Source organism: Ranitomeya variabilis, chromosome 1 (genome assembly GCF_051348905.1).
Source record: "Ranitomeya variabilis isolate aRanVar5 chromosome 1, aRanVar5.hap1, whole genome shotgun sequence".
Taxonomy (NCBI): Eukaryota; Metazoa; Chordata; class Amphibia; order Anura; family Dendrobatidae; genus Ranitomeya; species Ranitomeya variabilis.
The window spans coordinates 158891633-158963721 of record NC_135232.1 but is presented as its reverse complement, the minus strand read 5'-3'; positions in this window follow the sequence as shown (position 1 = coordinate 158963721).

Here is a 72089-nt window from a genome sequence, read left to right as displayed (position 1 = left end):
GTGATTCCATAATTTTTTCCTCAGAATTGAGTAATTCCATAATTTTTTCCCTATGCTTTTTTTAAATAGTAACCATTACTGACTACCACATTTTTTGTTCTTGATTTAGTTCAGGGTTTCTTAAAGCCATAAAGTTGCCATTTGAAATTACTTTAGTTTTGTGCCATGTCTGTGATCTGCTTTTTTTCTACAAAATTAAACAACTGAATGAACATCCTCCAAGGCCGGTGATTCTATAATATTTGCCGACCTTCTACTTGCTCCCTAAGATCCACAAGAATGCCCTCGACCCCCCGGGGCGTCCAATTGTGTCAGGCATTGGGGGGCTCTGTAACCCCATATGCCAATTTATTGATTTTTATTTGAAACCCTTAGTGGAATCATTACCATCTTTTGTACGTGACACAACAGACGCCCTGGCTAGGGTCGACGGCATTTTTGTGGATCATGATACCTTGATGGTGACCGCTGACGTGGAGAGCCTGTATACCTGCATTGACCACCAACACGGCATCGATGCTGTCCGCCTCTTCCTGGGGGCCTCTGACCGTGATGGCCCACTATGTGACTTCATCCTCGAGCTGCTGCACTATGTCCTTACCCACAACTTTTTCATCTATAAAGATCATTTTTATTTACAGAAACGCGGCACAGCCATGGGCGCGGCCTGTGCGCCCTCGTACGCAAATCTCTTCCTGGGCTCCTGGGAGGGGTTTGTTTTTGGTGACGAGGGCCCGCGGGCCGCCTCCCATGTGCTGTGCTGGCACAGGTATATAGATGACATTTTCTTTTTGTGGGATGGGACGGTGCAGCAGCTGGGGGAATTTATGGAGACGCTGAATCGGAATTCTCTAAATATATTTCTCACCTATAATTATGACGTCAAGAAGGTTAACTTCTTGGATGTCAACTTTGAAGTATATACAAATGGGTCCATTCAGACGGACGTATATCGTAAGCCGACATCGGTGAATTCCTTGATTCATGCGTCCTCAGCTCACATATCTTCTACCATTAGGGCCGTCCCGGTCGGACAGTTTCTCCGGATGAGGCGGATCTGTTCGTCAGATGCAAAATTTGAAGCACAGGCCTCTGACCTTAAGTCAAGGTTTGCAGCACGTGGTTACTCGAACCGGTGCATTAAAAAAGGATATCGCAGGGCGCAGGCTACTCCACGCGGCGACCTTCTCAAAGGTAATGGACCTATTCGGTTCATATCGACATTTAATCATGAATGGGAGGACATGCGGCAGATCCTTTCGAAACATTGGTCTATTCTGAGCACCGAGCCCTCCCTGGGAACACTTTTGGGTGACTGCCCCCTTATGACTGCAAGAAGGTCAAAAAACTTGAAAGACCTTCTTGTTAGCAGTCATTACGTGCCTACTAGGAAGAACCCATTTGGCTCTAGGGGTCCGATACCAGGATCCATACCATGCGGTCGCTGTCTTGCCTGCGCAAATGTCCTGCGCTGCACCACCTTCTGTAGTTCCGATGGTAAAAAAACCTTTGACATCAGACACCGAATTTCCTGCAGCAGCACAAATGTGGTTTATTATGCCACATGCGGGTGCTCCAAAATCTACATAGGACTAACGTCAAGGGAACTCAGAATAAGGGTACGAGAGCATGTGCGGGACATTTGCGCGTCCAAGACAGCGACCGATGTAACCCTCCTCAAAACTGTCCCCCGTCACTTTAGACAACACCACAATAGTGATCCATCATCACTAAAAGTGAGGGGGATAGATGCAATCCATCTGGGCATAAGAGCGGGGGATTACAAAAAAACACTGGCACAGGTTGAAGCCAAGTGGATCACTATATTGGACACTCTGACCCCTAAGGGATTGAATGAATCCCTCTCCTTTTCCTCTTTCTTAGGGTCCTGATTATGAGGTACTGACTGTATATCCCTGCTGGTTGCCCCGTTGATGTACGACCTGGGTGTTTTTAGTACTATTGTATTTTAATCTGATTTTTTCTTTATTGTTCATCATTCATATTTTATAACCTTGCAGTGGGACCAAGAGAACTATGGGACCGTATCTTTTCTTTCCATGTTGGATTTGTGGCACAGATAGAACCTATATGCAACCCTTGAGTGATTACCTGGGTGAATATTGCGGAGGACATCTACTAGAAGTGGCAGAGAGAGAATGGCTCGTTGTCTGACCAGGATCCATAATTGAACTATATACTTGATATGACTACCCTGCTCTGTCCACTAATGTGTGTTTTTTATTCCTCTGCATATTTCTCCCACTTTACTATTCAGCGTTTACCCCCCTTAGTTGTATATTGGATCTTAGGCACCTGTTATTACTTATTGGTGATCCAGTGGTTGTGCGCATGCGCCGCGGCCCGGGACTCCTGTTGTGCGGTGGGGCGTCTCTTGGCTCTGCTCGCACGCCTGGGGATTCCTTTTTGATCCCCACGCGTGCGCAGTGGTGTGTGACGCTCCGGCGCACTTTCAGGACCTGGGGTACGCGGTGCGCATGCGCCGCTATATAACCGCGCGGATTGGCCCAAATCCACCATGTGACGCACCCTTTGACCTCATAAGGTCCTGCTGGCTAGACATCCGGTACTCCCTTGAGAAAGCGGACGATTGGGGCCCGAAACGCGCGTCGGGAAGTTTTTCTGGACACCCGGTTTTATTCCCTCCAAACCCCTGCTTGTGGTAAGTGTCTGCCAGCCTCCCATGGACTAACTATCACCCTTATCTTAGGATTATGTATTTGTTAGGGTCCTGGGTGGCGTTAGACATGTCCACTTATGCCACGGTATTATGCACATGCACTTTATATAAAAAATATTGATAGGCATTGAGCGGTTGGGGTTTTTGGAGGGTTTTTACACCCTGCCGGGTTGTTTTTTGCACATGTATCACTTTATTTCCTGTGTGTAATTGTATTGGTAATATACTGTTCAATTGTTAATAAACTTTGTACTCTTTTTACTCTACATATACCTGGCATAACTCTTTTTTCTCCTTGTAACATAATATTTGCCAAGGGTTGTATGTTCGACTCCCTCCTTATTCGGCAAGCTATAGCGCTTAACCAAAGAAGCTGCAGGGGGAACCCAGATGCCCGGAGCACTCTGTAATCAGTTGTCCGGCACCGCAGCTGCATGTGTCGTGACTGTGTTACAGTCACAACACATGCATGGACAGCACAATAAACAGGCTCTCCATGCATGTGTTGTGCCTGTCACACAGACGCAACACATGCAGCTGCAGCCCTGGACACCTGATTAGCGCTCCAGGTATCCAGGTTGCCGCTGCAGCTTCTTTGGTAAGCGCTATAACTTGCCGAATAGGGAGGGAGCCGAACATATTCGCTCATGTCTAATTATGAGTTCACAGACACCAAACATGTATAGGTTCTGTTTTAATTAAGTGGTGAAAAAATCCAAAATTTGTAAAAAAAAAAAATGGCACCATTTTCCATGGCCTGTATTGTTTCCCTCTTTCGTGACCTGGGGCTGGGTGAGTGCTTATTTTTGGCGTGCCGAGCTGACATTTTTATTAATATAATTTTGGTGTAGATACCATCTTCTAAGCGCCCGTTATTGCATTTTATTCCAATGCAGCAGTGACCAAAAAAACCTAATTCTGACATTTTGATTTCTTTTCTTGTTATGCCGTTTAGCCCTCAAGTAAATTCTTTTTTATATTGACAGATTGGGTGATACTGAACACGGTGATACTAAACATATGTATATTTGTTTTTTTAATTTTATTTTGAATGGGGATAAAGGGAAATGATATGAACATTTACATATTTTTTAATTTTTCATACTTTAAAAAAACATTTTTTTTTACTTTTTGCATGCTTTAATAGTCTCCATGAGAGAATAGAAGCTGCAGTACTTTGATCGTCGCTGCTACACACAGGCAATGATCAGATCACCTGTTTGTAGCAGAAATGCTCACTTGCTCTGAGCGCCGAACAAGGGCGGCGCTCATAGCAATCTGGCAATGACAACCACAGAGGTCTGCTGCAGACCTCTTGTTGTCATGCTGACCCATCGGTGACCTGTGATCATCTGACAGGGTCACCGATTGGCGGGTTTAGTGATGCCCTTCCCCTAACAGCGAGTTCATTGCCGCTGTCAGAGATTGACAGTGGCATTTAACTAGTTAACAGAAGCGGGTGGATCGTGATTCCACCAATGTCTGTTGCAGTCACATGTCAGCTGCATAGATCAGATGTCATGTGCCCAGAAAGGTGCAGGCTCCGGCACCCGAGGCCGCACCAAACAAGGGAAGTCCAACATGTGCGTACTATTACGCCACATGTCGGAAATGGGTTAATATTAATTGTATCACTTATATTGAGCAGAATTAAGTATGCTGACATACCCTATATATACCACATGAGCTCACACACAGTGCTCTACATACAGTATGAGTCCACACGCGGCCCCTATATACAATATAAGCCCCCACACAGCCCCTATCGACAGTCAGAAACCACAAAACCTCCTATATACAGTATGAGCACGCACACAGCCCCCTATATACAATGATCCCCCACACACAGTAATCTATATACATTATGATCTCACACTCATGCCCCTATATACAGTATGAGCCCTGATGTAGACCCCCTGTATACAATCGGATCGGTCATTTTCATAAGTCGCCGACTTTTGGAAAAGTCGGCGTCTCATGAAACCCGACCCGATCCCTGTGTGGGGTCGGCCATGCGGTACGCGATCTTGGCGCCAAAGTCGCATTTCGTATGACGCGTTTAGCGCCATTTTTTCAGCCAATGAAGGAGTGCAGGCAGAGTGATGACATAGGGGTTAGGGGCGGGCACGGCTATCATCATTTTATCGCTTGTGCGCAGTAGGGATTCGCAATGTGTAACACGAGATTTTCTGTGCTGGGACGGAGGGGGGAGAGAGAGAGAGAGAGAGAGAGAGAAAAGAAAAGAAAAAAGAAAAAATTCCCCATTGACGTGCATAGGGTTTCGTTTTCCCGGCCGATCCTCGACTTTTCGCAGTAATCGGCCGATTTCGCCCGACTCGACTTTTCAAAAAGTCGGGTTTCGCGAAACATGAATCGACCCTAAAAAAGTCAAGGTCGCTCAACCCTAGTTAGGAGCCTTGGTATACAATTTGTTTTAAATTATTTTTCCACGGGATTTGAACACCAGTCTCCCATGTCATAACCATTACACTATATCAGGCACTATATATATCTACATACATATATACATACATATATATACATATATATACATATACATATATATACATATACATATATATATACATATATATATATATATATATACATATATATATACATTGTGTGGGATCAGCTCTAGGGTAGATGCTGATTCACACACAGAAATTCAGTTCATCAGTTCAAAACACACGGGTGGTATATTAAATGTCTATAAACACTCTTGTTAACAAAATAAAACAGCTTCTTCAGGGTACAAAAAGAAAAAAGCAAGTCCATACAAAGCATGGGCTCAACTGTTTAAATGGTAGCACATACAAGGCCTCCTCAACTTGCACACACAAACAACAGAGTGAGGCAGCAGCATATGCCTTAAATCGGACATTCCAAGATCTGGACTGGAGGTAACTGAGCATCTGATCCCACTCAGCTCTTTTAGCTACTCGTAAAATCTGGACCCATAATCCAGGGCCATTAGAACACCTCTCACCATTATGTGTGCTGGAGCCTGCTTCCACGGGTCCTACATCATCGAGGCTTGGCATCTCAGGGACACATACCTCCAGTCCATGACCTGTCCAGTTATCACCTTACATACCCCCCTCTGCCTAAACCTGGGGGCTTGGCACCTTCCGCCACCATATAATAGACCCTTGCTAGGGCATCTGCATTACCATGTTGTTTCCCGGGCCTATGCACCACGAGAAAACTAAAATGTTTTAGGGCTAGGAACCACCTAGTTACTGGGGCATTGTTTTTCTTCTTTTCTCGCATCCACCTCAGTGGGGCATGGCCTGACATTAACCTGAACCTTCTAATTAACAGGTAATACCTCAGAGTGACCAATGCTCACTTGATGGCCAAACATTCTTTTACCAGTATGGAGTAGTTCTTCTCACACCTGTACAGCTTCCGACTTAGGAACATCACAGGGTGTTCCTTCCCATTAATCTGCTGGGACAAGAATGTTCCAAGCCCAACATCAGATGCATCTGTCTAGACCACAAACCCTTTGTAGAAGTTTGGCGACACCAATCCTGGCTGTTTACAGAAGACCAGTTTCAGTTTCTGGAAGGTTACCTCAGCTTCCAGGGACCACTTAGCCATAGCTGACTTCATCCCTTTAAGAAGATCTGTCAGCAGGGCTGCTATCAAGGCAAAGTTAGGGACAAATCTTTGGTAGTAGACAACAATGTCTAGAAATGCTCTGACCTGCTTCGTCAAGAGGGGCTGTAGCCAGCTCTGGATTACCTCTACCTTATTTATTTGAGGTTTGATTTCACCTATGCCTACCATGAGGCCCAGATACTTGGCTTCCTCCATTCCCATAGCACATTCCTTTTGCTTGATGGTAAGGCTTGCCTTCCTTAGGGTGTCAAGTATTGACTGAACTTTGCTAAGATGACTTCCCCAGTTCTGGCTGAATATGATTATGTCATCTAGGTAGGCCATTGCATACTTTTTATGGGGTGCTAAGATCTAGTCCATGGCTCCCTGGAAAGTGGCTGGAGCTACCTGGAACCTACTTGGTACACTTTCTTACTGATAACATCCGTCTAGCGTTGAGAAGGTCATCTTTTCTTTGGCCTATTTGGACAGGAGAATTTGCTAGTATCCTTTCGTGAGGTCCACGGTGGTGATGTATCTACCCTAGGCATTGGGTGGGTACCGAACATTGAGCTTCCTGTAATCCTAATAGAATAACAGATAGGGAAACAGATAGTCCAAGTCTCAATCGTTCTTCTCTACAGCTTTCTTCAACATAGCCTTCAACTTTTTGTTAAACCTCTCTACCAGTACTTCTGTTGGAGGATGGTACACTTAGGTTCTGATTTGTGAAATCTGCAGTGTCTTGTAAAATTTCTTTATAACCTTCGACATGAAGGGGGTCCCTTGATCCATTAGGATCTCCTTTGGCAGACCTCTAGCATAACTCAGGACCACCGATATATATTGATGTCCTCTTGCAGACTTCACCAGGGGCCCCACCAAATCCATCGCTATAGGCTTGAATGGAATCTCGATTATGAACAATGAAACTATGGGACTGCAGAAGTGGGCCACCGGGGAGGTTAGCTGGCATGTGAGGCAGGAACTACAATAGCTCATGATTTCTCTGTATCATCCAGGCCAGTCGGATCTCTGTAGGATGCGTTTCTGGGTACTATCTGCCCCAGGTGACCACCTAACACCTGAGAAAGAGCCATGTCTAACACTCTGCTTCAATAGGACCCTGAGACCTGGGATGTAAGAGTAGAAGTCTGCTCTGCTGATCTAATTCAGGAATCCAGAAGGCATTGTACAGGATTGTGCAGGATTGACCTTGAGGTTTATTCTCAACACTTTTAGAAGTTGGACTAACAGGAGACACACAATACTGTAATACTGTAATAATTGTAGTTCTCCTTATGAAGAAGATGGTCCAACTTCAAAATGCATTGAAATTAAATCTCATGATCAGTAATTGTACAATGTCTTCTGGATTATTGAATTAAATTAAATTAAACAGTGCAGACTATTACTCCTATCCTTCCACTACTTCCCTTATACTGTGGGGTTTCCTGACCTGAGGGTTCTGCAGCAGCTGTCAATACTTGATTCCTTAGTTGTGGATTTAACAACCCCAAAAGGTGAGCAGTATTCAGACTCCTTTAAATTTTTCACTCTTTGTTTCATTGCAGTCATTTGGTAAATTAAAAATTGTTCATTTTTTTCTCATTAATGTACACTCTGCACCCCATCTTGACTGCAAAAAAACAGAAATGTAGAAATTTTTGCAAATTTATTGAAAAAGAATAACTGAAATATCACATGGTCATAAGTATTCAGACCCTTTTGCTCAGACACACATATTTAAGTCACTTGCTGTCCATTTCCTTGTGATCCTCCTTGAGATGATTCTACTCCTTCATTGGAGTCCAGCTGTGTTTAATTAAACTGATAGGCCTGATTTGGAAAGGCACACACCTGTCTATATAAGAGCTCACAGTGCATGTCAGACCAAAGGAGAATCATGAGGTCAAAGGAACTGGCCAAGGAGCTCAAAGACAGAACTGTGGCAAGGCACAGATCTGATCAAGGTTACAAAAGAATTTCTGCAGTACTGAAGGTTCCTAAGAGCACTGTGGCCTCCATAATCCTTAAATGGAAGTAGTTTGGGACCACCAGAAGTCTTCCTAGACCTGGCCGTCCAGCCAAACTGAGCAATCGTGGGAGAATTCCTTGGTGAGAGAGGTAAAGAAGAACCCCAAGACCACTGTGGTTGAGCTCCAGAGATGCAGTAGGGAGATGGGAAAAAGTTCTATAAAGTCAACTATTATTGCAGCCCTCCACCAGTCGGGCCTTTATGGCAGAGTGGCCAGACGGAAGCCTCTCCTCAGGGAAAGACATCTGAAAACCTGCATAGAGTTTGCTAAAAACATATCAAGGACTCCCAGACTATGAGAAATAAGATTCTCTGGTCTGATGAGATGGAGATAGACCTTTTTGGTGATAATTCTAAGCGGTATGTGTAGAGAAAACCAGGCACTGCTCATCACCTGCCTAATACAATCCCAACAGTGAAACATGGCGGTGGCAGCATCATGCTATGGGGGTGTTTTTCAGCTGCTAGGACAGAATGAATGGGTACCATTGAAGGAAACATGAAGAACAGAGATATCCTGGATGAAAACCTCTTCCAGAGTGCTCTGGACCTCAGACTTTTTAGCACACAGCTAAAATAACAAAGGAGTGGCTTCAAAACATCTCTGTGACCATTCTTGTCTTGCCCAGCCAGAGCCCTGACCTAAACCCAATTGAGCATCTCTGGAGAGACCTGAAAATGGCTGTCCACCAATGTTCACCATCCAAACTGATGGAACTGGAGGGGATCTGCAAGGAAGAATGGCAGAGGATCCCCAAATCCAGGTGTGAAAAACTTATTGCATCATTCCCAAGAAGACTCATGGCTGTTCTAGCTCAAAAGGGTGCTTCTACTCAATACTGAGCTAAGGGTCTGAATACTTATGACCATGTGATATTTCAGTTTTCCTTTTTTAATCAATTTGCAAAAATTTCTACATTTCTGCTTTTTTTCAGTCAAGATGGGGTGCAGAATGTACATTATTGAAAAAAAAATTAACTTTTTTTAAATTGACCAAATGGCTGTAATGAAACAAAGAGTGAAAAATTTAAAGGGGTCTAAATACTTTCCGTACCCACTGTATGTAAACTTGTCCATCAGAGAAGACCCCATTGTGCTTGGTGATTGTTTTCCCAAAGTTTTTAGTGTGATTACATTATTTTTGAAATTTCTTTTACATTCTTCTATATTTTTTACTTTTTTTTAAATAAAATTATTAGGAGTGCATAGAGTAAATAAGATTGGTACAAATATGTCATAATCTTATATTATTCTTTCAACATAACTAACATTTTCCAGTAGATCAAAATACAGAATACTGGTGATTTCTGACTTGATGCGTTAAGCCAAGTGACATATCATTTTCTTAATTACAGTGAACAGTGGTAAACAACTGATAACATCTGATGGTTGAGGACACATTAAATTTACTCCCTGGCAATTGAGAGATTTGTACAGAAGCAAGAAAGCAATCTCACAGATGCAGAAAGAAAAGTTGATAATGCCAAGATACAGCACAGACGGCAATCTCTCTTAAGGGAAGAGAAATGCACCATAAACATTCTGCAAAATAAGACTGATGATTCAGGGAATCGAAAGAGAAGAAATCATTTGTAAATTGTGGAATTTCCAGATGATGCTGAGGGGAAAGACACCATTACTTTCAGAGGACAAATGGCCTGTTATCCTGATCTCGACAATTGAGCCTTCTGTAAGTACAAAGAGATTGCTCAGATCTGTCTTTCTCTGGCTAAAAGAAAGACTACAATATTATAGGTCAGGTTTCTTCTACCCAGCAATGAATTCTTAATAAACTACTATTACTAACATATAATATCTGCTCTTCTTTGATAAGCTGATTCATATGAGCAAATATATGCATTTCTGTGTTTCTTTGAGATTTCAGGACACTGTGGATCTAAATTGATGATGAAGCTAACAACTGTCATACACGTTAAGCTATCTTTCTAATTAGCCTTCTTAAAGGGGTTACCTTTGTGTTATTTTTCTTATGGGGCTAAGAACTTACAGGCATATAGTTGCTAACTCCCTGCCTGTTCTATCGGGGAACCAATCTTTGCCGGCTGACAGCGATCACAGATAATTTATGCTGGCGATATTGCGGCTTCTGTTGCCGTTGATGCCACGTCAACTGTTGTAGATTCTGTTTGTGGGCTCCCTCTGGTGGTTACTGCTGGTACTGGGTGACTTTGGTGGGTTGCGGCCTTTGGTTTCCACCTGTCCATCAGAGGCTGGGTGTTTCCTATTTTACCTGGCCTTTCTGTCATTCCCTTGCCGGCTATCAATGTATTCAGATGTGCTCTGTTTGGTTCCTGCCTACCTGCTCCCAGATCTTTCAGGATAAGCTAAGTGCTGATTTTCAGTTGTTGGTTTTTTTGTCCAGCTTGCTTATTATGTCTCTATGCTAGCTGGTAGCTCTAGTGGACTGAGGTTCTCCCCATGTGCCATGAGTTGGCACATGGGTTCTTGTAATCTCAGGATGGTTTTTTGATTAGGGTTTTTTGCTGACCGCTCAGACCCCTTTTGTATCGTTCTGCTTTCTAGTTTACAGCGGGCCTCAATTTGCTGAACCTATATATATCATCTCTATGTGTGTGCCTTCCTCTCATTTCACCGTCAATACATGTGGGGGGCAACTATACCTTTTGGGGTTCATTCCTCTGGAGGCAAGTGAGGTCTTTATTTTCTCTGCAGTACTAGTTAGCTCTTAGGCTGGTGCGTGGCGTCTAGAACCAATGTAGGCACGCTCCCTGGCTATCTCTAGTTGCGTTTGTCAGGCGTAGGGCAGCGGTCAGCCCAGGTTCCATCACCCTAGAGCTCGTCCAATATTTTGTATTACTTTGCTTGTCCCTTGCTATCCCTAGCCATTGGGATTCATGACAGTCAATAGAGCAGCTTCTTCTCTTCTGCTCTGCTCTGTTGATGAGGTATCTCTGCCAATGGTATGCTGATTGACAGCAAGCTGTCAATCAACATGATGTCAGCAGTGACACCACATGGATAGAACAGACCAGAAGAGAATGAGGTGTTGACATGAGGTCACATGAAGCAGAAGCAGACCATGAGTTGAGAGAACAGGCAGGTAGTTAATAGAGGTGAGCCACCTCCCTAGTGTTCGGGTTCGGTTCATCGAACAGGGACATGTTCGACGAACTGTTCATCGAACGTTAGACGAACACCGTCGAACCCCATTGAAACAAATGGCAGGCAAACACAAACACATACAAACACATGGAAAACACAGAAAACACCTTAAAAGGGGTCCAAAAGCTGACAAACTGCTCAGAAGACACAACAAACACATGGAAAAGTCACAACTACATATAGTCATGCGAAAAGAAAAGAGGTGGAGGAGTAAAAGGAGGAGGAGACACAGATATAGGCATGTCATGCCCTTCTAAAATCAAGAAAGGCTGGAGTACAAATCTAAACTCACTCTACAAATACCCAGACGTCTTGACAAAAAAAATTAAAAAATAAATATCTTTAGGTAGAATGGCGGCGGATCCATTCAGAACACTTTCCTTAGAAGACGTAGTGGTACCCCCATTGGGAGTTGTGCCAAAAAATGAGCTCAATACATTCAGACTAATCCACCATTTGTCATATCCAAGGGGCAGGTCAGTAAACAACAACATCAACGCGGAACCAAGTACAGTACTATGTACTGTACCTCCTTTGACAATGCAATCAGGCGGGTCAAAAAGTTGGTAAGGGGCACCCTAATGGCCAAAACAGACATTGAGGGGGCGTTCCGGTTACTACCTGTGCCTCCGAATAGTGTCCTCCCATTGGGCTGCTTCTGTGAAGGAGCATACTACATAGATCGCTGTTTGCCCATGGGGTGCTCCATATCCTGCTCACTATTTCAGGCATTTAGTTGCTTCCTCGAATGTGTTGTCATGGACGTTTGTAAGGTGGCACATATTATCCATTACCTCGACGACTTCTTATGCCTGGTCCCAAAAGATTCGCCACAGTGTGAAAACACGCGGTAGTCCACCTGTGAGAAGAAGAGAGCTGGAGGGAGAGTGGACACCCCAGAGCCGAGGGGTTAGATTGAGGAAGAAAGAAGGTGGTGTAGCTTGCTTCATGGGTGGGGTACTCTGCTGAATAGCAGAAATTGCTACTAGGCCCAAAAGGATTTCCTGGGCCAGATGCCGTTACAAAATAGTAGTTAGGTAAACAGGTGGTGTAGCTTGCTTCATGGGTGGGGTACGCTGCTGATTAGCACTAAATTCTACTAGGCCCAAAAGGATTTCCTGGGCTAGATGCTGTTACAAAATAGTAGTTAGGCAAACAGGCGGTGTACCTTGCTTCATGGGTGGGGTACGCTGCTGATTAGCACTAAATTCTACTAGGCCCAAAAGGATTTCCTGGGCTAGATGCTGTTACAAAATAGTACTTAGGTAAACAGGCGGTGTAGCTTGCTTCATGGGTGGGGTACGCTGCTGAGTAGCACTAAATTCTACTAGGCCCAAAAAGATTTCCTGGGCCAGATGCCGTTAAAAATAGTACTTAGGTAAACAGGCTGAGCTACTCTGCTGACTAGCAGACACTGAAGCTTTGGAGCAGACCTCTGAATCCCAGGCCATAGTATGAGTAAACAACTCTGCAGACAACCCCAACCACCTGGAATTGACGATGGAAACGTCATGTAAAACTCAGCAAGGGGACAAAATAAAAGAGTCTGCATTTTTTCTAAAAATTCGGCCACAGATACCACTTAAGTGGCATCAATTTTGCCAGAGTTTTTTAAAACGGTTGGTGAGGTGATTTTCAAAAATCATCAAGCTTTTAGTCTCTCCAAGATGACACAGGGGAAGAAAAGTCCTTGCAGATCCAGGTTTTGTTCATCTTGATGAGCGTTAGTCTGTCTACATTGTCACTGGACAGCCGCGTGCGCTTATCTGTCAGCACACCACCAGTAGCGCTGAACACACGTTCGGAGAGAATGCTGGCTGCAGGACAAGACAAGATCTCCAAGGCATGAGTGGTGAGCTCAGGCCATTTTTCAAGATTGGAAGCCCAAAATGAGCAAGGGTCCAGTTCCACAGTCATGGCATCGATGTTATCTTGGAGATACTCTTGTACCATCCTCTCTAGGCATTGGCTGTGCGTCAGACTTCTTGTCTCCTGTGGCCTTGCAAAGGATGGTCTCAAAAAAATCTTGAAACGATTGGAAAAAATTGCTGTTACCACCAGAACTCAGAGACTGACTACGTGCACCACTGGTGTTTTGTGGAAAAGCAAATGATAGATTCTGTAACAGTCTCTGCTGATACTCCTGCATGCGTGAATCCCTTTCTATGGCAGGAATTATTTAGACAAATTTGCTTTTGTACTGGGGATCTAAGAGTGTGGCAACCCAGTAGTCGGCATTACTTCGGATTCTGACAACCCGAGGGTCATGTTGCAGGTAGTGCAGCAAGAAGGCACTCATGTGTCTTGCGCATCCAGGAAGACCAAGTCCTTGTTGTCTTGGTGGTGGCGAGGTGAGAATCATGCTTCCTTCGTCTGCCCTCTCCCCCCAACCTCGCACAACAGAAATTTGATCAAGGTCTCTCTCATCTGATGAGTCTTCCATGCCCAGCGCCAGTTCGTCCTCCACTTCTTCCTCACCTCCTGCACCTTCCTCAACAGTTTGGCTGCTACCATGCGCCCTCGATAATCCCTCTCCCCCAGCCTCCAATGCCAGCCGCCTTGGTGCTGCCAACCTTCTTGACCTTGGAGATATGATCACTTCCGCATATGACTCCTCCTGTTCCTCCTCCTCCTCTTGTTCCACCACCTGACTCCGAACACTGTGTAAGGTATGCTCCAGCATGTAAATCACCGGAATGGTCATGCTGATAATGGCATAGTCAGCAATAAACATCTTCGTTGCTATTTCAAAACTGTGGAGAAGGGTGCATAGGTCCCTGATCTGAGACCACTCCTGCAGCGTGATTTGCCCCACCTCTTGAGCTCGTTGGCCAAGGCTATACGTCATAACGTATTGCATCAGGGCTCGTCGGACAGTGAAGACACTGCTCCTAGGTCCAAAACTATTAACTGGATTAGATGCAGTAAAAATTGAGATACACAGGTGGTATAGTTTGTTTCACAGGCGGGCTACTCTGCTGACGTGCAGACACTGCTCCTAGGCCCAAAACTATAAACTGGATTAGATGCAGTAAAAATTGAGATACACAGACGGTATAGCTTGTTTCACAGGTGGGCTACTCTACTGACGTGCAGACACTGCTCCTAGGCCCAAAACTATTAACTGGATTAGATGCAGTAAAAATTGATATACACAGGCGGTATAGCTTGTTTCACAGGTGGGCTACTTTGCTGACGTGCAGACATTGCTCCTAGGCCCAAAACTATTAACTGGATTAGATGCAGTAAAAATTGAGATACACAGGCGGTATAGTTTGTTTCACAGGTGGGCTACTCTGCTGACGTGCAGACACTGCTCCTAGGCCCAAAACTATTAACTGGATTAGATGCAGTAAAAATTGAGCTACACAGGCGGTGTAGTTAGTTTCACAGGCGGGCTACACTGCTGACGTGCAGACACTGCTCCTAGGCCCAAAACTATTAACTGGATTAGATGCAGTAAAAATTGAGATACACAGGTGGTATAGTTTGTTTCACAGGCGGGCTACTCTGCTGACGTGCAGACACTGCTCCTAGGCCCAAAACTATTAACTGGATTAGATGCAGTAAAAATTGAGATACACAGATGGTATAGCTTGTTTCACAGGTGGGCTACTCTGCTGACGTGCAGACATTGCTCCTAGGCCCAAAACTATTAACTGGATTAGATGCAGTAAAAATTGAGCTACACAGGCGGTGTAGTTAGTTTCACAGGCGGGCTACTCTGCTGACGTGCAGACACTGCTCCTAGGCCCAAAACTATTAACTGGATTAGATGCAGTAAAAATTGAGATACACAGGCGGTATAGGTTATTTCACAGGCGGACTACTCTGCTGACGTGCAGACACTGCTCCTAGGCCCAAAACTATTAACTGGATTAGATGCAGTAAAAATTGAGGTAAACAGGCGGTATAGTTTGTTTCACAGGCGGGCTACTCTGCTGACGTGCAGACACTGCTCCTAGGCCCAAAACTATTAACTGGATTAGATGCAGTAAAAATTGAGCTACACAGGCGGTGTAGGTAGTTTCACAGGCGGGCTACTCTGCTGACGTGCAGACACTGCTCCTAGGCCCAAAACTATTAACTGGATTAGATGCAGTAAAAATTGAGATACACAGGCGGTATAGTTTGTTTCACAGGCGGGCTACTCTGCTGACGTGCAGACACTGCTCCTAGGCCCAAAACTATTAACTGGATTAGATGCAGTAAAAATTGAGATACACAGGCGGTATAGTTTGTTTCACAGGTGGACTACTCTGCTGACGTGCAGACACTGCTCCTAGGCCCAAAACTATTAACTGGATTAGATGCAGTAAAAATTGAGATACACAGGCGGTATAGTTTGTTTCACAGGCGGGCTACTCTGCTGACGTGCAGACACTGCTCCTAGGCCCTAAACTATTAACTGGATTAGATGCAGTGAAAATAGAGATACACAGGCGGTGTCATTAGTTTCGCAGGCGGGTTACTCTGCTGATGTGCAGACACTGTTACTAAGCCCCAAACCCCAAAACGATATACTGGGTTAGATGCAGTAAAAATTGAGATACACAGGCAGTGTATCTAGCTTCACAGGCGGGCTACTCTGCTGACGTGCAGACACTGCTACTAAGCCCAAAACCCCAAAACGATTTACTGGGTTAGATGCAGTAAAAATTGAGATACACAAGCAGTGTAGCTAGCTTCACAGGCGGGCTACTCTGCTGACGTGCAGACATTGCTACTAAGCCCAAAACCCCAAAACGATTTACTGGGTTAGATGCAGTAAAAATTGAGATGCACAGGCAGTGTAGCTAGCTTCACAGGCGGGCTACTCAGATGACTATCAGACAATGCTACTAGCCCAAAAGGATTGGCTGAGCTAGATTACACCAAATGCTGTGACAAACACTTGCACATCACTGGCTCTGACCTGCCTGGCAAACAGTGCTATGAACTGCTGTAACCTACCCTGAAAAGGGCTGATGGTGGGCACAGCTCCGTGCGGGAAGTAAGCAGATCAATGCACTCCTAGGTGTGCGAATCCCCGCAATTCCGCAAATTCTGGCCATGTGCACACGTTCAGGATTTTTCACATTTTTTCGCTATAAAAACGTGATAAAAATGCGAAAAAAACACTAACATATGCCTCCTATTATTTACAGGGTATTCCGCATTTTTTGTGCAAATGTTGAATTTTTTTCCGCGAAAAAATCGCATCATGGAAAAAGAAGCAACATGTTCATTAAAATTGCGGAATTGCGGGGATTCCACACACCTAGGAGTGCATTGATCTGCTTACTTCCCGCACGGGGCTGTGCACACCATGCGGGAAGTAAGCAGATTATGTGCGGTTGGAACCCAGGGTGGAGGAGAGGAGACTCTCCTCTACGGACTGGGCACCATATAATTGGTCAAAAAAAAAGAATTAAAATAAAAAATAGTAATATACTCACCTTCAATGGCCTCCGGAGTCTTCCCGCCTCTCCGGTGCATGCTGCCGCTTTGGTTCCTATAGATGGTGTGCGGTGAAGGACCTGCGATGACGTCGCGGTCTTGTGATTGGTCGCGAGACCGGCCCCGTGACCGCTCACGTGACCGCGACGTCATGGAAGGTCCTGCGCACACACACCATCTATAGGACAACGGACGCCGCTGAGGAGATCGGTTGTCTGCAGGTGAGTATAACCATTTTTTTTATTATTTTTAAACATTCTATCTTTTACTATTGATGCTGCATAGGCAGCATCTATAGTAAAAAGTTGGTCACACTTGTCAAACACTATGTTTGACAAGTGTGACCAACCTGTCAGTCAGTTTTCCAAGCGATGATACAGATCGCTTGGAAAGCTTTAGCATTCTGCAAGCTAATTTCGCTTGCAAAATGCTAAAAAAAACGCGAAAAAAACGGGAAAAAGCGCAAAAAAAATGCGGATTTCTTGCAGAAAATTTCCGGTTTTCTTCAGGAAATTTCTGCAAGAAATCCTGACGTGTGCACATACCCTTAATGAACATGTTGCTTTCTTTTCCGCGATGCGATTTTTTCACAGAAAAAAATGCAGCATGTGCACAAAATATGCGGAATACACTGAAAATAATGGGAGGCCTATGTAAGCATTTTTTCGCGTTTTTTTCCCGTTTTTATCATGTTTTTATAGCGAAAAAAATGCGAAAAATACTGAACGTGTGCACATGGCCTTAAGGCTGGCTCCTTGGAAGGTCACATCCCCTGACAGTAGGAATCTAAAAAAATATCTAAGGCTACAGATTTCAGAGAAAATTCACATTTTTGAGTACATTTCAGTCAACGAAAGAAATAAAAAGAGAAATAAAAAGAGAAAAACATTTCATATTATGTAACAATGACGTAATGTGTGTAGCGATCATCTTATTTAATTGCCTGTTTATTGTTTCTTCTTTGCTGTGCTATGCTATGATGGATCTACCCTATTTGTATCATATTTTTAAGAAATAAAAAAATAAAAACAAAGTATAAAAGTCATAACAACCCCCCTCCTCAGGAGTGTAAAGCACTCCTGTGGACTCTGGAGCAGTGAGAATGTGTTCTGTGGAGTGACGAATGAAGATATCTGACAATTTGATGGCCCAGTCTTGTTATGGGAAATGCGAGAAGACCGTTACCTGCATGACTACACTTTGTCGACTGTAAAGTTTGATGGAGGAAGGCTAATGTGAGGTTGTTTTTCAGAAGTTGGTCCTTTAGTTAAATAAAGACAAAGTAAAAAAAAGTGATCATGACAGGTGTATCACACAATATGAATAGCTGTTTTTTGGTCATTCTGCCTCACAAAAATCAGAATAAAAAGCGATCAAAAAATGTCATGTGCCCGAAAATGTTACCAATAAAAACATCAATTCGTCCCGCAAAAAACAAGACCTCACAGGACTCTGTGGACCAAAATATGGAAAAATTATATGTCTCAAAATGTGGAGACGCAAAAACTTTTTTGCTATAAAAAGCGTCTTTTAGTGTGTGACAGCTGCCAATCATAAAAATCCGATATAAAAAAACGCTATAAAAGTTCATCACCCCCTTAGTTAGGGAACAATAATAAAATAAAATAAATGTATTTATTTCCATTTTCCAATTAGGATTAGGGCTAGGGTTAGGGCTAGGGTTAGGGTTAGGGCTATGGATAGGGTAGGCTAGGGTTAGGTTTAGGGCTAGGGTTAGGGCTAGGGTTAAGGTTAGGGCTAGGGTTAGGGTTAGGGCTAGGGTTAGGGTTAGGGCTAGGGTTAGGGCTAGGATTAGGGCTAGGGTAAGGGCTAGGGTTAGGGTTGGGGCTAGGGTTGGAGCTAAAGTTAGGGTTAGGGTTGGGGCTAAAGTTAGGGTTGGGTTGGGGCTAAAGTTAGGGTTAGGGTTGGTGCTAAAGTTAGGGTTAGGGTTTGGATTACATTTACGGTTGGGATTAGGGTTAGTGGTGTGTCAGGGTTAGGGGTGTGGTTAGGGTTACCGTTGGGATTAGGGTTAGGGGTGTGTTTGGATTAGGGTTTCAGGTAGAATTGGGGAGTTTCCACTGTTCAGGCACATCAGGGGCTCTCCAAATGCGACATGGCATCCAATCTCAATTCCAGCCAATTCTGCGTTGAAAAAGTAAAACAGTGCTCCTTCCCTTCCGAGCTCTCCCGTGCGCCCAAACAGGCGTTTACTCCAACATATGGGGTATCAGCGTACTCGGGACAAATTGGACAACAAATTTTTGGGATCCAAGTTCTCTTGCTATCCTTGGGAAAATAAAAATTTTGGGGGCTAAAAATCATTTTTGTGGGAAAAAAAAAGATTTTTTTTTTCACGGCTCTGTGTTGTAAACTGTAGTGAAACACTTGGGGGTTCAAAGTTCTCACAACATATCTAGATAAGTTCCTTGGGAGGTCTAGTTTCCAATATGGGGTCACTTGTAGGGGGTTTGTACTGTTTGGGTACATCAGGGGCTCTGCAAATGCAACGTGACGCCTGCCGACCAATCCATCTAAGTCTGCATTTCAAATGGCGCTCCTTCCCTTCCGAGCTCTGCCATGCACCCAAACAGTGGTTCCCCCCCACATACGGGGTATCAGCATACTCAGGACAAATTGTACAACAACTTTTGGGGTCCAATTTCTCCTGTTACCACTGGCAAAATACAAAACTGGGGGCTAATAACTCATTTTTGTGAAAAAAAAAGAATTTTTATTTTCATGGCTCTGCGTTATAAACTGTAGTGAAACACTTGTTGGTTCAAAACTCTCAAAACACATCTAGATAAGTTCCTTAGGGGGTCTACTTTCCAAAATGGTGTCACTTGTGGGGGGTTTTAATGTTTAGGCACATCAGGGGCTCTCCAAACGCGACATGGTGTCCCATCTCAATTCCAGTCAATTTTGCATTGAAAAGTCAAACGGCGCTCCTTCTCTTCCAAGCACTGCCATGCGCCCAAACAGTCATTTACCCCCACATATGGGGTATCAGTGTACTCAGGACAAATTGGACAACAACTTTTGGGGTCCAATTTCTTCTCTTACCCTTGAGAAAATAAAAAATCGGGGGTGAAAAGATCATTTTTGTGAAAAAAATGTGATTTGTTTATTTTTACGGCTCTGCATTATAAACTTCTGTAAAGCACTTGTTGGGTCAAAGTGCTCACCACACATCTAGATAAGTTCCTTAAGGGGTCCACTTTTCAAAATGGTGTCACTTGTGGGGGGTTTCAATGTTTAGGCACATCAGGGGCTCTCCAAACGCAACATGGCGTCCCATCTTAATTCCAGTCAATTTTGCATTGAAAAGTTAAATGGCGCTCTTTCCCTTCCGAGCTCTTCTATGCGCCCAAACAGTGGTTTACCCCCACATATGGGGTATATTCGTACTCAGGACAAATTGCACAACTTTTGTGGTCTAATTTTTTCTCTTACCCTTGGGAAAATAAAACATTGGGGGCGAAAAGAACATTTTTGTGAAAAAATATGATTTTTTATTTTTACGGCTCTGCATTATAAACTTCTGTGAAGCACTTGTTGGGTCAAAGTGCTCACCACACATCTAGATAAGTTCCATAAGGGGTCTACTTTCCAAAATGGTGACACTTTTGGGGGGTTTCAATGTTTAGGCACATCAGGGGCTCTCCAAACGCAACATGGCGTCCCATCTCAATTACTGTCAATTTTGCATTGAAAAGTCAAATGGTGCTCCTTCCTTTCCGAGCTCTGCCATGCGCCCAAACAGTGGTTTACCCCCACATATGGGGTATCATCGTACTCAGGACAAATTGCACAACAACTTTTGTGGTCTAATTTCTTCTTTTACCCTTGGGAAAATAAAAAATTGGGGGCAAAAAGATCATTTTTGTGAAAAAATATGATTTTTTATTTTTACGGCTCTGCATTATAAACTTCTGTGAAGCACTTGTTGGGTCAAAGTGCTCACCACACATCTAGATAAGTTCCTTAAGGGGTCTACTTTCCAAAATGGTGACACTTTTGGGGGGTTTCAATGTTTAGGCACATCAGGGGCTCTCCAAACGCAACATGGCGTCCCATCTCAATTCCTGTCAATTTTGCATTGAAAAGTCAAATGGTGCTCCTTCCTTTCCGAGCTCTGCCATGCACCCAAACAGTGGTTGGGTAAACATATGGGGTATCAGCGTACTCAGCACAAATTGTACAACAACTTTTGGGGTCCATTTTCTCCTGTTACCCTTGGTAAAATAAAACAAATTGGAGCTGAAATAAATTTTGTGTAAAAAAAAGTTAAATGTTAATTTTTATTTAAATATTCCAAAAATTCCTGTGAAACACCTGAAGGGTTAATACACTTCTTGAATGTGGTTTTGAGCACCTTGACGGGTGCAGTTTTTAGAATGGTGTCACACTTGGGTATTTTCTATCATATAGACCCCTCAAAATGACTTCAAATGAGATGTGGTCCCTAAAAAAAAATGGTGTTGTAAAAATGAGAAATTGCTGGTCAACTTTCAACCCTTATAACTCCCTAACAAAAAAAAATTTTGGTTCCTAAATTGTGCTGATGTAAAGTAGACATGTGGGAAATGTTACCTATTAAGTATTTTGTGTGACATATCTCTGTGATTTAAGGGCATACAAATTCAAAGTTGGAAAATTGCAAAATTTTCAAAATTTTTGCCAAATTTCCATTTTTTTCACAAATAAACACAAGTTATATCGAAGATATTTTATGACTATCATGAAGTACAATATGTCTCGAGAAAACAGTGTCAGAATTGCCAAGATCCGTTGAAGCTTTCCAGAGTTATAACCTCATAAAGGAACAGTGGTCAGAATTGTAAAAATTGGCCCGGTCATTAACGTGCAAACCACCCTTGGGGGTAAAGGGGTTAAAGATTTCTTACTTTGCAGCATTTTACACTTGTGTTTAAAAGTTGCAGAAAACAGTGAGACTTCAGCCATCAACAGGCTTCCTCTCTTAAAAGGCCAGAGCTTTGATTGCTAAATTTTACAGAAATGTTTTTATTATTTCCAATGACTTGTTTGAGAGAGGTTTTTTTGGTCTTCTTCCAACCTCTTGAAGTAAAAGGAGGTGATAGATAGCTTTAGGTAGATAAAACTTATGACATTTCTTTCTTTCCTTCAGTGACGAACTTGTTCAGCTAGTTGATCTGAGTTTTTTGGGTTACTATTGCCAGACTGGTATATTCAGCCGAATGTTGCTTTTCTTTAAATTCTCAAAAGTAGATAACATAGATTGCAGTGCTGGGCACGGATGGTGATTTCTTATACCCGACTGTGCTACCCATGGACCTTACAATGAAATTTTCTAATTCCTCACCAACACTAAGGTCAATTTCATAGAAACATGTAGACTGATATTTGAGTATTGGGGCATTTGACAGCTTAGTGTCAAGTTTACTATAGTTCTAATTAGAATCATATACTAGTTTAATCATGTGAATTATGAAAAACTGCAAAACAAGACCAACTGAATGATGTCAGAAAATCAGAAAAGCTTCTAATATATTTTACACTCCTTGATTCTTCCAGCAGCATGCAGGTTAATACAGGAAGAAAGATCAGCACATTAACTTATCGAGGCCATTGGGTTTGATGTCTGAAGCCCATTAGATGAAAAAGAATAGTAGACCTGGGTTAAATAAGCACATGCCTTACACTGAAGACTAAGCTTAAGCTCTCTGTTACTGTTACCTGATAACAAGCTTCCTAATGAGCAGGACAGACAGCGGCAGGGACAATGCCTGATGTGATTAGACCTTGGGTAATAGCTTCATTTTTCATTGGTTCTTTGGATGATTGCTTAATAGAAATCATGCCATTGACAACAGTTGTCAAGGTCCACAGGTAAGGGATGTGAGAACGTTTCCAAATGAAGGTGAGATACTGTGGTATCACAGTGTTAATAATCTCTTATGATTTACACAATTGTTTATAGTACCAATGGTTCTACAGTGGATGTCATTCACCACCCTTAAATTCAATCTCCATCTTTTATCATTATGCTATTAGTACATACAAGATGAAGTGATTCATTTCTTAATATTTATTTTTGTCATAGCTTTATTTTTCTCATAAAATACTCCAAATCCATGTACAGTGCTCAGCATAAATGAGTACACTACCTTTAAAAAGTAATATTTTTCTCAATATCTATATAAACACAAGAACAATTTCCAAAATTTTGACTTGACTCCATTTCATAGAATCTTTTTTAACCCATCTTTTTTAACATCAAAGTAAGGTTAATAATATAATTTTCATTAACAATTTTCAGTTTTATTCAAAATATTTGATGCAAAAATAAATACTCCCCACATTCAAAACGTCTACATCTAGTATTTTGCATAACTTCTATGATTAGAGCAGTAGAATTTAAGGATTGCACCAAGTCTTCTAGGCATGGAATGGACAAGTTGGTGACATTTTGCAACTACTGTATCCTTCTCCTTTCTTCAAGATTGACCACTTTAAGAGGCTACATGCTGAATGGAGAGTGATGCTCAACTTGTCTCTTCAGAACTCCCCATAGATGTTCAATTTTGGTTCAGATTAGGAGACATACTTGGCTACCGAATCACTTTCACCCTGTTCTTCAGAAATGCAACAGTGGCTTTAGATGTGTGTTTTGGGTCATTATCATATGGACAATTGTGTAAGGAGGTGGCGGGGACACTCACATGCTTTCTCTCTCCTGGACACTGTTCGCACGGTTACATGCGGCACCTCATTGTTATTGATAGAAATGTGATGTAATGTTTATATAACATAATGCAAATGTAATTAATGTGTACTGTTTATAGGATTATGGCTAGAATAGGATATAGGATAGTATAGAACCATAGTGGGGCTAGAATAGAGGGGGAACATTAGTGATAGATAATAGCATAGAAAAGAGTAGGAAGTAGGCAGCACAGGGGTTAACTAAAGGGGAGGGACAGCACAGATCAGGGAAGTATAATCAGGATACTTTCTGCTTAGAGACAGAAGCCTGAGTAGCTTGCCCATGGCAGGGTGCATGCAGTGTACGAGACAGCTACAAGCCATGGGGATAGAGATGCCATGGCAGAAAGGGGCCCCAGGCTGGAGAACAGTGCAGTCAGGCACCAGCTCAGTGAAACCATCCCCAAGACAGTTCCAGGGTCTATGACCATGGCAGGAGCAGATGTGATAGTGTTCCCGGCACCTCTTCCCACTGGTGGTGGATGAGGGGGACAACAGGAATCTGGTGAAGCAGGAAGTACAGATGGGATATGGATTGTCCACCGAGATGGCAGTGATTGCCGGGAGAACCGATGGACAGGATACAGAAGGATTGGAACCTGCCCGGAAGGCAGGGAAAGTGCAGGATATGAGACTCTGTGTGAATCGTGCTGCCAAAATGATGTGTGCTTATGTTATCAGTAAAGTTGAATTGTTAGAAAAGGACTGTGACTCTGCAGTGTTTTATGGAACCTGAAAACCAGAAGCCTGAGTGACAGAAACCGTAAGTGTTATGCTACATGCGCAGCTGAAGGAACTTTGCATCTCATCTGTGGGACACCAGGGTGTGGGAACAGAACAGCCCATTGCCACGACTACCACCCTGGCTGCCTTACAATTGCAAGTCAAACAAAGGCTCAGAGTGATGGGAGCATCTTCTCTTTTAATATAAAGCAGTACATCTGTGAATTCATGATACCATCAATGAAATGTGATTCCCCGACACCAACAGCACTCCTGCAACCCCACATAAGAACACTGCCCCCACCCTTTTTAACTATAGACACCGTACAAGATAATAACTTGTTTCATCACATACCAGTATGCAAGCATTAGTTTTGAGGCCGGAGATCAGTTGCAGTCCCTCCAGGACCACCAGAGCTTTAGATTGGAGAGGGATTTGAAAGGTGAATTATTTAGTTAATTCACTCCTGCTTATATAGCACCAACATAATCCACAGCATTTTATAGACTTTTTCATGATGAGAGAATGCTCCACAATGATCGAAATGGCCAGCATATTTGATTCGGTCAGAATAAATTTGGTCTGAAACAACAGTGCCCCAAATGCCATGAAATGATGTGTTTTGTGTTCTCAGGTTTCTCCACACCTTAAAGCATAATAAATAAAAACGTAAGAAGTGGTTAAAAAAATAAAAAAACACGTTACACTCTGATTCCTTATGCTTTTTCTGCAACTCCACAGTCCTTTGCATAAGTCTATTTGTTTTTTCTGTTGCTGGAGGGGCCTACATAGTTTTCGTGGGTTGTCGCAGATCTTTATTGTTCTCTTGAGATTTCTCCAGAATCTTAAACATAATAAATCGAGAGAAGTGGTTAAAATAATAATAAAAAACACAATTTAGGTTAAGGGTACTAGGTTCTGTGATGAGGTGCTGATCGAGGGAACTAGGCTGACTGCCGTTTGTAGAGTCGGGAATTAATTTTTCCCTTAATATGAAGTAATTAGCATCTGCCTCATGGGGTTTATACCTTTTTTCTGGATCAACATGTTAAGCTGTAGGTTGAACTTGATGGAGATATGTCTACCTTCAATCTTAAAAACTATTTAAACTTAAAAACTATTAAACCATGAAGCATTATATTCACCTGTTCTTATCCGATTCCTCACACCACCTCTGCCACAGCAGCACAGGTGGCATAAGGAGTCAGTTTATTTTAATTCCTTCCTGGCCCACCACGAATCCAAGAGAATGGCATCTGACTAGTCACTATTCTGCTGAAATGGCTTAAAGTGAAACCTGAAAATGTCACATTTGTTGGGAGAAAATTGAAACAAAACCATTTTTTTTCATCTTTAGTCAGCATTACTTTGGAGCGTGTGAGGAAACTCATGCAGACACAGAGAGGATACAGAAACTCCATGCTCGTATCATTCTTGGCAAGATTTAAACCAAGGTGCTCAGTTTTGCAAGGCAATAAGCCTGTGCTGCTGAAAGTTATGGTTATTTCATTATGTTCATTGCCGACTGTGGGATAAATTTAAAAAATCTCAGAACACTTTAACTCTTATGGTACCGTAAAAGGGTCTGCACCACAATGAATAAAAGCCTACACCAGTACTACATTTATGGCCATTAACTGTTACCTTACAGATATCCACAAAAATAAAACTGATTATATACACACAATATTTTCTGTGATTTCAAATTTTTGTAAAGTGGGAGAGAAACTCACAAACTACTTTATATTGCGGACCTATGTAGTCCTCCTTTGGATCAGCTGTACATATGGTGCTACATAGAAATACTGTACTTTTTATCAAAGGATTTTTTCTTTTTAAATTTTGCATATTTTCTTACTTTGCATTTAATCATATAGTGGTACCTATTGTGAACATTGAATAGTACACAAAGGCCTCCTGTAGATCTCCAGTTATTGATGTACTTGAAGAAGAGCACAGCTGGAGAGTTGCAGATTGTCGGCCCCCTGTGGAATACAGTTCTGTACCACGATTGAATAAACATGGAATTCTCTTCTCCATAATTGAATGCCTGCACCTTACTGTTCCTGTAAAGTCTTATTGGTGAGGATGTGCACTTAAACAAAGAGATAACACAAATGGAACATATAAACAACCTTTCCGAGTCATTCCTTCTATAGGAAAGTGAAAAAGAACAAACTTTGATGACATTGTCGTGCCAAATATATACTTAGTATCACTGTCGGGCACTGTCATTGAGTTGATCATGAAATACTTCTTATGCGTCTGTTTTTAATTGGATCCCTAGTTGGCAGTTGAATTGGAAGTGTTCACGCTGCTGCACCAATGATTTGTGCTATCAGAAAACACAGTCTGGTACAAGGCTGCCATCAAAGAGAATGTAAACAATATCCTTCATAATTAAGAATTAGAAAAATATATTTGGTGTTTGTATCAAGTTTGCCAAACTAAAGCTGCTGACAAAAGCCAAACATAGTTGAGTTTTACACTAATTCTGCTCAATCTGTAGAAAAGAGAACTAGAAATAGAGCATATATGAAGCTCAAACAAAGGTCACCATCTGTAAAAGCTCTATATAATATCCCTTTATATTTCTGTACAAATCCTATAACATTTTAATACTATTCAGACTTCTACCAAGACATTTTTTTTCATAGTGGACTATGGTGTTTGGAACAGTTTGGACTCCTTTGGACAATGGTTTAAGCAACATCTAATTAGGCATCTATGGTGGACCTCACACAATCACATAAGTTATGCTTTAAAGGGGATGTCTCCATTTCTTTCTCCAGGAGCACTCTACTCCCCTTCCTCTTGGATTTCTGCTCATGAGATAGTGACAGTTTGGCCGGACGCTGGTCTGGACTGTGTCCTTTAGCATTCTACAAACATAAGCAGCATTACTTCTGCAGCAATAGAGGAGCCTAGAACCACTGGCCAGATCCAGCAATCCAGACTACTTCGGAGAAGGGCTTGCAAGCTGTACAGGAAACAGTTTGCAAGCGCTCACTGAATGCTTTACAGACCAGCCACCCCTTGTCACCACTAACCTAGGCAATGTACAGTAAATTACAGAATTAAAATTAACCAGTCCGACGTGTATATCGACACGAGGACAAAAGTAAAAGACCTTGTGAAGCTGATGGTGGAAGCTGGTAAGATTGTGTCAATATCCACAGTGAAACGAGTACTGTATCAACATGGGCTGAAAGGCCACTCTGCCAATTAGAAGCCATTACTCCAACAGGAGGATAAAAAAGCCAGATTAATGTTTGCAAATGGAACAAAGACCTTAATTTTTGGAGACATGTCCTGTGGTCTGATGAAACTAAAATTGAACTTTTTGGGCATAATGACCATTGTTACATTTGGAGGAAAAAGGGAGAAGCTTGTAAGCCTAATAATACCATCTCAACTGTGAAACACGGCAGGTGTGAGCAAGGCGACCTACAAACCAGGATCAGTTACACCAGTTTTGTCACGAGGAATGGGACCAAATTTCAACCCACTATTGTGAGAACCTTGTGGAAGTATATTCCAAACGTTTGACCCAAGTCATTCAGTTTAAGGACAATGGTACCAAATACTAATGAAATGTATGTAAACTTTTGACATTGCAGTAAGTAAGTAAAATGCCTTAACACATTCTCTCTCATTATTCTGCCATTTGGGAAATATTAATAATTATGGTAATCCTAATTGACCTAAATCGGGAAAGGTTTATTCTGATTTCATGTCAGATACTGAGAAAAACATGCATGTGTGTTGTTTTATATAGTGTGTGTAAACTTCTGGTTTCAACTGTATTATGGTTTTCCAGTGTGTTTGTAAAAAGTATTGTCTGTTCGTGATTTTTTGATAAGATGTCCAGAAAAAATAAAAAGTCAGTTTAGCAGCCCTGATACAGATACAGAGGATAGATAATAAATAAATATCAATTATTATACTAAGCAAAAACTAATGATTTAAAGAGAGTATGTCATGAAAAAATTAGAAACCCTATTTTTTAAATCAGGATTTTTGTGTTAAATGTATTTTTTAAAAATTTTGTCACTGGGGCATTTTTCAACTTTCGGGAAACTCCTATGTACTGTACATTAGTGGCAATAAACAAACTCTGACCCTATCTTTTATATTGAAGCTTCTAATGAATCTGTGCAAAGGTCATTGTGACTGGAATGGGGGCAGCTTTGTCATCACCTGTTGTGAATGGAGGATCCTGTGTTATCAGCTGTGTTTAGAGATGTTAACTGTCATTGTAACCCTGTCTGTGATAATGATGAGCCTGCTGAAAACTCTTCCTGAAAGGACCCAAAGTAGGAGTATAAAAAATCGCTAGTAGTCAATATGAAAATGGCGAGATTGCATGTTGTTGTTTTTTTATAAAGATCGTGATATGAAAAAAGAAAAACATTATAAACACCTAAAAACATGGACATAAACCTGATTTAACCAATTAGACATTTTCTGACCACACATTCTCTTTGATTAAGACATATTAGATCTCTCACTTTAAGAACATTTCTAAAATTGAGGTAGACTATGAAACATGTTTTTGTTCTTACTGCCTATTGCTCTTGCAGATGTGATATCATTTTGATTCTTCTGCCATAAAACTGTAATTACAATTATTCCAATTCCATTTATTTTTGCACCAGTGAATTTTCATATTTACATTACACATCCTATTTACTTTCACACAACGTCAGGTTTTAACTAGTGTGAAAATATATCTGAGCATACAAAAGAATTGGAAAGATGCATCATACCCAGTAATCTATGGCTCTTTTTTCACCGTGTATTGCATATTCAATAGCAATAATTGGTGATGCATTTCTTTCAGATCAGGTTTCCATTGTGCTTCGGTACAGCAATTTTGTGATCATTTATGATCATTTTCTTGCAGCTTTTTCTTGGATGCTTAATTTTCAGCAGCTCTTTTATTTCCTTCTCTCCTATTATCTGTATGCGACGGTCCTTAATGGCTTCAATATCCCATGTGCTTCATCACACTCCTTGTTTTATTCTCCTTAGTTTGGCAAGCTGTTTGAGTACCTACATTTTATTACACCTTCTGTGGTGTGCTTTAATGCTGAACTAGAAGGATATCTTGAACTTTTTTTTACTGAATCCATAACAGGTTTCGGTGCACTGAATATTATGCATTTGCCTTGAAAATAACCCCTTTAAGTGTTGACTTTATATGTGTTTTGTGGTTTCGCTTTGTTGGCTTTACTTTGTCAGCTGCTGACTTTTTAGTGTCGCTATTGGACGCTATGGAGGTAAAATTATTGTTTCTAAACATTAGTGTAGTCTGGCTAGTAACTACGTTTTGTGCTTCCCCGAAGCCTTGGCTGCCCATCCAACCACTGCACAGCTTACTGGGTAGTAACTTTAAAAGTTGATGTAAAAACTGTACCAGGAGTCCACAGCAGCCAAACAATTTCTATGTTCATTTTCCTAGCATAATATGGTTGTTTTGTTTGGGCAGCCCCAATATTGCTCTAAAAAGAGGTGCAGATGCCTAAAAAAATAGAAGCAGTGACAATGAGAACTGCGCTTAAAGAGTTTGTCCATTTGGACAACCTCTTCACAATCACCATATTCCCACTTGTAAAATAATAACACCTTTGGTGTTGGTATCATTACATCACTCTAGTCTCGGGGATTCAGCGTCAATGTCGCTGGAATGGCGTCAACACCAGAGGTCAGTACAGGTTGTTATTATTTTATGTGGAGGAACATGGCAATCGAGAAAGGGTTGTCTATGGAGGGGTAAACCCCTTTAACACAAGCAATTAAAAATATCTTTTTGAATTGCTCTATAGAAAAGTATGGCCAAGGAAGGAGTCACTGTATACGACTACATACTGACTGATTCCGTATACTTCTTCATTAACAAGAATGATGTGTCAAAAATCTTATTAAAGTGTATTGTAAGGTTATCATTATAGGTAGATAGTGTTATGTCTCACCTGGTGAGGTAGATTCTCAAAGCCCTTGGTTTGGGTAAGTGGTTGTCGAGCAGCATGGATAGAATTCTTTCATGCACAAAATGGATAAGCTGGAGCGATGGAGGTTGTAATGGCTGGTTAGCAACTGGAGCAGTAGAAATGTAGACCACATGATAGACTGAAACTCAGCAAAGAGACACCAATAAAGGAGAAGTAGGCTAATAGCCGAGCAGATAAAGCTTGTATATGTAGCAGAGGCCAGAGATGTAACAGACTTTTGTTGGTAAGGTGATCACAGAAATGTGGCAGAGTTGAATATGTAAGGTCACTCACTTTTAATGTAGAGGTGCCTGAGAAGCATGGCAAAGTTGAGCATGTCAGGAGGCTCACTGTTGAAGTAGCAGAGCCTCCTGACATGCAACATAGCAGAGTTGAGTATATCAGGTGATTCATTTGGCCAAGTTTAATAAACAGGAACAGTAGAATGATGATCCTAAGTAATTGCTTTCGTGCCAACTACCTGAATACTCAGGTGATGTGCCACCATCTAAGCCAATCTGTATGGCCGGGAGAGAGAAACAGGAGAATGATATCAGAGAAGCGTACAAGACTAATCTGGTAGTGCAGTGAGCAGAGGAGTAGAAGGAGCTGACTGGAATGACAGACAGATAGATAGATAGATAGATAGATAGATAGATAGATAGATAGATAGATGATAGAAAGATATGGGATAGATAGATAGATAGATAGATAGATAGATAGATAGATAGATAGATAGATAGATAGATAGATAGATGGATAGATGATAGATCTTAGATAGATAGATGTTAGATAGATGTTGGATAGATAGATAGATAGATAGATAGATAGATAGATAGATAGATAGATAGATAGATAGATCAGCAAAGCAAAAACAATTACAATGTACTATTAGGAATCTATTTATGTGTACTAGAAGCCATAAAAAGTGTTTGTCAAGCCTGCATATTTTTGATCTCTTCTCTCTTGGAAGGTTCATTGTCATTTTCCACTCTTGCTCATTGGATGGGTTTGATGAAAGAACTGTATTGTGTGCTCTAAACACGCAGCTGCCTTCTCCCTTCTGCTCTGCCTTCCCTCTCACAGCACGCACAGAGACTGCAAATCACTGCATCTCTCCAAGATCATGGATGAGCACCGTTATTCTTGTGAAATATGGTCATTGTGAAATATGTGAACCAGTGATCCACTGGTTTTAATGTATGTATGAATGACTAGGTAACAATATATTATAGGTAAAAAGCAATGTAATTTGTGAACGAGTTCCTTCTATAACACTATATTTTTCTTTTCATTATACACAATATAAATATACGGTAATACAATCTAGGCATTAAGATTAAGTCATTTTCTGATAGCTAATAAATGCAATTTTGGCACCTGGAGTTATTTTCCAGAACATTGTAGTAGTTTGACTTATGTGCTGGAGGTGAATCTCACTAAGAATCAAACTTTGATCAATCGTTTTTGGGAATGATTAATGTGAGCTACAGTAATGTAGTATAAATGATTTATGTTGATGCCAAGACACATTGCTGCCTAAAAATACAATATCATTTCAGCTGCTTTGGGAAAATAATTAAAATATGAGTGGTTTAGAAATGGTTTAGCAAGACTGGAAAAAAAATGAAAAAAGAGAGAGAACATGGTAAAATATTTATCATATACCTATTATATAGTTATGGATAAGATTTAGTTTTTATTTAGCCAAGTCTTATATGGTAAAATAGAAAATTGGATTTAAATTTGTCGTGGGATATTGTACTTGTTGGGGGACTTGTATTTTTCTACTTTTAGTTGAAGTGTCCACCATTTTGATAGAGGTTTCCTTTTTATGCTAAATACAATGACATTTCTTCTAACAAGATTATACAGGTGCTTTTCACAAAATTAGAATATCATCAAAAAGTTAGTTTATTTCAGTTCTTCAATACAAAATTCTCATACATTATATAGTGTCATTACAAACAGAATGATCTATTTTAAGTGTTTTTTTTCTATTAATGTTGATGTTTATGGCTTACAGCCAATGAAAACCCAAAAGTCATTATCTCTGTAAAGTAGAATACTTTATAACACCAGCTTGAAAAATGATTTAAAAAATCTGAAATGTTGGCCTACTGAAATGTATGTCCAGTAAATTCACTCAGTAATTGGTCGGGGCTCCTTTGCATCAATTACTGCATCAATGCGGCGTGGCATGGAGGCGATCAACCTGTGGCACTGCTGAGGTATTATGGAAGCCCAGGTTGCTTTGATAGCAGAATTCACCTTGTCTGCATTGTTGGTTCTGGTGTCTCCCATCTTCCTCTTGACAATACCTCATAGCTTCTCTATGGGGTTAAGATCAGGCAAGTTTGCTGGCCAATCAAGCACAGTGAAACTGTTGTTTTAAACCAGATATTGGTACTTTTGGCAATGTGGATAGGTGCCAAGTTCTGCTGGAGAATGAAATTTCCATCTCCAAAAATCTGGCAGAGGGAAGCATGAAGTGCTCTAAGATGTCGTGGTAGACATCTGCATTGACTTTGGTCTTGATAAAACATCATGGACCAACACCAGCAGATGACATGGCTCCCCAAATATCACTGATTGTGGAAACTTCACATTAGACTTCAAGCAGCTTGGATTGTGTGCCTCTCCACTCTTCCTCCAGACTCTGGGACCTTGATGTTCAAATGAAATGCAAACTTTGTTTTCATCTGAAATCAACAACATGGACAACTGAGCAACAGTCCAGTTCTTTTTCTACTTGGCCCAGGTGATGCTTCTGGGATTGTCTATTGGCCATGCATGGCTTGACACAAGGTATGGAACACTTGTAGCCCATGTCCTGGATATGTCTGTGTGTGGTGGCTCTTGAAGCAATGACTCCAGCAGTAGTCTACTCCTTGTGAATCTTTCCCCAATTGTCTACTCCTTGTGAATTTTTCCCCAATTTTTGAATGGCCTTTTCTTAACAATCCTTTCAAGACTGCGGTTATCCCGGTTGCTTGTGCACCTTTTTCTACCACAACTTTTCCTTCCACTCAACCTTCCATTAATATGCTTGGATATATCACTCTGTGAACAGCCAGCTTCTTTAGGCATGACCTTTTGTGGCTTACCCTCCTTGAGGAGTGTGTCATTGACTGCCTTCTGGACATCTGTCAAGTCAGCAGTCTTCCCCATGATTGTAGAGCCTACTGAAAGAGACTAAGGGACCTTTTTAAATGGTTAGGAAGCCTTTGCAGGTTTTTTTGTTATTCTAATTTACTGAGATAATGACTTTTGGGTTTTTATTGGCTGTAAGCCATAATCATCAACATTAACAGAAATAAACACTTGAAATAGATCACTCTGTTTGGGTTGACTGTGACATGTGGCGCTAAATAGAGTTCAAGTCCTCTTTCTCTCTGAAGTGGCAATTTGCATCTATCAAATATATGAGTTTCACTTTTTATATTGAAGAACTAAAATAAATTAGTTTTTTGATGATATTCTATTTTTGTGAGAAGCACCTGTAGCTTAAAGGGGTTGTCCATCCCTATATACATATTTGGCAAGCAACGCAGCTTGACAAATCCTTTCATTGTGTAATGTAAACACCATTAACCTCCACTTAGAACCTTAGCTGCTTCTCTCATTGTTCTATTCAGAGAAGCTGCTGAAGCTGTAGTCAATCCTTGAATTCAACTATGCAAATTATATACTTGCAGTCATGTATTAACCTCTCGAACTGGCAAGCGCAGCTGAATCCTAACAGTGTGTACATTAGACACTGCTAGTGGGAGCCTTTAAACTGTATGCAAGCAAATATACTGTGTGAAGGTTTGTGTGAGGTCCATCATGCTGTGTGGAAAGATGTGGGGCCATTATATTGTATGTACACCCATTATACTGCATGTGGGGCTGTGTGGGGGTCACTGTTGGGGATCATACTGTGTTGGGGGTCACTATACTTTTCCAGGCCATTTGAGAGGTGGGGTACAGTAGGGTTACCAAACTGTTTGTGTGGAGGGTACTGTGGAGGAATTCAATGTAGAGGTATTTTAGTGTTTGTGGGGCACTTTGTTAACATCATACTTAAAGAGTGCAATGAAAGGGGAATCTACAGTAGGGCTCCAGTATGAGGAAAATTAGAGGGCACACAGTACCACAGAGTAGGTGAAGTAATAGGGACACATATGGCAGCAGCGGCTTAGCATTGGGGTTTGTGCAGGTTGGGGATAGATGGAGACGATGCCTAAAATGTGAAAAGTCATATGTGTCTTTGTTGTAATCTCTGCAACTGAGTCCTGGCTAGAAGAAATTACCATGTCGGTCTGGGCCAGATGGAAAAGACGGGAAAAGTGAAATGACTCCACCAGAAAAAACGTCAGCTGTAAGTCACCATGTATAACTGTGCTGTAATCTCTTATATGTTCTGCAGGACAGGTATCTACCACTATACATGGCTGTAATATTAGTGTTGTTTTTTGTATAGAATTTTTTTTTTTAATAACATCTGCTAATGTTCTCCTACATCCACTATTAGGCTGGAGTCACAGACAACGTATAAAAAATCGGTCCGTTTTACACGGACGAGAATCGCAGAAATGTTCCCTGAACAGTGATCCGCATGTCATCCGTGTGCAGTGCGAGGATGCAATTTTCTTGCATGTAAGCATCCGTGTGACACCCGTATGGCGAGATTTTCTCGCTGGCTTGCAAAATGGATATATGATAGATCCACGGCCTCAAATATTTGTGAAAACATATATACACTCTCTCTCTCTCTATATATATATATATACAGTGGGGCAAAAAAGTATTTAGTCATTCAGCAATAGTGCAAGTTCCACCACTTAAAAAGATGAGAGGCGTCTGTAATTTACATCATAGGTAGACCTCAACTATGGGAGACAAACTGAGAAAAAAAAATCCAGAAAATCACATTGTCTGTTTTTTTATCATTTTATTTGCATATTATGGTGGAAAATAAGTATTTGGTCAGAAACAAAATTTCATCTCAATACTTTGCAATGACAGAGGTCAAACGTTTTCTGTAAGTCTTCACAAGGTTGCCACACACTGTTGTTGGTATGTTGGCCCATTCCTCCATGCAGTTCTCCTCTAGAGCAGTGATGTTTTTGGCTTTTCGCTTGGCAACACGGACTTTCAACTCCCTCCAAAGGTTTTCTATAGGGTTGAGATCTGGAGACTGGCTAGGCCACTCCAGGACCTTGAAATGCTTCTTACGAAGCCACTCCTTCGTTGCCCTGGCGGTGTGCTTTGGATCATTGTCATGTTGAAAGACCCAGCCACGTTTCATCTTCAATGCCCTTGCTGATGGAAGGAGGTTTGCACTCAAAATCTCACGATACATGGCCCCATTCATTCTTTCATGTACCCGGATCAGTCGTCCTGGCCCCTTTGCAGAGAAACAGCCCCAAAGCATGATGTTTCCACCACCATGCTTTACAGTAGGTATGGTGTTTGATGGATGCAACTCAGTATTCTTTTTCCTCCAAACACGACAAGTTGTGTTTCTACCAAACAGTTCCAGTTTGGTTTCATCAGACCATAGGACATTCTCCCAAAACTCCTCTGGATCATCCAAATGCTCTCTAGCAAACTTCAGACGGGCCCGGACATGTACTGGCTTAAGCAGTGGGACACGTCTGGCACTGCAGGATCTGAGTCCATGGTGGCGTAGTGTGTTACTTATGGTAGGCCTTGTTACATTGGTCCCAGCTCTCTGTAGTTCATTCACTAGGTCCCACCGCGTGGTTCTGGGATTCTTGCTCACCGTTCTTGTGATCATTCTGACCCCACGGGGTGGGATTTTGCGTGGAGCCCCAGATCGAGGGAGATTATCAGTGGTCTTGAATGTCTTCCATTTTCTAATTATTGCTCCCACTGTTGATTTCTTCACTCCAAGCTGGTTGGCTATTGCAGATTCAGTCTTCCCAGCCTGGTGCAGGGCTACAATTTTGTTTCTGGTGTCCTTTGACAGCTCTTTGGTCTTCACCATAGTGGAGTTTGGAGTCAGACTGTTTGAGGGTGTGCACAGGTATCTTTTTATACTGATAACAAGTTTAAACAGGTGCCATTACTACAGGTAATGAGTGGAGGAAAGAGGAGACTCTTAAAGAAGAAGTTACAGGTCTGTGAGAGCCAGAAATCTTGATTGTTTGTTTCTGACCAAATACTTATTTTCCACCATAATATGCAAATAAAATGATAAAAAAACAGACAATGTGATTTTCTGCATTTTTATTTCTCAGTTTGCCTCCCATAGTTGAGGTCTACCTATGATGTAAATTACAGACGCCTCTCATCTTTTTAAGTGGTGGAACTTGCACTATTGCTGAATGACTAAATACTTTTTTGCCCCACTGTATATATAGAGTATATGTCAGTGAGATTAATATCTGCCCTCAGTCACTGGCCTTACCTCTCTGGCGTAGAAAATTGCGTAATGTAATCGCGTTGCTCCGAGGGTCTCTTACCTCCTCCTCCAAGATGGCCGCGGCATCCGGGTCCTGCAGGGAGGTGGCTTTGCTGCACCTGCTCAGAGCAGGCACCGGGAAGCCTCCAGGAGCTGTGCATGTCAAATCGCCGATCTGACACAGTGCACTCAAAGTGTCAGATCGGCGATCTTACGCTATAACATCATGCCCCCCCGGGGCAATGTTATAGTGTAAAAAAAAAATTCACATGTGTAAAAAAATCCAAAAAAAAATGCAAAAAAAATAAAAATAAATTGTTCCTGTAAATACATTTCATAACCTAAATAAAAAAAACAATAAAAGTACACATATTTAGTATCACCGCGTCCGTAGCGACCCGACCTATAAAACTGTCCCACTAGTTAACCCCTTCAGTGAACATCTTAAAAAAAAAAAAAAAAAAACGAGGCAAAAAACAACGCTTTACTATCATACCGCCAAATAAAAAGTGGAATAACACGCGATCAAAAGACAGATATAAATAACCGTGATACCGCTGAAAACGTCATCTTGTCTCGCAAAAAACGAGCCACAATACAGCGTCATCAAAGAAAAAATAAAAAAGTTATAGTCCTCAGAATAAAGTGATGCAAAAATAATTATTTTTTCTATAAAATAGTTTTTATCGTATAAAAGCACCAAAACATAAAAAATGATATAAATGAGATATCACTGTAATCATACTGACCCGAAGAATAAAACTGCCTTATCCATTTTACCAAACTCGGAATGGTATAAACGCCTCCCCCAAAAGAAATTCATGAATAGCTGGTTTTTGGTCATTCTGCCTCATAAAAATCGGAATAAAAAGCGATCAAAAAATGTCATATGCCCAAAAATGTTACAAATAAAAACATCAACTCGTCCCGCAAAAAACAAGACCTCACATGACTCTGTAGACCAAAATATGGAAAAATTATAGCTCTCAAAATGTGGTAATGCAAAAAATATATTTTGCAATAAAAAGCGTCTTTCAGTGTGTGACGGCAGCCAATCATAAAAATCCACTAAAAAACCCGCTATAAAAGTAAATCAAACCCCCTTCATCACTCCCTTACTTAGCGAAAAATTAAAAAATTTAAAAAATGTATTTATTTCCATTTTCCCATTAGGGTTAGGGTTAGGGCTAGGGTTAGGGCTAGGGTTAGGGCTAGGGTTAGGGCTAGGGTTAGGGTTAGGGTTAGGGCTAGGGTTAGGGTTAGGGCTAGGGTTAGGGCTAGGGTTAGGGCTAGGGTTAGGGTTAGGGCTAGGGTAAGAGCTAGGGTTAGAGTTAGGGCTAGGGTTAGGGCTAGGGTTAGGGCTAGAGTTAGAGCTAGGGTTAAGGCTACAGTTAGGGTTGGGGCTAAAGTTAGGGTTGGGGCTAAAGATAGGGTTAGGGTTTGGATAACATTTACGGTTGGGATTAGGGTTGGGATTAGAGTTAGGGGTGTGTCAGGGTTAGAGGTGTGGTTAGGGTTACCTTTGGGATTAGGGTTAGGGATGTGTTTGGATTAGGGTTTCAGTTATAATTGGGGAGTTTTCACTGTTTAGGCACATCAGGGGCTCTCCAAACTCGACATGGCGTCCGATCTCAATTCCAGCCAATTCTGCATTGAAAAAGTAAAACAGTGCTCCTTCCCTTCCGAGCTCTCCCATGCGCCCAAACAGGGGTTTACCCCAACATATGGGGTATCAGCGTACTCAGGATACATTGGACAACAACTTTTCAGGTCCAATTTCTCCTGTTACCCTTAAGAAAATACAAAACTGGGGGCTAAAAAATAATTTTTGCGGAAAAAAAAGGATTTTTTATTTTCACGGCTCTGCGTTATAAACTGTATTGAAACACTTGGGGGTTCAAAGTTCTCACAACACATCTAGATAAGTTCCTTGGGGGGTCTAGTTTCCAATATGGGGTCACTTGTGGGGGGTTTCTACTGATTAGGTACATTAGGGGCTCTGTGTTATGATCCTTAGTGCTTGAGGATCACAAAATACTCCAGCTAAGTAACAAAACATAGGACAAGCTTTAGGGAGGTGGTAAACTGGACTGACCGCAAATCTGAACCTATCCAACACACTAGAGGTAGCCGGTGAACGTGACTAAAATCCTAGACGTCTCGAGCCAGCCTGAGGAACTAACTGCCCCTAGAGAGAAAGAAAGACCTCACTTGCCTCCAGAGAAATAATACCCAAAGATATAGAAGCCCCCAACAAATAATAACGGTGAGGTAAGAGGAAGGCACATACACAGGGGTGAAAGCAGATTCAGCAAATGAGGCCCACTAATACTAGATAGCAGAAAATAGAAAAGGGGTCTGTGCGGTCAGTAAAAAACCCTTACAAAATATCCACACTGAGATTTCAAGAACCCCTGCACCAACTAACGGTGTGGGGGGGAGAAACTCAGTCCCCTAGAGCAACCAGCAAGCGAGGAAATCACATTTTAGCAAGCTGGATAAGAAACATGATGAATGCTGATAATCAAAAAATAAACAAACAAAAACTTAGCTTGTCTTGGAGAGACTGGGAGCAAGGTAGTCACAAGGAATCTGAAGAGCACTGAATACATTGAGAGCAGGCAAGGAACTGAGTATCCAGGTGAGCTAAATAGGAAACCAACCAAGGATAACGAACCAGCTGATGCTGCCAACCTGCAGAAAGACAACACTGCACAGTACCGCTTGTGACCACTAGAGGGAGCCCAAAAATAGAGTTCACAACAGTACCCCCCCTTGAGGAGGGGTCACCGGACCCTCATCAAGACCCCCAGGGCGATCAGGATGAGCCGCGTGGAAGGCACGAACCAAATCGGCCGCATGAACATCAGAGGCGACAACCCAGGAATTATCCTCCTGACCATAGCCCTTCAACTTAACCAAATACTGAAGCCTCCGTCTAGAGATACGAGAATCCAAAATCTTCTCCACCACGTACTCCAATTCGCCCTCGACCAGCACCGGAGCAGGAGGCTCAACAGAAGGAACCACAGGTACCACATACCTCCGCAACAAAGACCTATGGAACACATTATGAATGGCAAACGATGCTGGGAGATCCAAACGAAAAGACACCGGGTTAAGGATTTCCAAGATCTTATAAGGACCGATGAAGCGAGGCTTGAATTTAGGAGAGGAGACCTTCATAGGAACATACCGAGAAGACAGCCACACCAAATCCCCAACACGAAGTCGGGGACCCACACCGCGGCGGCGGTTGGCAAAGCGCTGAGCCTTCTCCTGTGACAACCTCAAATTGTCCACCACATGGTTCCAAATCTGCTGCAACCTATCCACCACAGAATCCACCCCAGGACAGTCAGAAGACTCAACCTGACCCGAGGAAAAACGAGGATGGAAACCAGAATTGCAGAAAAAAGGCGAAACCAAAGTAGCAGAACTAGCCCGATTATTAAGGGCAAACTCGGAAAATGGCAAAAAAGTCACCCAATCATCCTGATCAGCAGAAACAAAACATCTCAAATAAGTTTCCAACGTCTGATTAGTTCGCTCGGTTTGGCCATTAGTCTGAGGATGGAAGGCCGACGAAAAAGACAAATCAATGCCCATCTTAGCACAAAAAGTCCGCCAAAACCTGGACACAAACTGGGATCCTCTATCAGACACAATATTTTCAGGAATGCCGTGCAAGCGAACCACATTCTGAAAAAATAGAGGAACCAAATCGGAGGAAGAAGGCAACTTAGGCAAGGGCACCAAATGGACCATCTTGGAAAAACGATCACACACCACCCAGATGACAGACATTTTCTGAGATACTGGAAGATCCGAAATAAAATCCATGGAAATGTGCGTCCAAGGCCTTTTCGGAATAGGCAAAGGCAAAAGCAAACCGCTGGCACGAGAACAGCAAGGCTTAGCCCGAGCACAAATCCCACAAGACTGCACAAAGGAACGCACATCCCGCGACAAGGAAGGCCACCAGAAGGACCTAGCCACCAAATCTCTGGTACCAAAAATCCCAGGATGACCCGCCAACACCGAAGAATGAACCTCGGAAATAACTCTGCTGGTCCATCTATCCGGGACAAACAGTCTCTCTGGTGGACAACGGTCAGGTCTATCTGCCTGAAATTTCTGCAGCACTCGTCGCAAATCTGGGGAAATGGCAGACAAAATCACTCCCTCTCTGAGAATACCAGCCGGCTCAGAAACTCCCGGAGAGTCAGGCACAAAACTCCTAGAAAGTGCATCAGCTTTCACGTTCTTCGAACCAGGCAGGTATGAAACCACGAAGTTGAAACGGGAGAAAAACAACGACCAACGAGCCTGTCTAGGATTCAGGCGCTTGGCAGATTCAAGGTAAATCAGATTTTTGTGATCAGTCAAGACCACCACACGATGTTTAGCTCCTTCGAGCCAATGTCGCCACTCCTCAAATGCCCACTTCATAGCCAACAACTCCCGATTACCAACATCATAATTCCGCTCGGCAGGCGAAAACTTTCTTGAAAAGAAAGCACATGGCTTCATCACAGAGCCATCAGAGCTTCTCTGCGACAAAACAGCCCCTGCTCCAATCTCAGAAGCATCAACCTCGACCTGGAAGGGGAGAGAGACATCTGGCTGACATAAGACTGGAGCTGAAGAAAACCGGTGCTTCAGCTCCCGAAAAGGCCTCCACGGCCGCAGGAGACCAATTAGTCACATCAGAACCCTTCTTGGTCAAATCCGTCAAAGGTTTAACCACGCTAGAAAAATTAGCGATGAAACGACGGTAAAAATTAGCAAAACCCAAGAACTTCTGAAGACTCTTAACAGACGTGGGCTGAGTCCAGTCATGAATAGCCTGGACCTTGACTGGGTCCATCTCCACAGTAGAAGGAGAAAAAATAAAACCCAAAAAGGAGACCTTCTGTACTCCGAAGAGGCATTTTGAGCCCTTCACAAATAAAGCATTAGCACGCAGGACCTGAAACACCATCCTGACCTGCTTCACATGGGACTCCCAATCATCAGAAAAGACCAAAATGTCATCCAGATAAACAATCATAAATTTATCCAGATATTCTCGGAAGATGTCATGCATGAAGGACTGAAACACAGAAGGAGCATTTAGAGAGTCCAAAAGGCATCACCAAGTACTCAAAATGGCCTTCAGGCGTATTAAATGCTGTTTTCCATTCATCTCCCTGCTTAATGCGCACAAGGTTATACGCACCACGGAGATCTATCTTGGTGAACCAACTGGCACCCTTAATCCGAGCAAACAAATCAGACAATAGTGGTAAAGGATACTGAAATTTGACTGTGATTTTATTCAGAAGACGATAATCTATACAAGGTCTCAAAGAACCGTCCTTCTTGGCCACAAAAAAAAATCCTGCACCAAGAGGGGAAGAGGATGGGCGAATATGTCCCTTCTCCAAAGACTCCTTTATATAACTCCGCATCGCGGCATGCTCTGGTATAGACAGATTAAAAAGTCATCCCTTAGGGAATTTACTACCAGGAATTAAATTTATAGCACAGTCACAATCCCTATGAGGGGGCAGGGCACTGGACCTGGGCTCATCAAATACATCCTGGAAGTCAGACAAAAACTCAGGGACCTCAGAAGGAGTGGAAGAAGCAATAGACACCAACGGAGTATCGCCATGAATTCCCTGACAACCCCAACTCGACACAGACATAGCTTTCCAATCTAAAACTGGATTATGAGCTTGCAGCCATGGCAGACCCAAAACGACAACATCATGCAAATTATGCAGAACAAGAAAGCGAATCACCTCCTGATGTACGGGAGTCATGCACATGGTCATTTGCGTCCAATACTGAGGCTTATTCTCAGCCAATGGCGTAGCATCAATTCCCCTCAGAGGAATAGGAAATTCCAAAGGCTCCAGGACAAAACCACAGCGCCTGGCAAACGACAAATCCATCAGATTCAGGGCAGCACCTGAATCCACAAAAGCCATAACCGGGTAGGACGACAAAGAACAAATCAAAGTAACAGACAAAATAAATTTAGGCTGCATAGTACCAATGGTGACAGGTTTAGCGATTTTTTTTAAGCGTTTAGAGCATGCTGAGATAACATGAGTAAAGCACAACCCATTTTGACATCTATGACTTTGTCGCTCAATTCTGGTCAGAGTTCTGGTCTCTGTTCAGAAAATACCGCCAATGGATGAGCAGATTTGCGCTCCCGCAAACGCCGATCAACCTGAATGGCTAAAGCCATAGAATCACTCAGACTTGTAGGGGTGGGAAACCCCACCATAACATTTTTAACGGCCTCAGAAAGACCTTCTCTGAAATTTGCAGCCAGGGCACACTCATTCCATTGAGTAAGCACCGACCATTTCCGAAATTTTTGACAATACACCTCTGCTTCATCCTGACCTTGAGAGATAGCCAGCAACGCTTTTTCTGCCTGATTCTCAAGATTAGGCTCCTCATAAAGCAGTCCAAGAGCCAGAAAAAATGCATCACATTAAGCAATTCAGGATCTCCTGGCGCCAGAGAGAAAGCCCAATCTTGAGGGTCGCCACGCAACAAGGAGATAACAATTTTAACTTGCTGAGCGGAATCACCAGAGGAACGAGGTTTCAGAGATAGAAATAACTTACAATTATTCTTAAAATTTAGAAACCTAGATCTATCTCCAGAAAACAACTCAGGAATGGGTATCTTTGGTTCTGACATAGGGCTATGAATAACAAAATCCTGAATACTTTGCACCCGTGCAGTAAGATGATCCACACTAGAAGTCAGAGTCTGAACATTCATGTCTGCAGCTGAGCTCAAAACCACCCAGAGTTCAAGGGGATGAAAGAAGCTAAACAGACTGCAGCAAAGGAAAAGCGGGAGGAAAAAAAAAAAATGTACTCAGGTCTTCTTTTTATCCCACTTCTGCGATGCATTAAACACTTTTTGGCCTGCTCTACTGTTATGATCCTTAGTGGCTGAGGATCACAAAATACTCCAGCTAAGTAACAAAACATAGGACAAGCTTTAGGGAGGTGGTAAACTGGACTGACCGCAAATCTGAACCTATCCAACACACTAGAGGTAGCCGGTGAACGTGACTAAAATCCAAGACGTCTCGAGCCAGCCTGAGGAACTAACCACCCCTAGAGAGAAAGAAAGACCTCACTTGCCTCCAGAGAAATAATCCCCAAAGATATAGAAGCCCCAACAAATAATAACGGTGAGGTAAGAGGAAGGCACATACACAGGGGTGAAAGCAGATTCAGCAAATGAGGCCCACTAATACTAGATAGCAGAAAATAGAAAAGGGGTCTGTGCGGTCAGTAAAAAACCCTTACAAAATATCCACACTGAGATTTCAAGAACCCCTGCACCAACTAACGGTGTGGGGGGAGAAACTCAGTCCCCTAGAGCAACCAGCAAGCGAGGAAATCACATTTTAGCAAGCTGGACAAGAAACATGATGAATGTTGATAATCAAAAAATAAACAAACAAAAACTAAGCTTGTCTTGGAGAGACTGGGAGCAAGGTAGTCACAAGGAATCTGAAGAGCACTGAATACATTGAGAGCAGGCAAGGAACTGAGTATCCAGGTGAGCTAAATAGGAAACCAACCAAGGATAACGAACCAGCTGATGCTGCCAACCTGCAGAAAGACAACACTACACAGTACCGCTTGTGACCACTAGAGGGAGCCCAAAAATAGAGTTCACAACAGCTCTGCAAACGCAATGTGACGCCTGCAGACCAATCCATCTAATTCTGCATTCCAAATGATGCTCCTTCTTTTCCAAGCTCTGCCATGCGCTCAAACGATGGTTCCCCCCCACATATGGGGTATCAGCGTACTCAGGACAAATTGGACAACAACTTTTGGGGTCTAATTTCAACTGTTATCCTTGGAAAAATACAAAACTGGGGGCTAAAAAATAATTTTTGTGGAAAAAATAATAATTTTTATTTTCATGGCTCTGCGTTATGAACTGTAGTGAAACACTTGGGAGTTCAAAGCTCTCACAACACATCTAGATAAGTTGCTTGGGGGGTCTAGTTTCCAATATGGGGTCACTTGTGGGAGTTTCTACTGTTTAGGTACATTAGGGGCTCTGCAAATGCAATGTGATGCCTGCAGACCAATCCATCTAAGTCTGCACTCCAAATGACGCTCCTTCCCATCCGAGTTCTGCCATGTGCTCAAACGGTGGTTCCCTCCCACATGTGGGGTATCAGCGTACTCAGGACAAATTGGACAACAACTTTTGGAGTCTAATTTCAACTGTTACCCTTGGAAAAATACAAAACTGGGGGCTAAAAAATAATTTTTGTGGAAAAAAAAATAATTTTTATTTTCACGGCTCTGCGTTATGAACTGTAGTGAAACACTTGGGAGTTCAAAGCTCTCACAACACATCTAGATGAGTTCCTTAGGGGGTCTACTTTCCAAAATTGTGTCACTTGTGGGGGGTATCAATGTTTAGGCACATCAGTGGCTCTCCAAACGCAACATGGCATCCCATCTCAATTCCTGTCAATTTTGCATTGAAACGTCAAACGGCACTCCTTTCCTTCCGAGTTCTCCCATGCGCCCAAACAGTGGTTTACCCCCACATATGGGGTATCAGAGTACTCAGGACAAATTGTACAACAAATTTTGGGCCCAATTTCTTCTCTTACTCTTGGGAAAATAAAAAATTGGGGGCAAAAATATCATTTTTGTGAAAAAATATGATTTTTTATTTTTACGGCTCTGCATTATAAACTTCTGTGAATCACTTAATGGGTCAAAGTGCTCACCACACATCTAAATAAGTTCCTTAGGGGGTCTACTTTCCAAAATGGTGTCACATGTGGGGGGTTTCAATGTTTAGGCACATCAGGGCTCTCCAAACTCAACATGGCGTCCCATCTCAATTCCAGTCAATTTTGCATTGAAAAGTCAAATGGCGGTCCTTCGCTTCCGAACTCTACCATGCGCCCAAACAGTGGTTTACCCCCACATACAGGGTATCGGCATACTCAAGACAAATTGTACAACAACTTTTGGGGTCCATTTTCTCCTGTTACCCTTGGTAAAATAAAACAAATTGGAGCTGAAGTAAATTTTTTGTGAAAAAAAAGTTAAATGTTCATTTTTATTTAAACATTCCAAAAATTCCTGTGAAACACCTGAAGGGTTAATAAACTTCTTGAATGTGGTTTTGAGCACCTTGAGGGGTGCAGTTTTTAGAATGGTGTCACACTTGGTTATTTTCTATCATGTAGACCCCTCAAAATGACTTCAAATGAGATGTGGTCCCTAAAAAAAATGGTGTTCTAAAAATGAGAAATTGCTGGTCAACTTTTAACCCTTATAACTCCCTAACAAAAAAAAATTTTGGTTCCCAAATTGTGCTGATGTAAAGTAGACATGTGGGAAATGTTACTTATTAAGTATTTTGTTTGACATATCTCTGTTATTTTATTGCATAAAAATTCAAATTTGGAAAATTTCAAAATTTTCTCCAAATTTCCGTTTTTTTCACAAATAAACGCAGGTAAAATCAAAGAAATTTTATCAGTATCATGAAGTACAATATGTCATGAGAAAACACTGTCAGAATCACCGGGATCCATTGAAGCGTTCCAGAGTTATAACCTCATAAAGGGACAGTGGTCAGAATTATAAAAATTGGCCCGGTCATTAACGTGCAAACCACCCTTGGGGTAAAGGGGATAATCTAACCTCTTTTTCACCTCTTTCAGGTAACATCGGGGGCTTATCTACAGCATTACAGAATGCTGTAGATAAGCCCCTGATGATGGTGAGCTTACCTCACCATCGATTTTGGGGGTGACAGGTTCCCTTTAACAGAAGAGTGTGAAACAACTGAAATTATGTCTTATATTCTAGGTTCTTCAAAGTAGCCACCTTTTGCTTTGATGACTGCTTTGCACACTCTTGGCATTATCTTGATGAGCTTCAAGAGGTAGTCAATGGTCTTCCAACAATCTTGAAGAAGTTCCCAGAGATGCTCAGCACTTGTTGGCCCTTTTGCCTTCACTCTGCGGTCCAGCTCACCCCAAACCATCTCGATTGGGTTCAGGTCTAGTGACTGTGGAGGCCAGGTCATCTGGCGTAGCACCCCATCACTCTCCTTCTTGGTCAAATAGCCCTTACACAGCCTGGAGGTGTGTTTGGGGTCATTGTCCTGTTGAAAAATAAATGATGGTCCAACTAAACGCAAACCGGATGGAATAGCATGCCGCTGCAAGATGCTGTGGTAGCCATGCCGGTTCAGTATGCCTTCAATTTTGAATAAATCCCCAACAGTGTCACCAGCAAAGCACCCCCACACCATCACACCTCCTCCTCCATGCTTCACAGTGGGAACGAGGCATGTAGAGTCCATCCGTTCACCTTTTCTGCATCGCACAAAGACACGGTGGTTGGAACCAAAGATCTCAAATTTGGACTCATCAGACCAAAGCACAGATTTCCACTGGTCTAATGTCCATTCCTTGTGTACTTTAGCCCCAACAAATCTCTTCTGCTTGTTGCCTGTCCTTAGCAGTGGTTTCCTAGCAGCTATTTTACATGAAGGCCTGCTGCACAAAGTTTCCTCTTCCTCCTTTCCTGGGGCAGTCCCCTGGCTCATGTGAGCCAGTTTCTTTGTAGCGCTTGATGGTTTTTGCCACTGCACTTGGGGACACTTTCAAAGTTTTCCCAATTTTTCGGACTGACTGACCTTGATTTCTGAAAGTAACGATGGCCACTCATTTTTCTTTACTTAGCTGCTTTTTTCTTGCCATAATACAAACTCTAACAGTCTATTCAGTAGGACTATCAGCTGTGTATCCACCAGACTTCTGCACAACACAACTGATGGTCACAACCCCATTTATAAGGCAAGAAATCCCACTTATTAAACCTGACAGGGCACACCTGTGAAGTGAAAACCATTCCTGGTGACTACCTCTTGAAGGTCATCAAGAGAATGCCAAGAGTGTGCAAAGCAGTCATCGAAACAAAAGGTGGCTACTTTGAAGAACCTAGAATATAAGACATAATTTCTGTTGTTTCACACTTTTTTGTTAAGTATATAATTCCACATGTGTTAATTTATAGTTTTGATGCCTTCAGTGTGAATGTACAATTTTCATAGTCATGAAAATACAGAAAAATCTTTAAATGAGAAGGTGTGTCCAAACTTTTGGTCTGTACTGTATATGTGTCTCACTGATATATATATATATCTATATATATATATATATATATATATATATATATATGTGTGTGTGTGTGTTTTCACAAATATTTGAGGCCATGGATCCATTATATGTCCATTTTGCAAGCCGGCGATAAAATCTCGCCATACGGGTGCCATACGGATGTCACATGGATGTCACACGGAACATTTCTACGATTCTCGTCTGTGTAAAATGGACCGATTTTTTATACCTTGTGTGTGACTCCAGCCTTAGGGTGCGCCACCATATTTGTAATCAGGGTTACATTGTTATGGGCCCACTCAGAAGTTTTGCTCCCCTGATCGACACCTCTGATGCTGCAGATTTGAAACTGCTTTATATATGCAAGGAGAACATAAGCAAGGTGTGCATAAGGTTTCAAAAATCTTATTCACTTTGCTGACACTATAAAATTCTTCTGTTTTTGTGACAAATCTGCACAGAAAAAAAACGCCAAAAGCACAGCAAATACTTAACATGTGCACATATCATTAGGCTGTGTTCACATACAGCATTTCTGTTTTTTCTACAGCCGAAACTTTCACTTGGCAGTAAAAATGCTGCTTCAAAAACACGGCGAAAACTGCTGTTGTATTTTGTGCAGGGAATTTTCACTTTATCATTGCTTTCTATGAGTGAAAAAATGCTGCAAAAATGTTGAAAGAAATGATATGCTGGAGTTTTGAAAAACTCTGCAGTTACCTAATGCAGTCAGGAAAAACAATTGCAAGACATCTTTTGAAATCATAGAGCTTTTTTCTGGTGCTGAAAAAAGCAGCTTTAAATTTGCACAATAAGACAGCAAAAAAAAACAAAAACGTTACATGTGATATAAAAGAATGGTCATAAGAAAAAATGTGCACAGCAATGGCATTTTGATATCGCTGTGAACAATGTTACTTTTATGGGGCACTTTGGGGGCTTTTTTTTTCAGGTGTATTCAGGACAGAATCTGTCTGAATAAGGCCGGCGTCACACTCAGCGTATGTAAATACGGTCCGTTTTTTACGGCCGTAATACGCAGAAAAGTCCCCAAAATAGTGATCCGTATGTCATCCGTAGGCAGGGTGTGTCAGCGTATTTTGCGCATGGCATCCTCCGTAATCCGTATGGCATCCATACTGCGATATTTTCTCGCAGGCTTGCAAAACCGACATCTAATGGATTTATGTGCTCAAATGTTCGAAAAAACATATATACAGTATATATATATATATATATATATATATATATATATATATATATATATATGTCATTGAGACACACATATATATATATATATATTCTGTATTTATATTTATTTCTGCGCGATATATGTGAAAAGCCGGTAATTCAATTGCCGGCTTTTCATTTCTCCTTCACAAACCCGACAGGATATGAGACATGGTTTACATACAGTAAACCATCTCATATCCCTTTTTTTTTGCATATTCCACACTACTAATGTTAGTAGTGTGTATGTGCAAAATTTGGGCGCTGTAGCTGCTAAAATAAAGGGTTAAATCACGGAAAAAATTGGCGTGGGCTCCCGCGCAATTTTCTCCACCAGAGTGGTAAAGCCAGTGACTGAGGGCAGATATTAATAGCCTAGAGAGGGTCCATGGTTATTGGCCCCCCCTGGCTACAAACATCTGTCTTTATTTCATTAAAATACTTTGTAATAATGTGTGTGTGTTTTATTAACCAATAACCATGGACCCTCTCTTGGCTATTAATATCTGCCCTCAGTTTACCACTCTGGCGGAGAAAATTGAGCGGGAGCCCACGCCAATTTTTTCCACCATTTAACCCTTTATTTTACAAGCTACAGCGCCCACATTTTGCACATACACACTACTAACATTAGTAGTGTGGAATATGCCCAAAAAAAAGGGATATGAGATGGTTTACTGTATGTAAACCATGTCTCATATCATGTCGGGTTTGGGAAGGAGAAATGAAAAGCCGGCAATTGAATTACCGGCTTTTTTATAGAACACCGCTGCGTATTTCTCGCAAGTCACACTGCTGGTCCGTGTGTAATCCATATTTTTCTCGCCCCCATAGACTTTCATTGGCAATTTTTTTGCGCAATACGGTGACAAACGCAGCATGCTGCGATTTTCTACGGCCGTACAAGACCGTATAATACGGATCAGTAAAATACGGCTGATAGGAGCTGGGACATAGGGAATCATTGGGCCGTGTATATATATATATATTCCTGGCTGTAAAATTATTTAACCCCTTCAGATGGATTTACATCGTGGGACATAACGACGGAAGGTATGGAATATTGTTGTTTTTTTATTTTTCCTTTGTTACAGAACGAGGGTCTTCAGGTGGATTACCAGTATAATAAAATATTACAACAACCCGTGTCTTTATTTCATTAAAGGACTTTGTAAAAATGTGTGTGTGTTTTATTAACCATTTCGTACTATTGGATTAATAATGGATAGGTGTCATAATTGACGCCTCTCCATTATTAACCTGGCTTAATGTCACCTTACAATAGCAAGGTGACATTAACCCTTCATTACCCCATATCCCACCGCTACACGGGAGTGGGAAGAGAGTGGCCAAGTGCCAGAATAGGCGCATCTCCCAGATGTGCCTTTTCTGGGGTGGCTGGGGGCAGATGTTTGTAGCCAGGGGGGGCCAATAACCATGGACCCTCTCTTGGCTATTAATATCTGCCCTCAGTCACTGGCTTTACCACTCTGGCGGAAAAAATTGCGCGGGAGCCCACGCCAATTTTTTCCGCCATTTAACCCTTTATTTTACAAGCTACAGCGCCCACATTTTGCACATACACACTACTAACATTAGTAGTGTGGAATATGCCAAAAAAAAAGGGATATGAGATGGTTTACTGTATGTAAACCATGTCTCATATCATGTCGGGTTTGGGAAGGAGAAATGAAAAGCCGGCAATTGAATTACCGGCTTTTTTATAGAACACCACTGCGTATTTCTCGCAAGTCACACTGCTGGTCCGTGTGTAATCCGTATTTTTCTCGCCCCCATAGACTTTCATTGGCGATTTTTTTGCGCAATACGGTGACAAACGCAGCATGCTGCGATTTTGTACGGCCGTAGAGGACCGTATAATACGGATCAGTAAAATACGGCTGATAGGAGCTGGGACATAGGGAATCATTGGGCCGTGTGTTATGCGTATTTTACGGGTGTATTTTCTGCGCTCATACGTCCGTAAAACTCGCCAGTGTGACGCCGGCCTAAGATGACGTGTGCATATACCCTTATGGAGTAAATACTCTCCAAAATTCTCCTCCAAAAAAATAAACTTTAAAACCTCTAGGTTTCCATGGTAAATCTATTTTCCTGTACATGAGAAGTATCTTGAGCTTTTCTTTCCTGAAGAGGTTTTGAAAAATGCCTGCTGGAAAAAAAAAGTACATGTCCCTTCTTTGAATTAGATTTTGAAGTAAACTTCTCCAAACTAGGCACTGACAAATCAAAAGGCTGCAAAGAAAACTTCAGGAAAAAAATCTTCCAAAACTTTTCAGAACTGCTTCAGGAAACTCTTCAAGAAAAGAAAAACTTCAAAAACTCCCCCAAAACGTATGGGTTTTTGAATGCCTCAAAAAACTTCAAGTTGAGTCTCAAAATAGTTGCCAGGTCTCCTGGATGCTGCTGAAGCCACCGAACTGTCCCCAAAACTGCTACTGTCGTTGAGATGCTCCATCATCAGAAGGAGACCCTGCGTTCAATTTTTCATTGAGGAAGAGGAAAGTGAGGACTTGGAGGAGTCACTGACTGTAAAAAGGGGGCTGCATTCAACTTTCCTCTGTGGAGACATCAGCAAATGTTGGAAAGTAAGCAATTTTAAATAAAATTATAATAAAATTTGGAATGTTAAAGGGAAAATGTTATTGTGCTTTTATTGTGAGCATTTTGAATAGAATTCTTATGTTTCAGAAATCACATTGGTATGGCTCTGAATTGTAATATTGTACACATACCGTATGTTTTAACGAATGCCCAGATTTTCAAGGTCGAATGCATCCTCTTGCTCACTGAGAAGCAGGGCATATTGTGAAACTTTCATTAAAGTACAATTCTGATATCATAATCTGAATGTACAATATAGCAATCAAACATGTTGAAAGCCAGCGGCTAGAAAAGCTGTTTGAAATTCAAGAATGTATTTCTATTGCATATATGTAATTTTGCCTGAATAATACTTCATTTGTCTGATGAAAACGATTTCTGCAAATGTGTTCACAGCCTCAGTCCCGGGATAAACATTGATCACACAATCATTATGCACATTGCCCAGAATTTCTCATCGTTGTTCTCCTGAGATTTGCAGAATATGTTCTCTATGGATATAGACAATTTTCATCAAGGTATCATTTACTCTCAGCAGTTTCTGGGAAATGTAGATCTACAGCTGATCATGTCTACTTAAATGTTTTTCCACTGTGTGATTGTGCCTTTAACCCTTACATTTCCTTATTGCACTAAATGTTTAATATAAAGTAGAGCAGCCCATCACACTGTGCTAATAGTACAACTAGTCTAGCTTCTCTAGCAAACTATTGAGGCTTTTAAGGGTATGTGCACACGTAGAATGGTCCACTGCAGATTTTTCCACAGTTGATTTGATAAGGCTATGTGCACACATAGAATGGTCCTCTGCGGATTTGTCCACAGCGGATTTGATAAATCTGCAGGGCAAAAATGCTGCGTTTTTGCTGCAGATTTACAGCCGATTTACTGCAGATTTACCACGTTTTTTCTGCGGTTTTCACTGCGGTTTTACATCTGCGGTTTTCTATTGGAGCAGGTGTAAAACCGCTGCGGAATCCGCAGAAAGAAGTGACATGCTGCGGAATGTAAACCGCTGCGTTTCCGCGCGGTTTTTTCTGCAGCATGTGCACAGCTTTTTCTGCTTCCCATAGGTTTACATTGTAATGTAAACTCATGGGAAACTGCTGCGGACCCGCAACTGCGGAAATGCTGCGGATCCGCAGCAAATTCCGCATTGTGTGCACATAGCCTAAAGGCAGAATGAGTGAAGGCAGATTGCAAATTAGCCAAATTGGCCTATCATAGCACAAAAAGATGATTTGCCAAGACTCAATATTGGACCTCAAATGTCTACTTGAAAACTACACTGGTTCGGAGTTAACATTGAAGCTAGTTACTTGTCAGTAGGGTCAATTTCCCTTAGGTTTAGGTTCTATGGTTTAGGTTCATTAACAAATAAGCTATTAGTCCTGATTAATTATTTTGCTTAACAGTATTAGCTTTTTTTTTTTTTAACAGAAATGATGAACAAATGAAGGAGAAAGATAGTCTGACCCTGATTTATCAGGATTGGAAATTTTCCTCACCAGTCTAGATGAGGAGGTGTGGTGGAGTCATATGCCCCTGACTCATGAAGAGGTACATTCCTCTTCATAAATCAAAAGCATTTGACCAGCCGCATGCACCTTGGTGCGCCGCAGCAGAAATCTTACACTAGTCCTTGACTGGTTTAAGATTTTTGCCATATGTAATACCACATGCCTTCATGAATGAGCTGTGGCACCATGCCCCTACCCCTGTCACATCCAGCATTTTGTTGTCGCTGCGAGAAACTGCTTTGAACAGCTGCAAAAAGTTGGCACAACTTCAAGTTGGGCACAAAATTTTCACATTCACGTTTTCATACCAATTTATTCCAGAATTCTGGAAAATTGCTTTGATGATTCAAGGCCCTTGTTTCTAATCTGAGATCTATTCCCACCTTTTAATGAATGAATTAAAAATCCACAAAGGCACTTATCCTGATAATCTTGGGTTCCAAAGATTCTTGGCAATTGTTGTTATTATTATTACTACTTATTTTTAAAGAACTATTGATTCCTTCGTGATGTATAGACGAAGAGGGTTTACATACAAAATACATATATAAATTGCAGAGAAAAAACTATCAGTGATATATTGGTACAGAGGGGAGGAGGACCTTGCCCTCATAGGCTTACAATCTACAGAGTATAGGGGAAGAAGGCATGTAGGTTGGGAGGTTGCAGCTTCTTTGGTGGTAGAGAAATGACAGTGGTGCTCTTGCACTAAAGCACTAGGCCTTTCTAAAAAGATGTATTTTTAGGTTGTGTTTGAAGGTTTCAATTGAGGTAGACATTTGAACATGCTAAGGCACTGAATTCCACATGATGAGGGATCTCAGTAAAAATCTTGAAGACAGTTTGATGAGGAATGTACATGGGTGGAGGAGGGAAGCAGAGCTTGAAGCAGACCAGAGATAATGTGTGTGGTAAGATACATATCAGTGAGAGCCTTGTAAGTGATTGTTAGAATTTTAACCCATTGACCACTGACATAATTATCCAGAGCAGCCCGCATGCAGATAGACGGCCAATCAGCGACTATCTGCTGAAGACATTACTGAGACGCTAAGGAAAAGTCTGTTGGACGCTAATATTGATCAAATAATACCATATTATTTTGATTCATTGGGGCACGCATATACTGTATCTGTAGGCAGCACAGAAAGAATGAACTCAGCTACTGATATACAGCTCTGGCAAAAATTAAAAGAGCACCACATCAAAATCCGGTCATGGGCAGCCCATTCTCCAGAGCTGAACCCTATTGAAAACCTCTGGAATGTAATCCAGAGGATGATTGATAGTCGCAAGCCATCAAACAAAGAAGAACTGCTTACATTTTTGCACCAGTAGCAGTGTGAAAGATTGGTGGAAAGCATGCCAAGACGCATGAAAGACTGGCACCAAACCAGCTTTCCATCAGTCTTTCACACTGCTCCTGGCACAAAAATGTAAGCAGCTCTTTGTTTGATGGCTTGTGATTATCCATCATCCTCTTGATGTGGTGGTCTCTTAATTTTTGCTGTTTATTGAGTGCTCTGGGGGCTATCATATTATATATATATGGAGCTGTGGTGGTGGCATCATACTGTATATAATGAGCTATGGGTGCTATCATACTGTATGTATGGGTTGAGAGGTCATCATACAGTGGGTACGGAAAGTATTCAGACCCCTCTAAATTTTTCACTCTTTGTTTTATTGCAGCCAATTGGTAAATTCAAAAAAGTTCATTTTTTCTCATTAACCCCTTCACCCCCAAGGGTGGTTTGCACGTTAATGACCGGGCCAATTTTTACAATTCTGACCACTGTCCCTTTATGAGGCTATAACTCTGGAACGCTTTGACGGATCTTGGCGATTCTGACATTGTTTTCTCGTGACATATTGTACTTCATGTTAGTGGTAAAATTTATTCGATATAACTTGCGTTTATTTGTGAAAAAAATGGAAATTTGGCGAAAATTTTGAAAATTTTGCAATTTTCCAACTTTGAATTTTTATGCCCTTAAATCACAGACATATGTCACGCAAAATACTTAATAAGTAACATTTCCCACATGTCTACTTTACATCAGTACAATTTTGGAACCAAAATTTTTTTTTGTGACGGAGTTATAAGGGTTAAAAGTTGACCAGCAATTTCTCATTTTTACAACACCATTTTTTTTTAGGGACCACATCTCATTTGAAGTCATTTTGAGGGGTCTATATGATAGAAAATACTCAAGTGTGACACCATTCTAAAAACTGCACCCCTCAAGGTGCTCAAAACCACATTCAAGAAGTTTATTAACCCTTCAGGTGTTTCACAGGAATTTTTGGAATGTTTAAATAAAAATGAACATTTAACTTTTTTTCACACAAAATTTATTTCAGCTCCAATTTGTTTTATTTTACCAAGGGTAACAGGAGAAAATGGACCACCAAAGTTGTTGTACAATTTGTCCTGAGTACGCTGATACCCCATATGTGGGGGTAAACCACTGTTTGGGCGTATGGCAGAGCTCGGAAGGAAAGGAGCGCCATTTGACTTTTCAATGCAAAATTGACTGGAATTGAGATGGGACGCCATGTTGCGTTTGGAGAGCCCCTGATGTGCCTAAACACTGAAACCCCCTACAAGTGACACCATTTTGGAAAGTAGACCCCCTAAGGAACTTATCTTGATGTGTGGTGAGCACTTTGACCCACCAAGTGCTTCACAGAAGTTTATAATGCAGAGCCGTAAAAATAAAAAATCATATTTTTTCACAAAAATGATCTTTTCGCCCCCAATTTTTTATTTTCCCAAGGGTAAGAGAAGAAATTGGACCCCAAAAAATGTTGTGCAATTTGTCCTGAGTACGATGATACCCCATATGTGGGTGTAAACCATTGTTTGGGCGCATGGCAGAGCTTGGAAGGGAAGGAGCGCCATTTGACTTTTCAATGCAAAATTGACTGGAATTGAGATGGGACGCCATGTTGCGTTTGGAGAGCCCCTGATGTGCCTAAACACTGAAACCCCCTACAAGTGACACCATTTTGGAAAGTAGACCCCCTAAGGAACTTATCTTGATGTGTGGTGAGCACTTTGACCCACCAAGTGCTTCACAGAAGTTTATAATGCAGAGCCGTAAAAATAAAAAATCATATTTTTTCACAAAAATGATCTTTTCGCCCCCAATTTTTTATTTTCCCAAGGGTAAGAGAAGAAATTGGACCCCAAAAAATGTTGGCCAATTTGTCCTGAGTACGCTGATACCCCATATGTGGGTGTAAACCATTGTTTGGGCGCATGGCAGAGCTTGGAAGGGAAGGAGCGCCATTTGACTTTTCAATGCAAAATTGACTGGAATTGAGATGGGACGCCATGTTGCGTTTGGAGAGCCCCTGATGTGCCTAAACATTGAAACTCCCTACAAGTGACACCATTTTGGAAAGTAGACCCCCTAAGGAACTTATCTAGATGTGTGGTGAGCACTTTGACCCACCAAGTGCTTCACAGAAGTTTATAATGCAGAGCCGTAAAAATAAAAAATCATATTTTTTCACAAAAATGATCTTTTCGCCCCCAATTTTTTATTTTCCCAAGGGTAAGAGAAGAAATTGGACCCCAAAAAATGTTGGCCAATTTGTCCTGAGTAGGCTGATACCCCATATGTGGGTGTAAACCATTGTTTGGGCGCATGGCAGAGCTTGGAAGGGAAGGAGCGCCATTTGACTTTTCAATGCAAAATTGACTGGAATTGAGATGGGACGCCATGTTGCGTTTGGAGAGCCCCTGATGTGCCTAAACATTGAAACTCCCTACAAGTGACACCATTTTGGAAAGTAGACCCCCAAAGGAACTTATCTAGATGTGTGGTGAGCACTTTGACCCACCAAGTGCTTCACAGAAGTTTATAATGCAGAGCCGTAAAAATAAAAAATCATATTTTTTCACAAAAATGATCTTTTCGCCCCCAATTTTTTATTTTCCCAAGGGTAAGAGAAGAAATTAGACCCCAAAAAATGTTGGCCAATTTGTCCTGAGTACGCTGATACCCCATATGTGGGTGTAAACCATTGTTTGGGCGCATGGCAGAGCTTGGAAGGGAAGGAGCGCCATTTGACTTTTCAATGCAAAATTGACTGGAATTGAGATGGGACGCCATGTTGCGTTTGGAGAGCCCCTGATGTGCCTAAACATTGAAACTCCCTAAAAGTGACACCATTTTGGAAAGTAGACCCCCTAAGGAACTTATCTAGATGTGTTTTGAGAGCTTTGAACCCCCAAGTGTTTCACTACAGATTATAACGCAGAGCCGTGAAAATAATTTTTATTTTTTTTCTCAAAAATGATTTTTTAGCACCCAGCTTTGTATTTTTACAAGGGTAACAGAATAAATTGGACCCCAAAATTTGTTTTCCAATTTGTCCTGAGTACGCTGATACCCCATATGTGGGGGGGAACCACTTTTTGGGCGCATGACAGAGCTCGGAAGGGAAGGAGCGCCATTTGGAATGCAGACTTAAATGGATTGGTCAGCAGCCGTCACGTTGCATTTGCAGAGCCCCTGATGTACCCAAACAGTACAAACCCCCCACAAGTGACCCCATATTGGAAACTAGACCTCCAAAGGAACTTATCTAGATGTGTTTTGAGAACTTTGAACCCCAAAGTGTTTCACTAAAGTTTATAGCGCAAAGCCGTGAAAATAAAAATTCTTTTTTTTTTTCACAAAAATGATTTTTTAGCCCCCAGTTTTGTATTTTCACAAGGGTAACAGGATAAATTAGACCCCAAAGTTGTTGTCCAACTTGTCCTGAGTACGCTGATACCCCATATGTGGGGGGGAACCACTGTTTGGGCGCATGACAGAGCTCGGAAGGGAAGGAGCGCCATTTGGAATGCAGACTTAAATGGATTGGTCAGCAGCCGTCACGTTGCATTTGCAGAGCCCCTGATGTACCCAAACAGTACAAACCCCCCACAAGTGACCCCATATTGGAAACTAGACCTCCCAAGGAACTTATCTAGATGTGTTTTGAGAACTCTGAACCCCCAAGTGTTTCACTAAAGTTTATAGCGCAAAGCCGTGAAAATAAAAATTCTTTTTTTTTTCACAAAAATGATTTTTTAGCCCCCAGTTTTGTATTTTCACAAGGGTAACAGGATAAATTAGACCCCAAAAGTTGTTGTCCAATTTGTCCTGAGTACGCTGATACCCCATATGTGGGGGGGAACCACTGTTTGGGTGCATGACAGAGCTCGGAAGGGAAGGAGCGCCATTTGGAATGCAGCCTTAAATGGATTGGTCTGCAGGCGTCACGTTGCATTTGCAGAGCCCCTGATGTACCCAAACAGTACAAACCCCCCACAAGTGACCCCATATTGGAAACTAGACCTCCCAAGGAACTTATCTAGATGTGTTGTGAGAACTTTGAACCCCCAAGTGTTTCACTACAGTTTATAACGCAGAGCCGTGAAAATAAAACATCTTTTTTTTCCCACAAAAATGATTTTTAGCCCCCCAAATTTTTATTTTCCTAAGGATAACAAGAGAACTTGGACCCCAGAAGTTGTTGTTCAATTTGTCCCGAGTACGCTGATAACACATATGTTGGGGTAAACCCCTTTTTGGGCGCACGGGAGAGCTCGGAAGGGAAGGAGCACTGTTTTACTTTTTCAACGCAGAATTGGCTGGAATTGAGATTGGACGCCATGTCGCGCTTGGAGAGCCCCTGATGTGCCTGGACAGTGGAAACTTCCCAATTCTACCTGAAACCCTAACCCAAACACACCCCTAACCCTAATCCCAACGGTAACCCTAACCACACCCCTAGCCCTGACACACCCATAATTCTAATCCCAACCCTAATCCAAACGTAAATGTAATCCAAACCCTAACCCTAACTTTACCTCCAACCCTAACCCTAACCCTACCCCTAACCCTAACCCTAAACGTGACTGAAATACGTGGCACTGAAATACGTGGCACTGAAATACGTGGCACTGAAATACGTGGCACTGAAATACGTGGCACTGAAATACGTGGCACTGAAATACGTGATACGTGGCACTTAAATACGTGGCACTGAAACACGTGGCACTGAAATACGTGATACGTGGCACTGAAATACGTGGCACTGAAATATGTGATACGTGGCACTGAAATACGTGGCACTGAAATACGTGGCACTGAAATACGTGGCACTGAAATACGTGGCACTGAAATACGTGGCACTTAAATACGTGGCACTGAAATATGTGATACGTGGCACTTAAATACGTGGCACTGAAACACGTGGCACTGAAATACGTGGCACTGAAATACGTGGCACTGAAATACGTGATACGTGGCACTGAAATACGTGGCACTGAAACACGTGGCACTGAAATACGTGATACGTGGCACTGAAATACGTGGCACTGAAATACGTGGCACTGAAATACGTGGCACTGAAATACGTGGCACTGAAATACGTGGCACTGAAATACGTGGCACTATGACTGTCAGAAAATGTTCATTAAACGGTTAGGGGTGAGGTTAGGGGTAGAGTTAGGGTTAGGGTTTGGATCCCTTTATCACCTTGATGGTGGTGGGTGGCTTTTCAGTGTGTTTTCTGTTTTTTTTTCGATAAAAATGCATGCGTTTTTAACGCAAACAAACGCATGTGCTTAAAAACGCAAGAAAATACTGCAGGTTGTATTTCTGAAAATGAACGCATGCAGAAAAAAACCGCATGCGTTTGAAAACGCGACCAAACGCGTACAAAAAAACCGCATGCGTTTTCAATGTTAAATATAGGGAAAAAACGCATGCGTTTTTTTGTGCAAAAAACGCTGCAGACAAAAACGCAAGTGTGAAACCAGCGACGCTTTTTATAGCAAAAAAGTTTTTGCGTCTCCACATTTTGAGACCTATAATTTTTCCACATTTTGCTCCACAGAGTCATGTGAGGTCTTGTTTTTTGCGGGACGAGTTGACGTTTTTATTGGTAACATTTTCGGACACGTGACCATTTTTGATCGCTTTTTATTCCGATTTTTGTGAGGCAGAATGACCAAAAACCTGCTATTCATGAATTTCTTTTGGGAGAGGCGTTTATACCGTTCCGCGTTTGGTAAAATTGATAAAGCAGTTTTATTCGTCGGGTCAGTACGATTACAGCGATATCTCATTTATATCATTTTTTTATGTTTTGGCGCTTTTATACGATAAAAACTAAAATATAGAAAAAATAATTATTTTGGTATCGCTTTATTCTCAGGACTATAACTTTTTTATTTTTTTGCTGATGATGCTGTATGGCGGCTTGTTTTTTGCGGGACAAGATGACGTTTTCAGCGGTACCATGGTTATTTATATCAGTCTTTTTGATCGCGTGTTATTCCACTTTTTGTTCGGCGGTATGGTAATAAAGCGTTGTTTTTTGCCTCGTTTTTTTTTTTTTTTTCTTACGGTGTTTACTGAAGGGGTTAACTAGTGGGGCAGTTTTATAGGTTGGGTCGTTACGGACGCGGCGATACTAAATATGTGTACTTTTATTGTTTTGTTTTTTTTATTTAGATAAAGAAATGTATTTATGGGAATAATATATTTTTTTTATCATTATTTATTTAGGAATTTTTTTTATTTTTTTTTACACATGTGGAAAATTTTTTTTTTTACTTTTTTACTTTGTCCCAGGGGGGGACATCACAGATCATTGATCTGGCAGTGTGCACAGCACTCTGCCAGATCGACGATCTGCTGTGCAGGGCTGCAGGCTTACGAAGTGTCTGCTCTGAGCAGACACTCGGTAAGCCACCTCCCTCCCTGCAGGACCCGGATGCCGCGGCCATATTGGATCCGGGACCTGCGGCGAGGAGGGAGGTAGGAGACCCTCAGAGCAACGCGATCACATCGCGTTGCTCCGGGGGTCTCAGGGAAGCCCGCAGGGAGCCCCCTCCCTGCGCGATGCTTCCCTATACCGCCGGTACACTGCGATCATGTTTGATCGCGGTGTGCCGGGGGTTAATGTGCCGGGGGCGGTCCGTGACCGCTCCTGGCACATAGTGCCGGATGTCAGCTGCGATATGCAGCTGACACCCGGCCGCGATCGGCCGCGCTCCCCCCGTGAGCGCCGCTGATCGATGATGACGTACTATCCCGTCGGCGGTCATACGGGCCCACCCCACCTCGACGGGATAGTACGTCTGATGTCAGGAAGGGGTTAATGTTCACTCTCCACCCCATCATGACTAAAATAAAACAGAAAGGTCTATTTTTTTGCAAATTCATTAGAAAACAAAAACTGAAATATCACATGGTCATAAGTATTCAGACCCTTTGCTCAGTATTGAGTAGAAACACCCTTTTGAGCTAGTACAGTCATGAGTCTTCTTGGGAATGATGCAAAAAGTTTTTCACACCTGGATTGGGGATCCTCTGCCATTCTTCCTTGCAGATCCTCTCCAGTTCCCTCAGGTTGGATGGTGAATGTTGGCGGACAGCCATTTTCAAGTTTCTCCAGAGATGCTCAGTTGGGTTTATGTCAGGGCTCAGCCTGGGCCAGTCAAGAATGGTCACAGAGTTGTTCTGGAGCCACTCATTTGTTATTTTAGCTGTGTGCTTAGGGTCATTGTCTTGTTGGAAGGTAGGTGAACATTTGGCCAAGACTGAGGTCCAGAGCACACTGGAAGAGGTTTTCATCAGGATATCTCTGTACTTGGCTGCATTCATATTTTCTTCAATGACAACTAGTCGTCCTGTCCCTGCAGCTGAAGAACACCCCCATAGCATGATGCTGCCACCACCATCACTGTTGGGATTGTATTGGGCAGGAGATGAGCAGTGCCTGGTTTTCTCCACACATACTGCTTAGAATTATCACCATAAAGGTCTATCTCCATCTCGTCAGACCAGAGAATCTTATTTCTCATAGTCTCTGAGTCCTTCATGTGTTTTTTAGCAAACTCTATGCTGGCTTTCATATGTCTTGTGAAGGAAGTGGGAGCCAGGGTGGTAGCCATGGTGGACAGCAATCCCTGTATCACTCCCTTGACCCCCTCCGGCATAAGATCACATCTCTCTGTTGCAGTACCTTGTAGTTGGCTCTCTGCGCCATCTGGACTTGCCTGGTACAGGGATGTATTCCTCACAGACGGTTCCTCAATAAAGGAGACACACTCTGGCTTAACTTCAATGTTAACTCTTTTACTCAGCACGGCGTGTTCAAATACAGGCACTTCAAGTATCACAGTTGATTTCTTCCTTTCTGTCCCTTCTCTGTTCTTTCCTTCATTATGCTCAGCCATGGGTCAGACCGATTCTTCAAGTCCCACAGAATCTGTTCCATCTGGAATTTTTGCTTCACATGGGGGAATCCTACACCGCTTCGCCCTGGTTCTAAGAACTGCTGCCCAGGCAAAGATCTGCCACATCCCGTGTGTACTACCCATGCTGACCAGACTTCTCTCTTTGTGGGGACAGACTTCTATCAGCTGCATTCACAGCGATTCTGTGCTTTAGTGTAGGTGTACTATGCTGGGTCCCATTCTTAACATTGCGGGGAACAGTGACTCCTGGCCAAGCAGCCCAGTGATCTGCACAGGCACCCAGGCCCAGACTGACTAAAGCAGGAAGCTCTCACTAACTTATTCCCACCGTGCCCCTCCTATTCTAACTATATATACTGTATACTACAGTGCCCCCCTCTAATGGCCAACTATGGACACTATGCCCCTATCACTATACTGGGCCCGGGGACAAACCTTCCCTATAAGCTATATGTGCATAGCAAACAATGGCATTAAATAAATATACAGAGCAATACATGGAAGGTATAGCAATGCTCTTGTGCACGGTGGTAATACACTTTATTGTGTAGCAGTACCACCGTGTATGAACACATTACTAATATACAATATTTGTATTCTTAAAGGGGTTGGGGAGAAGAGGGAACAACAAAAACTTTTCCCACCTCCTACACTAAGGAGAGGCTTCTGTCGGGCCACTCTGCCATAAAGGTCCCACTGGTCGGAGGGCTGCAGTAATAGTTGACTTTGTGGAACTTTCTCCCATCTCCCTATTGCATCTCTGGAACTCAGCCACAGTGATCTTTGGGTTCTTCTTTACCTCTGTCACCAAGGCTCTTCTCCCACGATGCTCAGTTTGGCTGGACGGCCAGGTCTAGGAAGAGTTCTGGTGGTCCTAAACTTCTTCCATTTAATTATTATGGAGGCCACTGTGCTCTTAGGAAGCTTCAGTACTGCAGAAATTATTTTGTAACCTTGGCCAGATCTGTGCTTTGCCACAATTCTGTCTCTGAGCTCCTTGGCCAGTTCCTTTGACCTCATGATTCTCATTTGGACTGACATGCACTGTGAGCTGTGAGATCTTATATAGACAGATGTGTCCAAATCAAGTCCTATCAGTTTAATTAAACACAACTGGACTTCAATGAAGGAGTAGAACCATCTCAAGGAGGATCACAAGGAAATGGACAGCATGTGACTTAAATATGAGTGTCTGAGCAAAGGGTCTGAATACTTATGACCATGTGATATTTCAGGGTTTTTTTTAAATAAATTTGCAAAAATTTGCACATTTCTGTTTTTTTTTCAGTCAAGATAGGGTGCTGTCTGTCTATGAAGTGCAAATAGTACATCACCCAGCTTTGCACACAGACTTTCCTTTGCTCCTAGCATTCTCATGGTATGCCTTTCACCTAACCCCAGCTTTACCTCACCCGTGTTATTTATGACCTTGTTTACTCAATGCTTGATTGTATACATCTGGTCCACTCTTAATTCTCTGACCAAGATGAACAGAGACCACTCCTCTCTGCTTCACACCTGAACGCACTTAGTTTTACATATATTGCATAGCTCAAGTCTGCAATGACTTTAGTCTGCAGTGTGATTCCTAGAAGTGTGTCCTAAAAGTGTGAAGTTTACAGTAGAATTAAAACCTAAATTGAACCTGAAGGGAACTGAAGGTAACTGGCCAGTCACTGTAAACAATGTTTCTGTTTATTTTCACTCTCACCCCTATAATCCTTCACTTTATGCTACCTCCCCTAATCCCCACACCAAGTAAGGAACTGTTTATCTCTGCTTCAATCCTCCCCATCCATCTAACCTCCTCCTCAGAACTGTTCCTTAACCTACAATCCTCTGTCTCCAAACACAGACAGCCCCCTCATGCCCTCTCCTGCTCCCACCTGCTAACACTTTCTCTGCTCCTTCTCACTGCTGGTGGTATCTCTCCAAATCCTGGTCCTCCTCACCACATTCCCACAGTCATTTCTACCTCCTACCATCCACGCTCTATCACAAACTTCCGTAACCTCTCTAACCTTATACCCATTCACCCAGCCCCCGCTTCCCCAGTCCCACTAACAGGAGCTCTGTGGAACGCTCGCTCTGTCTGCAACAAGCTTTCTTACATCCATGATCTTTTTGTTACTACCAAACATTCCTTCCTCGCCATCACCGAAACCTGGCTCACCCCTTCTGACACAGCCTCCCCTGCTGCACTCTCTTATGGTGGCTTCCACCTTTCTCACACACCCCACCCCAGCAGCAAACATGGTGGAGGAGTTGGTTTTCTCCTGTCAGATAACTGCTCCTTCACCCCAATCCCACTGCCACCCTCTGTTACCCTCCCTTCCTTTGAGGTGCATTCTATGCGCATCTACTCCCCCTCCAACCTCCAACTGGCTGTCATTTACCACCCCCCAGGGCCAGCCACCACCTTCTTTGACCACTTCACCACCTGGCTACTTTATTTCCTTTCCACGGACATCCCCACTATCATCATGGGCGACTTCAACATCCCCATTGACACTTCCCTCTCAGCTGCCACTAAACTTCTATCTCTCACTTCCTCCTTCGGCCTCACTCAATGGTCTTCTGCAGCCACTCACAAAGATGGTCACACACTGGACCTCATCTTTACCCGCCTCTGCTCCTTATCTAACCTCTCTAACTCACCTCTTCCTCTCTCTGACCACAACCTTCTCACATTCTCTTCCCTCTCCACCCCACAAACTTTCACACCCTCGCAGAAATCTTAAACATCTTGACCTACATTCATTCTCTGAATCCCTCCTCACTCTCTCAGACATAAGTTCCTTACACAATGCGGATGACGCTGCCGCTCTATATAACACCACAATAGCTGTAGCTTTGGAATCTGCTGCCCCACTTACACATACCAAAGCTCGCAAAATCAACAGACAGCCCTGGCACACCAGCCTGACCAAAGAACTGAGGCGAGCTTCCAGGGCTGCTGAGCGCAGATGGAAAAGATCCCACTCCAACGAGCACTTCATCGCATTCAAACAGTCCCTCACTACTTTCAAGACCACACTCGCCACAGCTAAACAAACCTACTTCTCATCTCTCATATCCTCCGTCTCACAACCCTAAACAGTTATTCAACACCTTCAATTTTCTCCTCCGTCCCCCAGCACCCCCTCCCTCCCCACTTATCTCAGCTGAAGACTTTGCCTCATTTTTCAAGCAGAAGATTGAGAACATCAGAGACAGTTTTGGTCAACAACCCCCAGAGCCCTTCCTCCCGACTTCCCAGCCCTCCACCTCCAAAACCAACTTCTCCACCATTACAGAAGATCAACTCTCCACTCTACTCTCAAGATCGCATCTCACCACCTGTGCACTTGACCCGCTCCCATCCCACTTCATTCCAAACCTCACCACAGTCTTCATCCCAACCCTAACCCATCTCTTCAACCTATAACTAACAACTGGTGTTTTCCCCTCAAGCTTTAAACATGCCTCCATCACACCTATCCTCAAAAAGCCCTCTCTTGACCCATCCTCTGTATCTAGCTATCACCCTATATCACTTCTCCCTTATGCCTCCAAACTGCTGGAACAACACGTCTACCTTGAACTGTCCTCCCATCTCTCTTCTTGCTCCCTCTTTGACCACTTACAATCTGGCTTCCGGTCACACCATTCCTCTGAAACTGCCCTAACTAAGGTCACCAATGACCTCTTAACCACCAAGAGCAAGCGACACTACTCTGTCCTCCTCCTCCTCGACCTGTCGGCTGCCTTTGACACAGTGGACCATTCCCTATTATTACAGACCCTCTCATCCCTTAGCATCACAGACTTGGCCCTATCCTGGATCTCATCATACCTAACAGACTGGACATTCAGCGTCTCCCACTCACACACCACCTCCTCACCTCGCCCCCTATCTGTCGGAGTCCCACAAGGTTCAGTCCTTGGGCCCCTGCTCTTCTCCATTTACACCTTTGGCCTGGGACAGCTCATAGAATCTCATGGCTTTCAGTATCACCTCTATGCTGACGACACACAGATCTACATCTCTGGACCAGATATCACCTCCCTCAATGTCTGTCCACTATTTCATCCTTCTTCTCCGCTAGATTTCTGAAACTTAACATGGGCAAAACAGAATTCATCATCTTTCCCCCATCTCACGAGACCACCCAACGAACCTATCCATTACAGTAAACGGCTACCCACTCTCCCCAGTCCCACAAGCTCGCTGCCTCGGGGTAATCCTTGACGCTGATCTCTCCTTCAAACCACATATCCAAGCCCTTTCCACTTCCTGCCGACTTCAACTCAAAAATATTTCACAAATCCGTACATTCCTCAACCAAGAATCTGCAAAAACCCTAGTCCATGCCCTCATCATCTCTCGCCTTGACTACTGCAACCTCCTGCTCTGTGGCCTCCCCTCTAACACTCTCGCACCCCTCCAATCTATTCTAAACTCTGCTGCCCGACTAATCCACCTGTCCCCCCGCTATTCCCCGGCCTCTCCCCTCTGTCAATCCCTTCACTGGCTCCCCATTGCCCAGAGACTCCACTACAAAACCCTAACCATGACGTACAAAGCCATCCACAACCTGTCTCCTCCATACATGTGTGACCTCGTCTCCCGGTACTTACCTACACACAACCTCCGATCCTCACAAGATCTCCTTCTCTACTCCCCTCTTACCTCCTCTTCCCACAATCGCATACAAGATTTCTCTCGCGTATCACCTCTACTCTGGAACCCTCTACCACAACACATCAGACTCTCGCCTACCATCGAAACCTTCAAAAAGAGCCTGAAGACCCACCTCTTCCGACAAGCCTACAACCTGCAGTAACCACCGATCGACCAAACCGCTGCATGACCAGCTCTATCCTCACCTACTGTATTCTCATCCATCCCTTGTAGATTGTGAGCCTTCGCGGGCAGGGTCCTCTCTCCTCCTGTACCAGTTATGACTTGTATTGTTTAAGATTATTGTACTTGTTTTTATTATGTATACCCCTCTTCACATGTAAAGCGCCATGGAATAAATGGCGCTATAACAATAAATAATAATAATAAAAAAGAGATAAATTAATGTGAAAAAAATGAACTTTTTTGAATTTACCAAATGGCTGCAATGAAACAAAGAGTGAAAAATTTAAAGGGGTCTGAATACTTTCCGTACCCACTGTAATATTTTTAGGAAGCTATGGAGCCATCATACTGTGTACAGGGAGCTGTAGGGCTATCATATTATATAAAGGAGGTGTGGGGGACATCATATTGTATATACGGAGCTATGGTGGCCATCATACTTTATACAGTGAGTTGTGAGGCAGTCAAATCATGGGACTCTGGGTTCAGCCATACTGTGTATAGGGAAGCTGTGGATCCATCATAGTGTTTGGGAAGTGGGCTGTGGGCACATCATACCGTGGGACCATTATTCTGTGTGTGGAGCTCTGTGGGAAAATCATACTATATACAGCGCTGGCAAAAATTAAGAGACCACTGCGAAATGTTCAGTTTGTCTGATTTTTCTCTTCATAGGTATATTTTTGAGTAAAATGTAAATTGTTCTTTTATTCTATAAACTTCTAACAACATGTCTCCGAATTTCTAAGCAATAAATTTTGTATTTTTTTTCTGAAAAGGAGAAATAGTCAAAATAAAAAAAAATAACTAGTGCTGTCAGACCTCAAATAATGCAAAGAAAACAAGTTCATATTCATTTAGAAGCAACAATACTAATGTTTTAACTCAGGAAGAGTTCAGAAATCAATATTTTGTGGAATAACCATCATATTTAATCACAGCTTTCATGTGTCTTGGCATGCTTTCCACCAATCTTTCACACTGCTTCTGGCACAGAAATTTAAGCAGCTCTTCTTTGTTTGATGGCTTGTGGCTATCCATCATCCTCTTGATTAGATTCCAGAGGTTTTCAATGGTGTTAAGGTCTGGAGATTGGGCTGGCCATGACAGTGTTGTTCTATCTTCATACACGCTGATATGGTGTGCAATGTAACATACAGCATAAACCACTTCTGTCTTCCAAAATAAGCAGACTGTTCTCTATAGTCTAACTTGTTTATAGGTGAACAAGTATAAAACATGCGGTAAAACTAAAAATACAAACAACATAGGTAAGTATTAGGCAGATAATCACACAGCTGACACTTTACAAATAACAGGAAAGTATACAGTATGATGCAAACTTTAACATGGAAATACATAGATCTCTAATAATCACATCTCCTATGTACTGGCTGCTATACAGTTAATCACATTTCTGTATAATACTGCATTGCAAGGACAGAGATACTAATCTTTCCAGATATGCTTTATCAGATAGCAAACCCAAGTTGGAGCAGTTACAGGAGGGTAAATAAACACATGTGTCCCATGAAGTACACAGAAGAAAATGGAGTTTTCTTCTCCCCAGCATACCTTGCTTCAATCCCACAGTGCAACACTATATCTGCTGTTAAAGACACAGGCTATAAATTCAGCTACCACTAGATGGTGCTATAATCAACTAACCAGCACATGAATTCAAACATATTGCCCTATATTCAGAGGGCAGAACAAGGGTTTTGATGTGGTGGTCTCTTAATTTTTGACAGAGATGTATGTGGGGTGGCTGTGGGAGCCCCATACTGTGGGCTTGATCGCATTGTGTGGTAAGAACATCATTCTGAAGGAGGTTGCCGTGGTTGTATCACACTGACACTGTGTTTGAGGAACCAAGGTGTCATCATACTGTGTGTGGGGAGGTGCTCTGAGGCATCATACTGTGTGTTGGGAGGTCATACACTAAGCAGGCCATGAAAGGGTTATTAAGTGAAAACACTAAGGTTCTTTAGTAGGGGCACAATTACTGTGAATGCACTGTAATACATATCTCTCATTCTGTCTTGAAAATTTGGGAAGTGTGACCTTCTATGACTGCTCTTAAATCTTGTGACTGCGCCAAATTTTTTTTTTCTTGGTGGGAGTGGGGCCAATTAGAACTTTTGATTTGGAGCCCCCATAACTTCTATTTATGCCCCTGCTAAGGAACATTATTAGTTATGATTAGGTCACTCAGGGGACCTTATTTGTTTTAAATGGTGGCGTTATTAGTTTCAATAAGGCCACTTAGGGTGCAATATTAGTTTTTAAGGGGGTATGCAACCATTATTACTTTTTAAGGGGGGCACTTGGGCAATATTATTTTGGGGGGGCATTGTTACTTTAAGAGGACATTCAGCAGTCATTATTACTTGAAGGAGGCACATGGGACATTATAACCCTCAAATGAGCATATAGGACGTCATTGTTGCCCGAGAAAAGAGGTCATTATTACTTTCTAAGAAATACTCTTATTTTTAGATTCACTCTTTATCTGTCACACTTTGTAGCATTTTTTTTCCAGGAGAGAGTAATCATAGTAATGTCACAATTTTTGTAAGTATTGGGGTTATTGTTCCCTGCTACAGGTGCAGGCAGAATGGGGAGTTTGTGTAGAATGGGTGGGTTTCTGGAAATGTGTGACGTCAAGTGTGTCAAATGTTTCTGTTTTATAAACTCTGCAGACCTTTTCTGCCTGGAATAAGGTGGTCATGTTAGTTTTCGACAGATGGAAAAGATGCAAATAGTGAATGATTCCAATCAGAAAGAACATCATCTGTAACTCACTGTATTGTGTATAACTGTAGCGTACTGTAATATCTTATATGATTGACAGGGCTGATATCTACCACTATATGGTGGCAATATTGGTCTTTTTATTAATGTTTTTTTTATATGTAAGTCATATGTAATGGTAAGTATATGGAGGTATTATTGATAATATTTTGGACAAATCTGAACTCATTATCTTTCCTCCATCACGCATATCTTCCCTACCTGATCTATCTATTAAAATAAATGAAATCACACTTTCCCCTGTCCCCAAAATCTGCTGCCTCGGAGTAACCCTTGACTCTGCCCTGTCCTTCAAACCGCACATCCAAGCTCTCGCCACCTCTTGTCGCTTCCAGCTCAAAAATATTTCCAGAATCCGTCCTTTCCTCAACCCACACTCTACCAAAGTGCTTGTGCATGCCCTAATCATCTCCCGCCTCGACTACTGCAACATACTCCAATGTGGCCTACCTTTTAACACTCTCGCACCCCTTCAGTCCATCCTTAACTCTGCTGCCCGACTAATCAATCTCTCTCCTCGCTACACTCCTGCTTCACTTCTTTGCAAATCCCTTCACTGGCTCCCAATTTCCCAGCGTATCCAGTCTAAATTACTAACACTGACCTACAAAGCCATCCATAACCTTTCTCCCCCGTATATTTCCACATTAATCTCTCAATATCTTCCCTCACGTAATCTCCGGTCCTCCCAAGACCTCCTCCTCTCCTCTACACTTATTCGCTCCTCACCCAATCGCCTCCAAGACTTCTCCCGAATATCACCCATCCTCTGGAATTCAGTGCCCCAACACATCCGGTTATCCACTTCTTTTGGATCCTTTAAAAGAAACCTGAAAACTCACCTCTTCAAAGAAGCTTACAGCCTGTAAAGACCACACGGCCACCTCAACACCATTGGAGCTACTGCAACCCTCAACCTATTGTCTCCTTCCCCATAATCCTGTAGAATGTAAGCCCGCAAGGGCAGGGTCCTCTTTCCTCTGTACCAGTCTGTCATTGTTAGTTTTGTTTACTGTAAGTGATATTTGTATTTTGATGTAACCCCTTCTCATGTACAGCACCATGGAATTAATGGTGCTATATAAATAAATAATAATAATAATAATAATAATAATAATATTGGCCTTTGACCATAAAGTTTGTTCTGTAGAGTTATGATAATATTATTTATACACTATGTAGTGGTAAAGATCGTGGTCATCATGTAGCGGAATTATTTGGGCCTTGTATAGTGGTAATTTTGGTAATACTGTCTTTGTATAGTATCTTTTAGTATGGTAAAGCAACAACAATGGTATATGATAAATATATACATTAACACTCTCTTTTAAATGGCAGGGTGTAGTTGCAATATTTGGGAAGATACGTATGTGCTTTATGACTTGTCCCCATGATCTTTTCAGACCCTACCCCCTGGAGGACAGCAAGCGTGTAGGCTGATGACAGTGAGATGTCTGCACATTCTACCTATGTACACTATCTACCACTTTTACACAATTATAAACAACAATTAAACTTAATTGAATCATGCAGCACTCTATCACAGTTTCTTCCAAGTGCGCACATCTGTTTGCAATTAGTTTAATACAAGCTGGTGCAGACAGAGTTTATATTGTGTAGCCATGTTAATTGCAGTTCTGCACCTTGGATAATTTGTAAGTTTCTTGCTGTTGATCTTTTTTGTGTTGTTTGAAAGTTTTATGAATATTTGTAAAAGACCTGGCACTTTTGAAAGTTACACATGATTGAAGTGAGCACATAAAGTTG